Below are 72,089 nucleotides of genomic sequence, written 5' to 3' on the forward strand. Positions count from 1 at the left end.
ATCAGTAAATTCTACTTGCCGATTGGTTGCTATGGCGTACTGCTCCTGGGCGAATGTTGTCTTATATTACATAACCCCCTATGTGCTTAATCATGTTGCTTGTTTGTTTAACCCCACTTTCACTCAAACCAATCTGAGGCATTAAATGTTTTCATTTTGTGTTGGAATTGTTTAGGTGCCACTATTAAACTGTTATGGAGAAACCTACACAAGCAATAGCAGTTAATACATTTATTCAATTGTCATAAGAAATAATTGCATTGTGAAAAAAATATCCCCCCCCAAGAAAATGTCCATGTTTACATAAGTGGCTTTTAATGTCAAACTATATTGTTCTCATCCAAACGATTAGTTCATGTAACTGTCCAGTCCATGTATTTATTACTGGGAACTAACTGTTGTCGGGACGGACTTCACATAAGGTCTGACACAAAACATAGGGTAGATCTTCACTCAGCTTTCTGGCTTTTGAATGCAACAGATTTTCATCCGCTTATATAATAAATACTTGGTCCCAAACACACTGTCCCAGATCTAGTTGAAGATTCCAGGGTCCACATAGGGGTGGGCCAGGAACTCTCCAAGTTTATTACCATCCGTGTCATAGTGCAACATTCTGAAGCAAACGTCACAGAAGAAGCATGGATCGTCTGGAGCAAGATCGTCATTAACCGTCACCCACCTAAAGATGGAGGCAAACAATACAAATGTAGGTCTTACAACATCCACAGCTGCTTTCCATGCACAAAACATTCATGTTTTAATATTACTGATTTTTAAAATTAATATATACTAGAAAGTTTCATCATTTGCAGTTAGGCATTTTGGTGAGGGAACGCACATAATATTAGAAAAATAAATTTGATTTAAAAAAAAAAAAAAAAAGCCCAAAGTCATAACAGTAATACCCTAATGACTATGAATAGAAATGAAGGTGGAACATACCTGGCAGTGTACATAGAACATACAGAGCACTTTCTTGTCCAAAACCAGTGCCTTTTTATTGGTAATGGGTAAAGTGTCTTATCCAAGCAGTCTTCGTGATGGATCAGTCTTTTTCAAGAAATTAAATATGGAGAATTAAAAGTTTCAGTACAATGATTCTCTATGAAGCTACTTTATATGAGACTCCTGCAAATATCTTCCCACAATCATGCAGAGCTTTTCACTTAAATTATGTGCTTTTTCGAGCAATTCTGCAATGTTTTCTATGTAGCTTAAGATGCAAAAGTTTTGTACTTAGAGAGCTCTTGCAGGTTGATTTAGGATCTATGGCAAAGGGCTTCATTTCCTATACACAAGACTTCTCCAATCAGAAGCCTTCCTGATTATACATTTAGCCCAAAGACTGAAGTCCTCAACTGTTTTATAACAGGCCCTCATCATTTGGTTGGTCAAAGTAAAAAAGCAGCCATATATCTACAGTGGGAAAGTGTCTTTTCTGTTATTAAGCAAACAGATGGTAACACCTGTTCTTTTGTCCCAAAGCTCTAAGCTTTAGTAATGTTGCAAATTATGCTTAAATTCAAAATGGCAACCTATGCATAGAGCTTACCTTATATCTGTAATGGTAATAATGTGCTCACAGTCCCCTTGATGGCAGTACAGATAAGGAAAGCCAATCTTTAAACGCAGATCATTAAATGTATAGTCTTCCATTTTAGTAGACTGGAATTTTCCATAGCCTCTGTTACGGGATTCTGCCCATTCAATAGTAGTCCTAGAAAAGTCAGATATGAATGGAAATTCTACAAAATACCATGATGCATACATTTATTCACAAAACAATATAAAAATTCATGTTATTTGTTCTTCTTGATAGTAAATAGACATCCCCTGCATCTCCTGGTACACATGGGCCTATCTACTGTTTCCCTGGCATATGGCATATATACACGTAGCTCAGTCTCTCCTAGAATTGAGCCAAAGCCAGTATTTGTTCTATTACATGGCAACTTAACAAGCAGGATGTATACACAAGTTGAAGAGAAAAGAAAACAGACAATCAATTAAATAATAGAAAAGCAGAATCATCGCTCTTGGGACGTAAAGGGTTAAACTTGCAAGATATTCAAAAGGCAAACTGTATTGCAGCTCTAACTCACTAAATATATATATATATATTTGCTTGTTCACTATGGATAAATAGAACATGGGGTTGGTTAGCATGGTTGCCTTGACACAGGTCCCGATGGAGATCGAAACGTAACGTTGGCTGTTCATGCGTTTTTAATACACTTTTGATCTTTTTCGAATATAACTCGGTGTTGCCTGGGTGCCGATACATATACACACACGGGATGTGATTATGAACTATGTCATGACAACCCACACTAACTAAGACTTTTTAGACCATTAATGTTCGAGTAAGAAAGAACAAGGCTTTGCAGAACTGCAGCTAGAGATTTTGTTGTACAGACCCACCTGCTTATATCTCTGCATTCCGGATATCTCGTATCATTGTAGAACACACCCTCGAAGTAAAAAAATGCTGATTTGAACAGATCCTTGGGAGAAAACGTGGCGTATTAATAGGACAAAATGGCAGCAAACATTACAGAATAATAACCTGGGTGCCTCACAAAAATTACACTGAACAAAATAAGTCAAGACAATTCCCTCAAAGTGTGACACAAGATAAAGGTATATCTGGCAGAAGGATATTGTATTTAAAGTAACATAAAACTGACAATTATATTGTCACTCTATCGTGCTGAATGTGTGTAAATATTTTTACCTTATTTAAAGATAATTTTATCTAATAATTACATTTTAATTAACATTGGGGGCCACGTATAATCTGGGCACACTGTCTAAACAGGAAACCATCCCCGATGGTGTAGAAACCTTGCTGCACCTGCTCAGAACCAAAGGAAGGCAGCCTGTATGGGTTACAACAGACTTCATTATCAATACTGGTCACTGCCCAAGGACAAATTTCCATGTTTCTTAGAGAGCCTGGCCACTTGGTGGCAGCACACTGCAAATTGTGTTATAAACTGGCACAGGTGTGTTGGATGCTGTACTTCAGTCTGAATCGAGCCATTTGTAACTGTATTAGAAACTTAATTTACACTGAAGCTGCTACAAACCCTCACATATAATGCGACTGGGCTGTAACCCATAGCAACCAGTCAGTAAATTGTCAGCCTACCAGTTTGTGTATGCAGGTACAGGATCTATTAGGTGGAATCCATGGGACCTGAGGTTTTCCAGAAAAGAGATCTTTCCTTACTTTGGATTATTATTATTTACTACGTCTACTAAAAATCATTTAAGCATTTAATAAAACCAATAATATTGTTTTGAAGCAATTCATGAAGCTTAGTTAGGACACAGCACAGGATCAAATACGGTATTATTATTACAGTGAAAAAGGAAATCATTTTTAAAAATTATGGGAGAGAGGGCCTTCCAGTAATTTGGATATTTCTGTATAACAGGTTTCTGATATATTATGGAAAATAGAAATTATGATGGAATGACATTAAAGAAGAAGGAAAGGTAAAAACTAAGAAAGTATGAGGTCTATGTAAATACAGCCATAAGCACTCACAGAAACGCTGCACTGAGTCCTCTATCAAAAGAAACACAGTATTTCTCGTCTCCTTTTGTGTAAACATGTTCCTAAGTATATGACTTCCTCTCTCGGAGTTCTCTCCTTTCTCCTGCTTCCCCCTCCCATAAGAATTTTAAAAGTTACTCCCCCCACCCAGGAATGTGTGATCTGAGCTACAATGGCTAGAACTGCAGCAGGAAGCTACTTACAATGGCAGCTGCTGTCTTAAACAAACTGAGAAAGCTTCTAGGGCTCTTTACTCAGGTATGGTAATGATTTCTGCAGAATAAATAGTGCTCTAGGCACTAATGTGGCGAATCTATTGGCAGTAAAATGCCAAAATGACTACTACAGAAAAATTCACCCATATGCTATTCTTTCCTATGGGATTTTAAAAAGCATATTTATCAAACAATGAACTCTTACTTTTACCCACTGATAAAAATACTTCTAAAAATCCCCATGGGAGTGAACATGAACAGAGGGTGGGTGAATTTCTAGATCTAATTTCACATTCTGATAAATCCTTTCCTAGCTGGGGTTCTCTGGAGTTTTGTCTTGTTTCTAATGCAGAGGGTTATCTCTTTAATAAAGAACAGGGTTAATGGGACTGGTCACATTTGCTGAGCTAGGTGATCTACTGATCTAACACACATAGATGACTAAATTGCACTGGTCTGATCACTTGACCTATGCTTCTTAGTGACAGCCAATGACTTTGTAGACATTTAAGATGGCCATACATGCACCGTTTCGGACTGTGGGCGGGACTCAGTTTCCCGGTGCATGTATGGCCATCTTAAATGTCTACAAAGTCATTGGCTGTCACTAAGAAGCATAGGTCAAGTGATCAGACCAGTGCAATTTAGTCATCCATGTGTGCTAGATCAGTAGATCACCTAGCTCAGCAAATGTGACCAGTCCCATTAACCCTCTGTCCTTTATTAAAGAGATAACCCTCTGCATTAGAAACAAGACAAAACTCCAGAGAACCCCAGCTAAGAAAGGCAAGGGCTAATAAAATTATTTCACAGTTAGAATAGCCCTATGTAGAGCAATTTTTGCATTCAAAGCTATCCCGCCTGATCCCTTAGGGTCAAATTCACAGGGTACATAACAGCTGAAAAGCCTGTAGAGTGCGGTGCCACAGACTATAGTTGCCATGCATGGAAATGACACCAGCAGTAGGAAAGTCAGTGGATGTGCCGGCAGCTGTGAAGATACGGATGTAGGCTGGAGTAACAGGAGGGGTGTGGGTATAACTTATATATTATCTTTTAAATCAATCAGGAATGAATGTATATCATTTTTAAAAAGCTACTGTACAATAAAAACAAGTAGTAAATGTAATTTATGATATCAGATGCATTCCTCAAGCAAGTCTATATTTGCTTTTCTATAAATTAACAGATGAAGTCTGGTTAGTCTGGTAAAAAAACATGTAGTCCTCAAAAATGCATTTAATTCTGCCTGAAACCAGCAAGGAACATGGAACTGGAAAATATAGGGTTTCTTTAGTGCTTTGAAAGTTAAAGCCAGGAGATATACCAAAATGGCTTTGCATTGGTATGGTCCCAGGGCAAATTGCATGTCTAGTTAAAAAAATCATTATTTGGCATCTGAAAAGGATTGTCCTTTGCCAACCTCTCCATCTCCTTTGCTATCCATATTGTTTCAGGAATAAGTAATAGCAGCATTGCTTGTGGGCTTTAGATGTTTATCATGGAAAATGCCTAAGGTTGATGTCTGATGGGGAGATTAATATCAGTTCTCATTTTTCTTGTTACCTTGCAGATATTTTCGGGGGCCAGGTCTGGATTGTTGCTGAATTCACCTCCAATTTGCATGTCACTGACACAGTTAATGGCATCCTTCAACTCAGTCAGTTTCTGACTGCCCAGAACCAACATAGTTTGATAAGGTTTGTACTCCTTGTGCTGAAAATCACAAGCACAATTGGAAAAAGGGGAGGAAATAATATTAATAAAGAGAACAGGAAAGTAGCAAAATAAAGTAAAGTAGAAATACGTTAATGAAAGGAAGCACACAACAGATTTAGCCTCTTAGCTTCTCGTCCCCACCTTTCTAAAATCACCCATTCCCTGCTTGCTTTATTCCCAGCACATATGAAAAGGTCTCTCTAGCTTGTTTAACTTGTGGGACTTGTAATTCCATCATTAACTATGACTGTAGGTATGTCTAACATCTATTCCAATGGTATGAGGTATTTTAAATGCAATTCTGACTTCATGACATACACCCTGTGTCCTAGGCACAATGGAAAAACCTTGCGATAACAGTATGCTGTACACTGGAATTATTATATGCAAATGTTCCTATCTGGGAAGCCAGGCAACACTTACATTAAATTTATGAAACATAAAGCAATCAAAAACCAAACAAAACACAACTGAAACACATATCCTTTGAAACCTTTTCCCCCCCTTGGGTGTTCCCCACCAATAACATATAAACATATTCCCAGAACCTTCAATAATCTCATGGAGGGAAACATTTCAGAAGCAATTCTGTTAGTAAGTGTATTTTACAGCACTGCATCTATTTAGCAAGAAATACTTTTGAGCATACTATAATTGCAGCTCTTCTTCCACTCCACTAAATGTAAAATAGTTGGGAATAAGGAAACTATGGCTCCTGAAAATCTGAACTTTCTTTTTTTGTGCAGCTTCTAGTTTAGCATCATGATTTCAGAAGTTGAGTAACTTAATAAAGAAAGCACTAGGAGGTGTGCCCGGTGGGTTAGGTCTGGGTGGGGCCCAGTGTGCTTTCATTGCAACAAATTGTTCAGAGTTATTTGGCATATACTCTGCACAGATACCCTGAGACCAACTTTTCTATTGTTAGATCGTCTTTGCCAGTTTTATAGGTCCTATAACCAATCAATGGTATTCTGAAGCGGTAGTTTGAGTTGTCTATCATCCAGTAACAGAGCTGTGCAGTCTTCAAGTCCTCCATCTCTTCCTCCAGGTCACCAGCCCTCACATACTCTGTAAGCCATGTTTAATAAGCAAGAGTTGTTTCCTAATTTTCACTTAAAAAATTATACTTTTGCCTTTGATTGTAGTTTATGAATGTGTTTTACTCTAATGTGCTCTGTCCAGACAGCGACAATACCAACCTTTCGGAAAATGACTGGATACACAATATTCAGAGTCAGTACCAATTCACCTTCATCTACCATATCTGCTGCATCCTCGGGTCTTTTTCCTACAGCATGAAATTCCTAGAAAAAAAAAAAAAGAATATACATAGAATATAAATATATAAAATAGAATACGTTATATATCCGTGTGTAAACAAAAATATCAGCAACACTTTCAAACTCACCCAACTTATAACTATCCCATCGTTATTTCGTAACCAAAACACTAGTCGTTTATATCTTTCCTTTTTTGCTTTTTATTTATACATATGAATAACCACTTATCACATTCAGACTGCATCCAAAAGTTCAGGTTTAATTTCAGGCTCTGGTCTGTGTGAAGCTGTAAATGATAACATCATCAGTTTTGGTGGAAAGGTACCAAAGGTAAACTGAAGATAAGAAGAAGAATGGGGCTAGAGAGGCAATATTTTGTGGGGATTAAGGGCTCTGGCACACGGGGGAGATTAGTCGCCCGCGAACAGGGAGTTTTATCGCGGGCAACTAATCTCCCCCGTGTGCCAGAGCCCTAAGTGCCCCTGGATTTTATCTAAATGATGATACATACAAATACATTTCTGGATGCTTAGGGCTCTGGCACACGGGGAGATTAGTCGCCCGCGGCAAAACTCCCTGTTCGCGGGCGACTAATCTCCCCGAGTTGCCTACCCCTGCCATCCCACCGGCGAACATGTAAGTCGCTGGCGGGATGGCAGACGCGGCGGGGCGATTTCAGGAAATCGGCAAAAAAGACTCGCGAGTCTTTTTCGCCGATTTGCGCGAAATCGCGCACCCGGTTCAGCAGGATCGCTCAGTAAGCAGAACAATTTTTCTGTGAGAGAGCAGGGGATCCTGCGGCACAAATGCCGGCATCTAATATCACATGGGTGCTTTTCAGCCGGGCATATTTCAGCTTCATAAAATGTGCCTGTGATTGCCACCCATAACCAGAAAATAAAGGTGTGAACCACAGAAGACCATCGGAGGATCTTTGGGGTGGGAGGATTTTTAGCTGGCTAAAATATGCCAGGTTGAAAAAAGCCAAATATTGTTTAACAACTAGTTAAATGATCAGAACTCTCAGGAAGTGTGCTGGTTTCCATTAGATCCCACACACAGTCAGCAACACTGGCAGGCAGGAACTTAAAACTGCTAGGTGGTGGCACCACTCATGGGGCAATGGGCAGCCAGACAAAAATCATTTTGTTGCAAGTATTCCAATACTACAAATACTACATCCCCATGATGCCTTTAACGCACCAGCTCATGAAGGAAGGTTTCTTGTCTGCACGCACGTTCAACAATGAGCGTTTCTTTACGCCGATCAATTATCTTCTTCCGAATCCTGGATAAGAGAAACAAAATAGTCAACCAAAAGACAAAAAGCTATAGTTTTCATTTGGTGGTGGGTCCAACAAAGTGTCTGCCATGTTCCAAAGTGATAATTTCCTGACCCATGAATGCACCAGCAGTTAATGAAGGGACAGTTAGTTCAAGTGGTGTTCTGAACACCTACTAATCACATGACAGCAAAGCCCTGTTTGTCATTGCTCTTCAGTGGTTTCCCACTCCAGAATTGTTTTTCGCATAATGAAAGAAAATTTAGTCAGCTCTCGTCCAGCTTTCTTAATGAACTGGCTTCTGATACATTGTTTCAAGAGTCAGGTGTGAGTTTATAAATAGGCAAGGACCCGGGGAAGCAAGGAGCCAGAGCATGCGGACATTGTGGGTGGGGAGGGCTGTGAACACCTGCCTATGACCAGATTAAAGAGTGCAGTGCTGGGCCAAATCCGCCTGAACCACAGGAATAATCACAGACAAATCTGACTTCAAGAAACAAGAGCTACATAAATAGAATACAGTGGGAGTTGTCACACTGAGAAGTAAGCAGATGCCTTGGCTCATAAGAACTGATATGTGCAGAAGGAATGTTTTGTACCCCCAATACACTGCTTCTTTTGATACACCATACCATATGTATAATACAACACATACCCCAGAGTAAGAAGGCTGCTATCCTCAGGGATATTCTCCAGATCTTCTTCTTCATTCTCACTGCATTTTAATGCATCCACACTGAAAAGACAAAAAAAAAGAAATTATATTTTCCCTAATTGCGGATTAATGCCCCACAACTGAGACAAATAATTATAGATAAAATAAAGACACCCAGTAAAATAAAAAGTATATAGTATATAAGATTTGAACATTTAGGGGCCCATTTACTTACTCACGATCCGGCCGAATGCTTCCGATTGCGGTTTTTTCGGAATGATCGGTATTTTGCGATTTTTTTCGGCGCCTTTACGACTTTTTCGTTACCAATACGATTTGCGCGAAAAAACGCGAGTTTTTCGTAGCCGTTACGATGCGCTCGTATTTTGTCGCGACTTTTTCGCAGCCTTTGTGCCGAGTACGAAAGATTCGGATTCATTCAAGCTTCAGTATGGTGACTTTACTTGGGCCAGGTTGGAGCTGCAGAGTGCCATTGAGCCCTATGGGAGACTTTCCTTGGGCCGGGTTGGAGCTGCAGAGTGCCATTGAGTCCTATGGGAGGCTTCCAAAATCATGCAAAGTCTGAAAGTTTCGGCCGCTGCTTACGAGCGCTCAATACGAAAAAGTCGCGACAAGATACGAGCGCATCGTAATGGCTACGAAAAACTCGCGTTTTGTCGCGCAATTCGTATTGGTAACGAAGAAGTCGCGACAATTTCCGAAAAAGTCGTGAAGGCGCCGAAAAAATCGCAACAAATACGAAAAAATTGCAAAATGTTCGTTTTCCAATCGGATTTTTCCAATTCGGATTCGAATTTGTGTCTTAGTAAATGTGCCCCTTACTGTACATATACAGGGCCTTGCATGCGTATTCAGACTTGCCTTGCCTGATTTAATTTTATTAAATAACAAATTCAAATAAATTCTACAGTGCCATTTTCTTCTCTGTAAAACTTTTATTAAACAGCACTAAAACTGGATATTGGATTAGACATTAGGGGTCATTAATTGCTTAACTGCATAAGCAAACTGCAATTTCGAACACTTATGCTACAATTTTTCCCACAATGCAACGTTCTCCCCCAAAACTTCATCATTGTGGTCACTGCAGTTGGCATTATTTCTGGCATTCGGTGTACAAGCGACATGTATGCCCTACTCTTTTGGTGCAATTGCACTGCCGCAACTGATGCTACTGTGGAAACCCTAGAGATACTATCTGGTTTGGAGGAGGCAGTACTACAGGTTCCCCTGTATCAACAGGCACTCAATTCACAACAGGAGGCAGGAGGAACTAAGACGCTCTAAATGCCACTATACAGAACTGAGAGAAGCACCTTTTGACTCAAGTGCCTTAAATAAATGGGATTTTTCATACAATTGAATGTGGGGAAATTTCTGCAACAGCAACTGTGCTATTTGTTGGTAAACCATCAACATTGTTTTGTGTCAAGAAATAAGGGAAACCACCTCTAAATCTATTATTAGCAAAGTACAGGTATAGGATCCCTTATCCAGAAAGTTCCAAATTACAGAAAAGCAATCTCCCATAGACTCCATTATAAGCAAGTAATTCTAATTTATACAAATGATTTCCTTTTTCTCTGTAATAAAACAGAACCTTTTACTTGATCCCAACTATAATTAATCCTTTTTGGAGGCAAAACAATCCTATTGGGTTTAAATGATGTTTAAATTATTTTTTAGTAGACTTAATGTATGGAGATCCAAATTACGGAAAGGTCCCTTATCCGGAAAGGATAATACCTGTATAGTTTGTCTATATATAGCTTTTAGAGCACTTTACAAGATCAAGAGAGTGCACTTTGGCCGCTTTAAAAACAGATGTGGTACATATCTAACACTGCACACACCTTTAAAAATGACATTTCTACATTAAAGCATGGCTTGTTGTTTCATCAGCAGGGACCGGGCATCTTGTCAAAATACAAGGGTGTGTGCAAAATCAAGGAATAACTGCCAGAGAACCCATTTCAGTCTCCCAAACAGCTAAACCTAGGACAAAAGTTCACCAGGACATTGATCCCAAACACAAGGCCAAAGGAACAAAGTACTGGCTCAAGGAGAGGGCAATGGGTGAATGTCCTGCAATATCACAATCAAAGCCCAAATTTAAATCCAACTGTGAATCTATGGTATTATTCCAAAAATGTACATTAAAGCCAATTAAAGAGAAGGTACACATACACCATAGGAAGTTTAAAGGTCCCAAAAGAACAATAGCCAAGAAAGGAAAAAGAACAAAAGAGAAATGGTAAATGCCATAGTCCTAAATGCTGGCTAAGGATCTCTGTACTTCAACCAGCATACTTCCAAGAATCTCACACTTTTGCAACTTTTTACCACATTTTACCACACAACAACAATTTCAACAGGAACCAATAAGCCTGCCTGTATGTTTTTGGAAGGTGGGAGGTAACAGGACATAGGGAGAACATACAGACACAGTGCAAATAGTGGCCTGGTCAGAGTTGGCCTCAGGACCCATGCACTACCAATCAGAAGTACTAAGGGCACACATTTCTACCAGAAAATGCAAAAGGCATCAATTTCCAGCACTTATGTGATTCAAAAAATGTTTTTCATATGATTTTATTGATATATTTATGTCCAGCTTTATTCTTCCTTGGGTCTTTACCATGAATACAGCCTTCTAGCTGTAGTCTTCAAATTAGAGGACACACAGAATTGATACACATGGGCGCATCCCTTGCTGACTGGATTGAAACATAACTTTTAATAATTCAATTTAAATTTAAGTTGGCCCCGAGATGCAGTTACAGTTTAAGGAATAATCAGTATGGTCGCTAGAATGTCAGGGCAGACAAAATGTGCTTATTTTTGCCTCTAAACAAAATGAGATCCCCTCATATGCACAACTGGATCTTTTCATTCAGTATAGGTATGTTCCGTTATCCAAAAATTTTATTAAAGCACTTTCCTTTTTCTCTGTAATAACAAAACAGTACCTTGTACAGGTATGGGACCTGTTGCAGAAAGCTCTGAATTATGGAAAGCCTTTCTCTCATAGACTCGATTTTAATCAAATAATTCAGATTTTTAAAACAGATTTCCTTGTTCTCTGTAATAATAAACCAGTACCCTGTACTTGATCCCGACTAAGGTATAATTAATCCTTATTGGATGCAAAGCAATCCTATTTAACTTAATTAATGTTTTATTCATTTTTAGTAGACTTAAGGTATAGAGATCAAAATTACAGAAAGAACCCTTATCATTCTGGATAATGGGTCCTATACCTGTTGATGCCAACTAAGAAAAAAAAAACAATCCTTATTGAAAGCAAAATTAACCTATTGGGTTTATTTAATGTTAAAATGCAGTTTTAGTTGGCTTAAGGCATGGTGATCCAAACTACGAAAAGACCCCTAATCCAGAAAACACCAGGTCCTGAGCATTCTGGATAACAGGTCCCAAAACTATTCCCTCAGCACACCATTTAATAGTTTAGAATCTTGCTTCTAACATACAGGCAGGGGATGTACTTAATATATCCTAAAATGAAAGGTTTATGTTGAGAAAGCCAATACTCATCCGGTTAGAGTATAATAAAAGATCAATCAGCGAGGTATTAAAAGGTGGTAAGCACACAACTTACATGTTCTAACACATCTACAACATTTCTCCTAGTTTCTTTATCCCAACCACTCATATAAATCAAATTCCACTATTGGGCAATTAACACCACTTTCTTTACCTCTCCCAAGAAACATGAGCACGAAGGTGGAAGCAACCTTGGCACGTATGCCTTTGTGAGCTAGTGTAGGCCCTTGAGCACCACTAATAAATTAATAAAATATATTGCCAGGTAATGGATTTTAAACAACCAGTTAACAGAAAAAAAAAACAGTTTTGCTACACCTGTAGCTACTGACACTTCACCAACTGGTACATGAAAAATATGCGAGTTATCAATTTATTACTGTTCTTCAGGGCGGCGTCTTTACCCTTGCCACAACCCCAGTTATCAGATTGTAATATTGTCATCCGAGAGAGAACAAAGTACAGAAAAAGCAAAAAAAAATAAATAAAGTGAGTTCAGTGCACCCCAAAATTAGAGGAATTTTTTTAGTGATTACCTGCCTACTTTCCATGTTTTTATGTTCTTGCTCTTTTCAACTTATCACATATCACATATCATTTTGCTATTTCCAATGAAGCTTTGTTCCAGACATGTCGAGTGGTTATGGGGCCACAGTAATGCACAGAATAAAGGCACTGCTTTTTGTTCTTCTGCCAATTATTAGCACACTATTGAGCGATTGCCTGACAGGAGGCTGTACTGGCATATCCCCCTCATCCTTAGATATAATTAATCATAATTGGAAGAAAAATAATCCCATTGGGCTGTTTTAGCAGCCAAACACATTACAATCTTTTCCGCAGGAAAGATTGTTCCTTTCCTACAAACCTTAAAAGCTGAATCATCAGATATGCAGGTAAAAACAAAAGAATTCTACCTCTACGTAACAAATCAGCATGGAAGGCACCCAGTAAAGAATTTCCGTCCTGTCCAGTCGGCAAAATGTCACCTTGTCTCCCACCATACACGCACCAAATATCATATGAAAATTTGTTAAAGAGCACAACAAAGAAAGCCCAAAATACTTATTACTGTAATCTGTTCCTTTAAAAAGTAGGAATTAGTACCATTTTTATATGCTGAAATCCACTTGCAAAAACAGTTCTCTTTCTGCATTATTTGAAATCCTGGCAGGGGAGGAGGGACTAAAACATTGATGTTACAAATTGTAACAACTTCTCCACAGCTTACAGACAACATGCAGGGACAACATAACCCACAATGCTTTGTTTTGTGATGTTAATTTTCTTAATAAAATCGCGTGTGCAGGGAATTGTGAGATTTGGAGGATGTAAGCTAAGGACAAGTCGACTACTGTAACTTTTTATTTATTTATTTATTTATTTATTTTTTAGTCAAAGTAGTCAGCCAGATCAGCAGGAGAACATAGGGCTAGGATTAGGTAACTGTTTCAAGGCTGCATATTTTTTAATTGATGTATATTGCATAGTTGCTTGAAATTATGTTTACTTTTCAAAAAGTTTAAGATGAACTTAGCTGGAGTTCCTCTTTAAGGTGTGATTTTATACAAATCAAAATCTAGTACAGGTATGGGATCCCTTATCCGGAAACCCATTATCCAGAAAGTTCAGAATTACGAAAAGGCCATCTCCCATAGACTCCATTGTAAGCAAATAATTCTAATTTTTAAAAATGATTCCCTTTTTCTCTGTAATAACAAACTTGATCCCAACTAAGATATAATTAATCCTTACTGGAGGTAAAATAATCCTATTGGGTTTATTCAATATTTAAATGAATTTTAGCAGACTTAAGTTATGGAGATCAAAATTACAGAAAGATCCCCTATCCAGAAACCCCCAGGTCCCAAGCATTCTGGATAACAGGTCCCATACCTGTATAAGAGGTTTGCTTGAAAATAAAACTCCACAACACCTGGTATTTAAAGCACTTTCAATCCATGAATTCTTTGTGTCCTGAATCACATTGCCCCCTCAAGAGTCCTAAATATGCTGTTTGTATTCCTCTTTGTAATGTATTAAGAAAAAGCAAATGCATTTCCCAAGGGCCTATCACACTGAACCTTGTACAGAGTCACACTGTACCTGCCATGTATCTAGTATTGCCATATAGATAATTTTACAGATGATAACAATAAAGAGTAGCAGGAAAAAAAATCAAAGCAATGACAAATAAAAAATATCCTGAACTGACACTGCAACAATGAATTCATTTTGAGAAGCTTTCTTGCCATACATTGAGTTAAAATTAACCTGATACGATGGTTTGGCCCTCAGATCGTATCGTAATTGCTGCTAATGTAGGCCATTGGGATGAGGACTGCATCAACAGGCAGATGTGATCCTCGATCCAATGGAAAAACCAAACCTGCCAACCGATATCTTTCAAAGTTTATGGACATCAGAAAGACCATCGAAGTTCAAATACAGACTTACTTTTTCTTCAGATTACATTTTAACATGCTTAAATTTGCAAATGTATTGTATCTTTTTATAAAGTACCATGCTGACTGACAGGGTAACTGCCAATTAAGTAATTGTGGGTTTACTTCATACTGCTGCACAACAGGACAAAACACTGGGCAACCTGTCAGATGCTGCCAAAATTCTTATTCACTTTCTTATAATATCTCGCCTGGACTACTGTAACTCCCTATTAATTGGCCTTCCCCTCCAAAGACTGTCCCCTCTCCAGTCCATAATGAATACTGCTGCCAGGCTCATACACCTCTCCAACCGCTCCTCCTCTGCCATGCCGCTCTGCCAATCCCTGCACTGGCTTCCCCTACCATCCAGGATAAAATTCAAGCTATTGGCCCTCACATTTAAAGCAGTCCATAACTCTGCCCCACCCTACATCTCTGAACTCATCTCTAGGTACCATCCAACCCGCTTGTTACGCTCCTCTACTGACCTGCTCCTCAACTCCTCTCTCATTCCCTCCTCATACGCTCGCATTCAAGACTTTGCAAGGGCTGCCCCCCTTCTCTGGAATTCGCTCCCACAAACTGTCAGACTTTCTACCAATCTCTCTGCCTTCAAGAAATCTCTAAAAACACATTTATTTAGAGAGGCTTACCCTAATCTAGTTTAGCAATACCCTGTGCCCCATCTCTCACAACTCTGGTCATGCCCATTCCCACACCTTGTGTCTCAACCCTTTCTCCTTGTAGATTGTAAGCTCTTTTGGGCAGGGCCCTCTTCACCTCTTGTATCGGTTATTGATTGCTTTATATGTTACTCTGTATGTCCAATGTATGTAACCCACTTATTGTACAGCGCTGCGGATTATGTTGGCGCTTTATAAATAAATGTTAATGTAATGTAAAAATGTAATGTGCTTAATCGATCGGCCTAAAAGCCAAATAGACAGCAGATATGTGCCCAACTACTGGGCTCCAAAACATTGCTAAATTGACCATTTCAAACAAGATACATTGAATTGCATATTAATTATGGCTTTACCGGACCACCCTGCAACCGTAGGGTCTGCTTCCTCTGTAGTTACACCCCTGTATGCAATTATAGGGATAGCCAAATGGCAGTGTTGCAAAACATGTTTTCCCAATATGAGAAGAAGGAAAAGTTTTATTAACTAGTGTGCTAGCCAACTGGCCTAGTGCCTTTGAAAGTTAATTCCAAAGTTTTATGTAAACAAGCAGAGGTGGCAAGATCAGGAAAGTGGATCTGAATATAGCACAAGCCAGACAGCAAGATATTTCACCCAAGAAGGTATTCAGTACACACCCCAGTTCCTCCCAGCCAAGCAAAAGTCAATAGAAACTGTGACATTCTGCACACTGGGGCCACCACTGGGTCTGCTGGGAAATAAATGGACTACTGTGCCAGTTCTACTGACAAAGCGCTACGGATCACTCACATAGAAGAGAAATGCTAAACCAGCTACAACAGCATGCTATGCACCAGCTATGTCCAGCTCAACAGTTTATATAGTGTTACAGTGCAGTAACTCGCTTATTATAAAGAAATACATACCACAGACGAATATATCCAATCTGCTGTGTTCCAGATGTTGGTGAATTGCATCTTCCATGATCCTCAGACATCCAGTTTTGACATCACTCAGTCACATGCATCAAAACCACTAACTATACAAAACCTATTCAGTTCTCTTTGATTTGAAGTTTTTCATATGCAAGTACATTTCCAGCAGGCACCTAGACATCATTGCCTCACCTCTTAATCTATAACGCGATGGTTTACCAACTCTGGCCAATGTCTGAATACACTCACAAAAATCCATATGATCTCTAGAGAAAATAAATTTACCAACATGTTCAATTAAAATCTGAATCATCTGGGCCCAAAGACTTAAGGTGGCATAAAAGGGCAGATTTAAGATGCAGAGTCAGGTCCTTTTGATCAATTCGGCAGCTTAACTTATTGTGTATGGGGTCCTCCGATGGGCCTGCCTGACCGATATCTGGACAATGTCGATTGGGTGGGTTTGATTTTTCCATCGGATCGAGGACTGCATCAGCTCATTGATGTGGTCTTCACTCTAACAGCTTCTACTGCATTCTTAGTAATATTTTCATTTAGCCCTAAGGTAAACGATTGGATTAGAATGATACCACTATAAGATCTTATAGTGTATGGCTACCTTTAGACAGCACATTATATACTACACTCAACTTAATATAGACAGAAATGTCCACGCAACCTGCAGTCTTTGGAATGCATATTTACTGAAATTATCTATACAATTTAAAAAACAGATTGTGACCCTAACTAGTTTGTCTAATAATTCAAAAATAAAAACACTCATGTCAGAAATATATGATAGTATCTCTTACTAGCATGCCACACAGTGACAAATTCATTTCAGCAATTCAGACATGGCATATTTTTCAAACCAAATCTTTGCTCTCATCCATTCAACATCCTGTCATAGAATTTTAATGAATTTGCTTTGCATGCCTTTTCAGGATACAGGCAAAAGGAGCCTTTTTATTGCTGCTTTTAAACCACAAGACTTTCACACTGCCAGCTCTCATTCTGGGTTTATACAGGGCCAAAGATGGGCATGACTTATTTTACATCATTAAACAAAAACTTCAAACCAGAAATTATAATGATAAAAGATAATGTGCTTAGTTACTGCAACATCCTCAATCCTTGGTCAGCAGTTTTGATATTGCTTTCAGATGAAATCAAATAAAGCAAAGACAGCATCCAGCAGGATAGCCCACAGGAACCAAACTTGCACACTTACATACCTGAAATACAACTCAACAACATCAGCACCCGGTGGCACCCACTGGGAAACCCAGAAGGCTAACTTCACAGTAATAATTTTCTCCACAGCTGTATCTTAACAAGTGAAAAAGTGAATACTGGCTCACTGTGACTTCAGGAAGAACTGCCTGACACTACTTGTACAAGGTTTGGGCCTAAAAATGCTCAAATGTGCATGATTAGCAAAGAGATCTCTGTACCAGTGGTGTCAGAAAGTTTCAGAGAGATGGCAGGGGTTGCTGAAAGAGGCAAAAAGAGTACTGTACTCTGTTAAAGTTCTGTTGGTGTTGTGCAATGACAATAAAAATGGTAATTAAAATGCAAACACTCCAAAAGTTTATCAGATGAAAGAGAGATAAATGGCACGCAAAGTCTGGTACACATCCAATTCATGTCTGTTATCTCTCCTTTCTAATTAGTACCATAGGGGCAGTTCAAAGACCAGCAAAGCGGCAGTAATCACAATGTTGCCAGTCCAGGAAAGCAATGTGTTTCTCTTCACTTTCTGCTGAACAACAGAAACTCAACGTGTATGGACTCTCCAAAGATATCTGTCATTTAGTTCGATATCATGCATGGTTGGGCAGTGTATGGCTGCCTTAAATTAACCATTATAGAAATATCACAATAATCCCTGTGAAAGAAATGTCTGTAATTTGCCAAAATCAAGACAAGACTTAGACATGGCCCTGCACAATAACTATATCTGATGGTGTAAGAGGAAAAAGTAAGGAAGTTTTCATGCAAACTGTTTTCCTGCAGGTGACAAAGCACTACGTCTGGCACTGCCCTAAAAACAAATAAAACAACTTGAAGAAACTTTGGCTACTTTGCAAAGAAGACATGCTGCATATGTTTACCTAGCAGCAGGTGGCATGTTAGCCTGAGGAATTAAATAATGGACGCTTTGTCACCCACTGTATTAGAGAGATTAATCACAGGCAACAAAACGTCCCATCTGTCATTGCCCTAAAGGTCCCCATACACTGGCAGATCCGCTCGCTTGGCGATGTCTCCAAGCAAGCGGATCTTCTCCCGATATCCCCACCTACTGGGCGATATCGGGAGAATCCAGGATAATTCGGATAACGGGCATAGGTAAAGTCGGTCCGGGGACCACATCAACTAGCCGATGTGGTCCCTGATCCGACTAGATTTTCTAACCTGCCCGATCGAGACCTGACCAATTTCAGGCCAGATATATCGGTCGGGCAGTCCCGTCGGAAGTGCCCATACGCGGGCCGATTAGCTGCTGAATCGGTCCAAGTGACCGATATCGGCAGCTACTATCGGCCCGTGTATGGGGACCTTAATGCTGCACCAATCTATCTAAATAAATATAAAATACAGGATTTAAACAAGTTTTAGGGATTTTAACCTGTAAATGATACAAGTCAAAAATGTATATTCCATAAGATTCTTTATGTTTCCTGGCATGCTTTATGTCGATTCAGGGATTGGCAGTCCTATAGAAACAGCTAATTGCAAACTGCTTCCCAATAAATACTGGTGTGGCAGCTACCATCAATCTCTGAACTCTGACCTGCGCATCACAGGAAAGCAAGAGCTTTAAGGGTATAGACAGAAAGCTCTGTATACGTGTGATGCATTACTGGTTCTATTAGGGGTAGTCTCTTATCACAGGATTCTGACATATTTATTAAAGAGTGAAGTCAGAGCTTTGCAAAGTTTGTCTGAGGTGTTTCACAGTTCTCTTCAATTGTCCAGACCCGTTATCCAGAATGTTTGGGACCTGGTGTTCTCCAGATAAGGCACCTTTTCAAAATTTAATAATAGAGAGAGAGATTAAAGAGTTAATCTCAAGATGCAGGCATACCTTCAGTTCTCTCAATAGTGCCCTTAAATCTCCCCATATTTCTCCCTTTCAGATCAGAAGCCTCATAGGAAAAAAAAAGCGCTGAACTCTGTAAAGAAAGTTCCCATAATGTCTCACTCCTGCACAAAGATCAAGACCGGTGTATATGCTCAGCTAGTAAGACTATGAGGAAGCTTCCTGCTGATTGGCTCAGATTAGTGCTGGGCGGTATACCGGTTTAACCGGTATACTGGTTTTTTAAAAAAAAAAACGGTATGAGTTTTAAACATACCGCTATACCGGTATGCGCGCCTCCTGCTGTTTTTCTCCAATCACATCCGGGTTGCGCCCGTGCGTACGTGACGTTGGCGCGCATGTGACGTCAGCGCGCACGCGACGTCGCTAGGACGCATCGCTGGAGGAACCACAAGTTGGGTAAGTTCTGCTGGGGGGTTGTGACTGGGGTTGTGGCTGGGGGGGTTGGGGTTGGGGGGGGGTTGTGGTTGGGGGGGTTGTGGCTGGGGTTGGGGGGGGTGGGGGGCCACCAATATTTATTATTTATTTTTTATTTATATACCGTCAAATACCGTGATACCGATATAATTTTGAAAAATACCGTGATATAAATTTTTGGTCATACCGCCCAGCTCTAGCTCAGATCACATAATCCTTAGGGAGGGAGGGGGGGCAGGAGAGAGGAGAGAGCTGCGTGTCTCTGGCACAGGAAAACAAAGAGACAAGAAATCCTGTTTCTTTTGACAGAGGACTCAGTGCAGAGTTTCTGTGAGTGCTTATGGCTGTATTTACATAGACCTTTCTGATAAAGCTTACTTAAGTTTTTACCTTTCCTTCTCCTTTAAGGAGATGGCATTCCTGTAATTTGGAGCTTTCTGGATAATGAATTATATACGTTTATAAGATTTTGACATTAAACCCTTTGTTATGGGTTGCACTCGGAATCAAAGCCTGCCATTCTAATTGGCTGTGCGTTCTGTGAGCTTTTATGCAAATTTTGCTTGCTACCGGATATATGCAATTAATAGTGCACTGGACGGTGAAAACTAACTTGTCAAATTCAATCCAGACAGAAGTGAGACATGCAAAGTTGTGAGGAAAAAGTAGAATTATAATGAAAGATGCCCTTTAACACACATAAAGGCAAGCACTGGAGAAATGTACAGATTTAATAGAATATATAACCGTACAATTTAGACTCATAAACATTATGTTCTCTGGAACAAATCTCAGATGTTATTATACAGACTGACATAAGGCAATAAATTAATTTTCAGATCTGATAGTTATAAAAGCGATACCAGCAATAAACTTTGTTGCCAGCCACCTAATGTTCCCTTGCAAAGGATTAATCTGCAGTGATATAGCAATGAGGGCTCCTGTACCAAGCCTTTGCGTGTTTTATCATACAGGTATCCAGAATGCTCAGACCTGGGGTTTTCTGGATGAGGCATTTTTCTGTTATTTGGATCTCCATACCTTAAGTCTACTAAAAAATCATTTATATATTAATTTAACCAGATTTAACTAGATTGTTCTGCATCAAATAACAATTTATTATATCTTAGCTGGGTTTGAGGTCAAGGTGCTGTTTTATTATTACAGAGAAAAAGGAAATCAGGAGATGGCCTTCCCCTAATTCTTGAAGAAATACTGTCATGAGAAAAAAAAAGCATCAGTTAATAGAGCTTCACCAGCAGAACCTGCAATAAAATCAGGTTTTAAAAATAACAGATTTTTTGATATTTAATTTTGACATTTCACATGGAGCTACTAGCCATAATGTTTATTTCCCAGGGTGCCACAACCATGTGACCTGTTTTCTGATAAACTTTACACTTTGCTGCTGAGCTGCAAGTTGGAGTGATATCACCCAGTATATATTAGAATAGCACTCAATAGTCCAAGTCTGGATCGTGACTCCTCCAGATACATGGGAGTGTGAGAAACTGTAGGCTACCTGAAAGCAGTTCTAATCTGTAGCGCTGGCTCTTTCTAAAAGCTCAGACACAAAATGCATTGCGATGGGTGCCTACTCATCAATATTACAACTAAAAAAAAAATACGTTTGTTGGTTCAAGAATAACATTTTAAATGGAAGAGTGTATTATTTGCTATGTAAATAATGTAATTTAGAAATAGAAGTATACCATAAAAATCATGACACTATCCCTTTAAAGGACAATGAAAGGCTAAGTCACTTGGGGGTGCCAAAATGTTAGGCACCCCCAAGTGACTTTAATCGCTTACCTTGTACCCCGGGCTGGTGCCCCTGTTAGGAGAAAACAGCACCAGCCCGGGGTACCTGTAGCGATGCGCTTCCTCCTTCCTGCTTCGTTTAGCTGTGACTATACGATAGGCCGAAAAGCCGACTTCTCTGTTAAAGTTCGGCTTTTCACTCTACTGCGCATGCGCGCGAACGATACAGGAAGAAGGAAGCGCTGCAGGTATCCCGGGCTGGTGCTGTTCTCTCCCAACAGGGGCACCAGCCCGGGGTAAAAGGTAGGCGATTTAAGTCACTTGGGGGTGCCTAACATTTTGGCACCCCCAAGTGACTTTGCCTTTCCATGTCCTTTAACTTTCTGGATAATGGGTTTTTGGATAACAGATCCCATGTCTGTATTACATAACCCAATAAATGTGTAGGTACATGATAACTAATGGTTATTTGAATCTATTTATTTAAGTAAAAATCTACAATGTATTGCAGGATCCATCATTATAACTATTTCAAATTTAAAAAAAAATCCCTTATCCAGAAAGACCAAGGTACCACACATTCCATGACAATTACAGTTCACAGCATAAGCTAACGCATAACTAAAGCTAAAATATAATAAAATATCCTTAGATTTGCAGCCTAACACCTTTGCACCTAGTTTTAAAAAAAAATAATCAAAAAGCTTTAAATTATGGATGATCCTAAAAAAACAAAAATCGCTAATATTTAATTGACACTCAAAGAAAATTTGGTCATCTGATGTCCCCCAAAGGTAAGTTTAAGGGGGCCCACCACTCAAAGTAGATGAAGTCATCTCCTATGTACAACTGACTTGAATGAAGAGGCCTGTGCAGTTTAGCCATGTCTGTAAGTCCCACACAACCTGTCCAGTTGCCCAAAATATGGAAACAAATTAACCATGTGGCACAGATTTTCTAAAAACCAATGTAAAGGTAGCCATACACAGGTCAATTTTTCAGCCAGATAACAGTCAGGCTGGCCTTTCGGTGGGCCAATAAGCTACTGACAATTAGTCTGGAAGGACTCAGCCAGCCTGACTGTTATCTGGCCGAAAATTAGGCAGGTTTGAATTTCCACAATAAGGAGCAAATTGGTAGTCCTAATTTAGCCCAGCAAGTGGGTGGGATCTGGCAGTATATGGCTACCTTTAGACCTGGTAAGCAGGACAAGTTACATATCTAACTTTGTAACCAAAGCTGAAAAACCATTCAATTGACATTCTCTTATTGCATTTCATATAGCAGTTGCTAAGCCCACAGTTCATGTACATCCATGGTACTGTATTATTTTAAAATATAATATTTTACAGAATTCAAGGTGAACAAACACAATCGGGAAATGTATGGTGTGTGATTCATTTTAAGGAATTTCTGGGGTTGTGAAGATTATGAATTGGTTTCCAATATAATTTAAAAAAACAAAAAAATGTTTTAGGGAACTTGCATTAAACAAAGATATGGGGCAGCAAATAATCAGTAGCAAGGACCCGCAACACCTGATAATAAAAACAGCCTGTCACTGAAGTTTAATTTGAAATTTGATGTTGCCCTTAGCAACTAATCAGCAATTAGATTTGATATGTCACCTTTCTAAGTTAGAAAACAAAAGCAAAGATATGATTGGTTGCTATAGGCAACATCACTGGTGATGTTTGTTTCCAATGTTAATGAGTACACTCCAAAATGTATGACCTGCTTCTCTCCACCTGCATTTTGTAGCCAAGCAGAGGGAAGCAAATCCATCCTCTATCTTCAATTTGGCCCAATGTTTAGGTGGACAAAGACCTGCTAGCTTTACATGTATGGACAGCTTAATGCTATACACCGACAAATTCTGTTTAAAAAAATAAAAACTTCTGCAAAGCTAAACACACTTGATTTTCATATGGAAAATTTGGTTGCTGCTATTAAAAATTTAACACAGGACAATGGACACTGAAAATGCAAAGCCACAAATAGCATGGAAAGCATGGAACTAAACACATTAGGAAAATGCAGAATATCATCTGACATAATGTGTAGTGTGACTGGCTGTAAACAAAATATTCACTGTCTTCTTGTATCAAATTCATTTCCTCAACCTCATCTCCATTTCTTTGCTGATTAATGGACACCACGCCACCATAAGGCTCCTCCGCTTTTAATAGTAAATGATTCAATATGATATAAACATAGCTTTGATCATGATGGAAGTCTTTCTAAAAAAAACTCACTGTGGATTTTATGATGAATGACATGCTTTTCAGGCCCGTTAATCAACAAAAAAGAAACGTGAATCACTTTATCTTCATTGACATTTCATGGCAGCTATTTTTAAGTCCTGTGATGCATGCAACATCAGCAATGCTAAACCTATGATGGCCAGTTAGAACACATTTTATTCACAATAGAACTCAAAATATATTTCTCCTAAATTTCTCCCAAAATGCACCGCAATAATTATACAGTCCAACAACTGGGCAAAGGGGAACAGCAACCATTCCAGAAGGTTTTTTGGCAATGGAACACGGGGAGTATAATTTCCTGCCAAAGTGCCCAAAAATACCTTCTCATTGAGACTATGACAATTACAGCAGGTAAAATATTTTAATTGTTTAATTGGGTGCTTTAACGAGAGCAGGTAGCGTAATTTCCTGCGTGCAACAAAGCAGCCTGTGTACCAACACCCTTAAAGCTGGACATTAACTGAAAGATCAACTCTTTTGGCAGGGATGCCAAACAAGTGGATCTTTCTCTAATATGCACACATTGAGCTGAGTGATAATGGGATGATCCTATCATATGGCCTTCGGGCCAAATAATTCATCACAACAATGTAAATGCACACAAATATTAAAAGGATTCCTTTCACCTTGCTGGCTGTGTCTATGGTTAAAAAAAAAACAGCAGACACTACCCAACTTTGGTTAACTATACAACATGCAAAGCAGCAAAACTGGAACAAAGAGCAGGACAGGTACAGTTTTAACTCTAGCCCTTCCACACCTAAACATACGCTTAAAATGGGTTGCATCATTTCAGTACTTAGGCTTTTACACACCCAGATCCCCACTGGCCTCGCCTGGGGTTCAGAAACTGTCTGACTTTGTGCCCAATGCATAATTCCCCACACATCAGGAACTGCAGGGGAAGCTACAGAACCCACAGGTGCATTTATGCAGTCCAGACATGCCCTAGTGGCACAATTTAACACTATAGTTCTCAAGGAAAACTCTAGCTAAACTCCAGTTTACAAACTACAGAGAAATTATGGAAACTGTCAACTCACCCTCTGACCAAGCCAACCACCTCTGGAAGCAGGCCATTCCAGGTCTCAATCAGAAGCAATGGGGTGAAGACACTACAGACACATCTTATGTCTGTCTTTTGTCGAAATTATCAGTACAAATATCTCCAACAAATGTATGTAACCTCCCTGGCACAAGACAGATCGTGGACCCAGTGGTTTGCTTACTAGGGGTGATAAATTATAAAGAAATAGATGACGTAGATGACAGTGTGCATTTGCCTTGCATCAAAAATGAAAAAATAAAATAAAATTTGGAAAAATAATGAAAAAATCCAAATAGCAGTGGATATGACTTAAACACCAGTCTGTGAGTTATAGGTAATAACCAATGAAAAACTAAAGAGTGAGATTAAAAAATCCAAGCAGCACTGAAGTACTTATTAGATAAAAATATAACCTTTATTAGGCATTAAACAAACCAGGCTTTATAAATCCTAAGGGGCACTTACTTACAGGATAAAAGTCACATCCCTTGTACAAAGTTTTTATATAACCAATCACAATACAAAGTACAACAGCCAATACAAACAATCATAGGAAGGTACCAAAGGTAAAAGACCAATCAAAATGGTCTAAATAATTAACCAATCAGGTGCTGACCCATACTCAAAGCACAAATCACTTTAGTGTGCCTGTATATCCTGCTAAGGAAAAGGAGTAGAGTGAAAAGGTTAGAGAGAAAGGAGGAGAGGGAAAAGGTACAATTATGTGAAGCAAGTTAAACACATTATAGGCCATATGATATGAGAAGCAGAAAAGAGCTGAGCAGAAAAAAAATCTTAAAAGAAGAAGTATGAAAAATAAAGTAAAAACAGCAGCAGGGTAGAATATATAACAATTAAAAGACCATTTTTTTTAATGTAGATGTTTGTGCTAAAAAATAAAACACTGCACTGTATTTATTATGTTCTAAATGACTGACTGAACCATTGAAAAGCAAGTTTATCTGAAGGAGCAGGTTTCATCATTTTCACTATTGAGACCAAGTGGGTTTTCTAGTCTGTAATTGAAAGATCCAAAGTCTCCAGTTGTAATAATCTAGGCACTACAACAAATTGTCGATTCATCCACTTCAGTCAGCAGCTTATCTACCTGTGTTTGGGGCCTCCTGACTGGCCTACCTGACCAATATCTGGCCAACAATCAGTCACATATCAAACAGGTTTTAAAATCCTGTCAAAAAGAGGACTGCATCGTCATGTATCCCCGCTGTAGTGATCCAGCTCAAAGCTGTCCTACACTAAAATATCTGCTTGTATGGCAAGGTCATCAAAAAGCAGATTTTTCCACGATATACCCACCTCAAGTTTGGCATATAGGATTGATCCAATTGTTTGGATTGAGGGCCAAACGTTCAAATCACATTAAAGGGATGCAGACCATCAGGTTGAGGGCCACATCAATGAGCCAATGCGCTCCTTGCCCGAAGGGGTATTTTAAACTACTTAATCGACATCCGCCCAATTTTCACTGCGAGCTGCACGTAAAATCACTTTCATTAAAGGTACTTGCGCGTCATTAAATGACTCCTCATATCTGTTATGGAAGCAGTCATTTTGACTTCATACATGGTCCAATTGGCTGCTCAGTTGGCTAGACCCAGTTTAATCTAAATAACTTTCACACTGGTCAACTGCCATTTTGGACTCACTCTAAATTAATCTAATCCAGGTTCATATTGTTTGACAAGCAGAGCACAGTGTTAGTAAACCCCAGAGTTTAGGCATCTCACACAAATTGGTTTGTGTGTGCCAGACCAGTATAATTCCCTACAGTGCGCAGCCACCACCTTCTTGCCTGCTCCTAGGTACCCCTTGGCACATGCGCACTACAGTTACAGATGAATACACTCTGCACATGTATCTGCCTAGCAAATGGACAGCCCCTAATGATTTTAGTTTCATTTATATGAGGAAGTGGTGCAGGTAGTACTACTGACATAGCCCATAAAATAAAATATTACAGTGCCCAGAGGCAAATGTCATTACAGGTGCACAATGCTAGTAGTGATGATAGCCACGCAGCGTCCTATTTTCTGGCTGCTTTTAAATGAAAACTTAATTATCGTTCCTATTACGCTTGCGCAGTATAAAGTCTGCGCTGCTAGTCACTCTGTCCGCAAAAAGAAGTCTAGATTACCCGCAAATCAGCCGAAGTTCTGCAGCAGTTTCCTCAGTACAGCCAAGATCCTGGGCCACATAGCTATTATCCTGTATAGGCCCGGCGTCCGCGGCTAAGGTCAAATCACAACTCTGTAACCTTTCTCGCCACAAGTCCCCGAAGGAACCTAAATGAATCAGGCGCGTGTTCGCATCAGTTACTTCATACACCGGAATGTTTTCATCCATTGTCCTGCCGTATTCAACCCCGTTTTCGGAACGTCCATTCGGACGAAATGCATCCTGGGCATTGTAGTACTTGTTTCCATTTGGCGACAGCACTGGGAGGCGTGAAATAGACTACAAGTACCAGCAGGCCTCCGAGCACTATTGAACTGTTGACTGACAACGTAAGCGTAAGAGTTTTTTTTTTTTTTGTAAAGTGGTGACATTATTTGGTTTCAAATCGTTCCGTACATCAAACCAAAAATCAAAATGTGGGTTAGGTGATTTTATAATGTTTGTGCTAAGCTTAAAGCTAAGACGCCTGTGGTTTAGCTATGGTGTATTGCGAATCACCTGTTCTATATTTTTCATCAACCATATCATGTTTAATTCTATGAAGTGGTTGTTTAGTTTTAAAGTAACTTGTAGTATGTTGTAGGAAGTTCTTTTAAGAGACAATTTGCAATTGATCTTCATTTTTATTGTTTGTGGTGTTTAAATTATTTAGCCTTATATACAGCAACTCACCAGTTTGGTTGCTAGGGTCCAATTAACCATAGCAGCTAGGCAGTGGCTTAAATGAGAAACTGGGTCTGAATAGAAAGATAATAAAAGAAAGTAATAAAAAGTAACAATAACAATGAAATTGTAGTCTCACAGAGGAATAGTTTAACTGTCAGGGTCAGAGACACCCTTTTGAAAGATGGAAAGAGTCCGAAGAGGAAAGCAAATAATTCAAAAGTTATAAAAATAAAAAATGAAGACCAATTGAAAAGCTGGAAAGAAGTGCCCATTCTGTAAAATTTTAAAAGTTAACAAAAAACAATTTCCTGGGGGTGGGAAAAGGAAAATATTATCATACTTAACCCAATTTTTGTTTCCCAAAAAGACTAAAACTCCCCTTCCTGGAAATGCCAAATTTATAAAAGGACCTTCCCTTCCCATCTGCTCCATCTCATCTGACTAAAAGACTATCCCCCCTACTAAGAGGGTTGGGAAGTCATTGTCCACTACGATGTTTGAGTCCAGTAAATGAAAATAATGATAGAATGATATAGTTTTCCTGTTCCTTCCACATTTGTAATGAACAACACAAGGATATACCAAAGCTCTGACACACAAGGGTTGGTATTATACACTATAGCAGTGTGCAGTACAGATTGACCAAAGGAAGCAATGTCGGTGTCCAATATCATGAAAAATAGCAAGTATTTTTTTGTTTGTTATTTAGAGCTCTAAATCTTGTTCCAGAATTAAAAACTGTCTGGCACTGAACATAACTGAAATTTTGCTGGCACTTAAAGGAGAAGGAAAGCCTAAGTCACTTGGGGGTGCCAAAATGTTAGGCACCCCCAAGTGACTTTAATCACTTACCTTTTACCCCGGGCTGGTGCTCCTGTTAAGAGAGAACCGCACCAGCCCAGGGTAGCAGTGAGCACTTCCTTCTTCCTTGTTGGTGCGCTTGCGCATTAGAGTGAAAAGCTGAACTTTAACAAAGTCGGCTTTTCACACTAATGTGCATGCGCCAGCCCAGGGATTTTGCCGGCGGAAGAAGGTAGCACTCGCTACAGGTACCCCGGGCTGGTGCAGTTTTCTCCTAACAGGGGCACCTGTTACACTTACACTTACAAGGTAAGTGACTTAGCCTTTCCTTTTCCTTTAAAGGGTTAAATCTCTTATCTATTTATTTTTCAGTTGCAGTAGGTTTGCCATCATTTAATTTGTTGCTAATGGCCATAACGGCCCTCCATTAGTCATAAGCCATTCTGTATATGCCAATGTATGCTGAGGTCTTTCCTACATTTTAGTAGCATTAGTACATTAGCAGTTATCTAAAGTTTCATATAAAGTTTTCATATAACCCAGCAAACCTACTAATGCTCTGAAGTGGCAGTCAAGTGGCGGTATTTAATAATTAACATGGTATTTGTTATAGGACGGTTTTGTTAACAATAAATATTTGCTTATTATGTCTTGTTTGTTTTATATTATTTTTTACTTAAAGTGGGCAGAGGAATACTGAAAGCACACCATGGCATTAGTATAAAATTTTTCTAAAGGTCTTATCTTTTTAAACTTTAATCTGTATTTTGTAAAATGACAAACTCTTTCAGTGCCAGACAGTTTTTCACATACTTGCATGCTGGTTGCCTAGAATAAATTTTTTGTGTTCTTTGACAAGCCTTCTGTAAGATATGAATTATACTGAGAGTGCGCCACAGATAACATAGTCTGATTACAAAAAAATAGTCTGAAGACTAAGAGAGGTTGCTAGACATGCTAAGGTCAGGGCAGGCAGCAGTGTGAAGCATGATCAGAACACAGGCCAGGCTATATTCAGAGAAAATAGCCTATTAGAATTAGAAGGCAAATGCAAATTTAGAAGCAATCTAGATCAGCAACCACGTTCAGCAGCAGAGTGTTTTTTTGTAAATGCATTTTTTACAATTACTACACCAGTACACCATAGTTTGGTATTTTATGCCAAATTGACATTTGATATTTAACAAATTGTTTCCCATGCTGGTGAATTTAGGGTTGCCACCTCACCCCTTTGGCTATTAATTTAGATGCATGCTGCATAGCTGACATAAATTAGTTCCAGTATTGGACTGGGATGTCCAGGGCCCAATGGCTTTTGCTGCCGAGTCCAGTGCGCCCCCAACCCCCTAGGCAACGAGCCAAAGGGGCTGGCAAGTCGGTCCTGTGACATGATTATCGCAGGGCCTGACTTCTAACAGCAGACACAATAGCACTTCTGTCTGCTGTTACAGCATCCTTCCCCAGCCCCTCTAAACCTGCCCACTCACTTCCTGCTGCACAGACTCTGTGATCCTGGGACCCTCTGTGCTCACAAAAAGGTAAGTGGCCTTTTTTTACCTATATACACACATTTACATACACATACATGCATTTACACACCAACAACACACCTTTTATTAAATGTAGCTTTTTTCTGCCTTTTTTTGCTTTTCTGACTTTGTTTTTTGCTTTTGTACATATTTATACACTTACATACATACAATGACACATACTGGTATATCTATGCATATTGGGCATCAAACTGTTCAGTACACTTCTGCCTTTCATATTTGGGGTGATTTGCCATTGTATGTAAAAAATTATGTGAAATAAATACGGCAAATTCCAATGTTTTTAGATGATTTTCAGAAATGACATAAAAACACTAAATTTAGGAAACCTTTGCAGTTTGGTACTGCACCGATGTTGGATTTGTCTCAATGTGTACTTTACAAAAAATATATGGTTTTCAGGGGTGACCCTACATTTTTGCCTCTTTTAACACACACAAAACTGCCCGTGTGTTTATGAATTATATAAATGTAAGCCATGAACTTAGTGTGCACAAGGTATATTTTGGGGTCTGTAAGTGCCATGTACTTTGATAAACCTATGTGTATTGGACATCAAACTGTTCAGTAGACCTCTGGTGTTCATATTTAGGGTGTTTTATATGGTTACCTAATGACTTGTGAGAGAAAAGATGGTGCAAAGTGGAAGTTTTGAGATAATTTTCAAAGGTTTTGTCCAATTGCCAATTTTGGTACTTTGGAGTAGAAAGATGTGGATACCCATTTTAGATTCGGGGGAATGTGTTCTTTCCAAAAATATATGGTTTTCTGGGGTGAATGTACATTTTTATAGCTTTATCCCACATAAAAATCAGTAGATGTCTTAATTTTGCAGTAGCTGAAATGAGAGAGTATATGGGGTATCGTCACCTTGGGGCCGCTAAATGCCACAAAATTAGGTAAACCTATGCACATTGGGCATCAAACTGTTCAGTTGACTCCTGGGGTACATAATAAGGATGTTTTATCTTGGTACCTAATAGTATGTTGGAGGTAGGATGCTGAAAAGTGAAAGTATTGAGGAGATTTTCGAAAATATCATCAAAATCACAAATTTTAGAAAAGCTTTGCAGCTTGGTGCTTTGGAGTAGAAAGACATTGGTACCCATTTTAGATTTGGGGGAATGTGTGCTTTCCAAAAATATATGAATATACTTTTTTTATAGCTTTACCCCACATAAAAGTCAGTAAATGTGTTGATTTTGCAGTAACTGAAATGACAGAAATGATACACCATATAGGGGTATTTTCATTTTGGGCCCCTTCATGCCACATACTTGGGTAAACCTATGCACCTTGGGTATCAAACTGTTTTTGTGGACCCCTGGCATTCATATTAAGGGTGTTTTATCTTGGTACCTAATGATATATGGGAGATAAGAAGCTGTAGAGAAAAGCTTTTAAACAATATTTTTAAACATTTCACAAATTATTAGAAAAACTGGTTCATTTAGGAAAGAATTGCAACTTGGTAATTTGAAGTAGAAACACAGTTGTGCCTGTTCTGGATTCATCAGAATCCACTCTAAGTGGAATATTTGGCCTTGAAATTTAAAGTATGCAGATTTCTGGAGCAGTGCTTTGGAAAGTTAGTAGTTTACTGCTGAGACTCAAAACTTTCCAAATCAGTTGTATTTTTGTGCATAAAATAATTACTGTTTCTTATATTTATTTATTTTTTAGACATTAAGAAGCCTATATCTTGTTACAGAAGTGGAACTGCGCAAAAATTCTAGCATTTTTGGAAAACTTTTTTCCCAGATAAACTAAAAGCACCCTCTAAGTATGGCCCCTAAAGTGAAAGAGAGCAAAATGTTCAAAAACGGTCTGGCAATACAAGTTCCGCTTTGACCTAGTCGGCTGGCAGTTAAAGGTTCTTTGAAAACCCAGGCTTGTGTACAAAAGAATCACAATTTACAGTGCTCATAAACAGCATCATATATCTTAATGGTTTTTGATAAAATTATCTCTTTTGTGAAATCATTACTAAATCCTTGGAAATATACACACCCTGCAGTTGCTATTTTTTATAAATGTAATCATGTTTTTCAGAATTCCAACATTGTATTGGAGCTTATTAGACCATTGTCCTGTAAGAAAAAGAACATATATAGCAACCATAATTATGTTTATTGTTTGAATATCTATTCACATTGCAATTTTTGTGGGAGCTCTGTATTCATGTATGCATCAATAATGCTAAGTTTTATTTGTACACATAACAGGGAAAACAAAAATGAATTAAACTGAGAGTACGCCACAGATAACATAGTCTGATCACAAAAAAGTAGTTTAGGTGGCAGACTGGAGTATAGTCTGAAGATAAGCCGAGGGCATGAAAGGTGGCTGACCTAAGAGAGGTTGCTAGACTTGCTAAGGTCAGGGCAGGCAGCAGTGTGGAGCATGATCAGAACACAAACCAGGCTCTATTCAGAGAAAATAGCCTATTGGAATTAGAAGGCAAATGCAAATTTAGAAGCAATCTAGATCAGCGACCAAGTTCAGCAGCAGAGGACGCTTGGATGATATCCACGGGATAAAACAACAACTGTGAAGAATCTAAAGTCTGCATTTGTATATACAGCTGCGTTACAACAGAAACAAAGAGCACATGAAGCAATACATCCAAGATTTATACAGAATGGCACAAACAGAATCAGGGACTATTCTACTGGCTCTAGTGAGTGTCTTCAAGATAAAACACCTTCAACATAAAGGGATACTGGGGAAAACATGTTTTTTTTTTTCAAAACATATTAATTAATAGAGCTTCTCCAGCAGAATCCTGTATTGAAATCCATTTTTCAAAAAAGCAAACAGAAAGATAGTAGCTCCCAGTAGATATCAGAATAGCACTCAATAGTAAGAAATCCAAGTCCAGCTTGGGACTCCTCCAGTTACATGGGAGCATGAGAAACAATAGGTTACATGAAAGCAGTTCCAATGTGTAGTGCTGGCTCCTTCTGACTTAGGCACAATGCACTGAGATGGCTGCCTACAAACCAATATTACCACTAAAAAAATACATTTGTTGGTTCAAGAATAACATTCTAAATGGTAGAGTGAATTATTTGCTATGTAAACAGTGTAATTTAGAAATAAAAAGTACACCATAAAAATCATGACTGTATCCCTTTAATACATAAAAACTCACCCACGTTCTATTCATTCCTATGGGTTTTTTAGAACCGTATTTAAAAAATGGTGAGTTCTAACTTTCACTCATTAATAAATGCACTTCTAAAAATCCCATAGGAAATAATAAATACGTGGGTGAGTTTTTATGTATTAAGCTGTAAACTCTCATTCTGATAAATTTACTGCTAGGAGCAGTAACCCATAGCAGCCAATTAGCAGAAAGCATTTACTAGTTACCTGTTTAAAAGCAAACATTGTATTGGTTTCTATGGGTAACTGCTCCTGGGCAAACTTAGTGCCATTAATTACATATGGAGTTACTAAAGGAGAAAGGGTTGAGACACAAGGTGTGGGAATGGGCATGACCAGAGTTGTGAGAGGTGTGGCACAGGGTATTGCTAAACTAGATTAGGGTAAGCTTCTCTAAATAAATGCGTTTTTTAGAGATCTCTTGAAGGCAGAGAGATTGGGAGAAAGTCTGATAAATTGTGGGAGCGAATTCCAGAGATTGGGGGGCAGCCCTTGCAAAGTTTTGAATGCGAGCATGTGAGGAGGGAATGAGAGAGGAGTTGAGGAGCAGGTCAGTAGAGGAGCATAACAAGCGGGTTGGATGGTACCTAGAGATGAGTTCAGAGATGTAGGGTGGGGCAGAGTTATGAACAGCTTTAAATGTGAGAGTCATTAGTTTGAATTTTATCCTGGATGGTAGGGAAGCCAGTGCAGAGATTGGCAGAGTGGCATGGCAGAGGAGGAGCGGTTGGAGAGGTGTATGAGCCTGGCAGCAGTATTCATTATGGACTGGAGTGGGGACAGTCTTTGGAGGGGAAGGCCATTTAACAGGGAGTTACAGTAGTCCAGGCGAATGAATAAACTCATGTAGGTTTGCCCTCAGTATGTGAATATTAGTTTTAAATGGATGACCTAGAAATTTGAATTTATTTGAAGTAATTATATTTGGCACATATATGATAAAATTCCTGACCCTGTTGGGGTTATCAAAAATTACATTTGTGTTTTTTCTCGATTTGAGAAAAAAATGTTGCAAAATAAAGATATGCCAAGCAGGTTTTTATTATTCCTTTCATCATGCAGGGAATTATAAATTTTGTAGTCAAGGGTCTCTAGACATTGCCATGACAGCAGCACCCTGTCCTTTAGAAGCAGCGCCTGAGGGATATCTGGTAATGTAACTCTCTTGAAAATTCGCAAGAATTCTTGTTTTGACAGCTTCATTATCAGTATTTCATTTTATATCACGGATGGTAATAATAGCTGTCAAACTAGTTTCTAAGAATGTGGTAGCAGTTCTTTGACTGTTATTTCAACATTGGAGATGTTTGGTATTGCAGAATGCTTTCTGTTAATTCTTCTGTAGATTCCCAAGACAACATTTGAAAAGTGCATCACAGTTTAAGAAAGGGGTAAGTAAAGAGGCATGGGGGACAGAATTTTCTTTCCTGTGAAAACATAAGACACTTTTTTTTTACTGCCCGGAAGAGAGATTCAGCAGCCTAAAAGCTGCCACCCTAGGCACAGTCCCTCTGGTGCCTATATAGAAATACACCCCTGACAGTATACTGTTAGTTGGTCCCTAAACTGAGTAACTGAGAACACCTCTGTACGCGTCTGTGATTAAGCAAAAGAGAATATGGGGAGTTACTTGAGGCATCTCCAAAGGAACAGATTTAAATTTGTAAAGCACTTTAATAGCATAGAAGTGCTGAAGCAAAATTTTCCCACACAAAAATTGGTAGGAATAAGACAATCACTGAGAGACCACTACAGGCACTTTGGTTGCTTTTAGTTTTAGTGAAAAAAGACAGCATCTAAATTAACCTAGATATACAGATATCTTGTTCATCAACTTTTAAAACACAACCATCATTTTTATGTCAAGAAATTGACCTCTTATTCCAATTATTGTCAATCCAAGTTACCACCAGAAATAATTTAATGTCTCATTCTTATAAAACTTTATGAAAGTTTTGCATTTCATCAAATGAAATAAGAAAATGTAACCCCCATTAAAGTTGTTCTTACATAATTCTGAAGTACTTTAAGTATGCACCCCTTAAAGGAGAACTATATCCCGGGGCGCTACAAACCTTCTTAACAATGAACAATGACTGCCTAGACCCCCCTCACCTCTCCCTTATTGCATAGTTCCTAAGTTTAAACACTGTCATTGCTAACCCCTAGCTAAAAATGCAGCGTAGTGCAGCAGCGTACCTGGCCGACATGTTCTTACCAACTGGAGACTCTTCGGGTCTTACCGCCGACACGGACCCTGCTTGCGCATGCGCAGTTTAAGTGGATTTCCTGCTACCTCCATCTGCACATGCGCAAGCAGGTTTGTATCGGTGGAGAGACCCGAAGAGTCTTCAGTTGGTAAGAAGATGTCGGCCAGGTACGCTGCTGCACTGCTGTGCATTTTTAGCTAGTGGTTAACTCTAACTTATAAACTGTGCATTCTGATGTACTGTAGGAATGTGCAATTTATAAGGGTATCATTTACAGTTTGGTCCATAGGGAAATGAACAAACTGTAGATTATATATTGATAATGGGTGAGTGTAGAGGATCTCTTGTTTCTGTTAATATGAATTTTGTGGTCATGGCCTCATTGCACCATTGCGTAGTGATTTCAAATTTCTAATGGAAAGGTTATACTACATGTGAATAGTTAAATGTCTATGGCCCAGTTATTTAACAAAGCATATGCCTTCTGCAGCAAAGTATTTTTAATGCAGTCTAATAGTTCTACGTATATTGTACAGTCTTTGATTTACATAAGAGCCAACACTATCTTAGACATAACCAGGTACATAAGCCTCCTCTAGTTACAGGCTCTGATGACCATTTATTAATACAAGCCAATTTGCACTACAGCAGCCAAATCAGTGCTTTTATCAGCCCCCAGGTGTCAGACCAATGAAAGCCAAAATTTAATTGGTCAATATGCATCGTTACAGGTGCAAAATGTGCATCACACTTTAAATCAAGTTTAAAATGCATAAGCATCACTGTAGGTTTGGTGTGGGCAGTAGGTGCAGAGCAGTTAGGGAACACTGTGATCTTGTAAAATGTAATGCTTCGTATCCTTGATGTTTTGCTCCTTCATGGCTTAACATACTAGATGCAACAATGCTGAAGCTAATAACTAGTTAGCATGGCTCTGATCTTTTCTGTGTGGCATTTTTATGGATTCCAATTGGACTCCAATTGTTTGTTTTTTGTTTTTTTTGCCACAAGCTAGCTTGATAAATGGAGGCCTATAGTACACTAATTCTGTCAGTTATTCCTTTAACATAGCTCCTACAGATCTACCAAATCTACCTTCTTGCTACATATTGCCGTACATATATACTGTGTAGCCAACAAACTGATGGCTGAATCTCCTACATTATCATTGAGATAAAGCACTTGTGCATGCTTCCTTGAACTTTCTATGGAGATAAAGTTTGCACTTGCAGATAACTTCATGGCTTCTACCCTTCTAACAAAGGGGTAATATCCTGCCATAAAATATTTACCTTGCAGTGACCTATATTTCCATGAAGGCTTAAATTGTATTCTGTTTTGTTACAGTTTCACTGTTTAAAATGCCTGGCAACATATTTCTAAGAATTACAACTAATCTTGACTCTTGCCCTCTTGAACTACATGCACAAATGATACCAGCTCTTAACCCCTTTTCTACCATAATGATATACGTGCATTGCCTCATATATCTGCATTTCATCAGCACAAGCCTCTGTATGTTGCTAAATATAGGAACTCACTGTCTAAATCAGTGCTGTCCAACTGGCGGCCCGCGCCCCCCACCTGTCTGGCTGCTGTGACTGCTTATCTTTGTGTAAGATTTAATTAGTATCAGTACTGAGATTAACAGGCCCCTTGCATTGCTCACACCTCAGATTCAGGCTGTAAACCCCTGTATTGTTTAAACATGTAATCCCCTGTACTGTTCACACATTTTAGTCCCTGCATTGGACTGTAAGACCCCACATTGTTCACCTGTTCACACCTCAGACAGACTGTAGGGGCAGTGCCAGCATTGTGTCACTGTATGTACTGCCTAGCCTATGCTGCCTCTGTTTATGGCACACACAGGCAGGGCAGGGCAGGCAGAGCAAGGCACACACAGGCAGGGTACTGCAGGCAGAGTATGGCACACACAGAAAGTACTCTCCCTGCCCTATGCTGCCTGTGTGTGTGCCTTACTCTGCCTGCCTGTGTGTGCCATACTCTGCCTGCCCTATGATGCCTGTGTGTGCCATACTCTGCCTGCCATGATGCCTGTGTGTGCCATACTCTACCTGTTCTATGCTACCTGTGCATATGCTGCCTGCCTGTGAACCTGGCAGGGGTTTGTTGAAAATAGTCATTATATGGTCCCTAAGATGTGTAATTTTATGCTGGGTGTTGCTGTGCCATCCACAGGGGAAGAGGAGGCATATGGATTTAAGGGTATGTCTTAACATGACATAATATAAGTATTTCACATATGAATGAAGGGTGATATCCCTACAGTGAGCACCAACAATTTGGGTTTTTGCTGTGCTAACATCATTAGTGTGGGAACAATCTTAAAAGCTGTTGTGATAACATGGGTGTGGTTTGAAGTGAGTGCAGCTTAAAAAAAGGAGAGTGGTCAAAACTGGCTTCCATTATCAGCCCTCCACTATGTAGGCCAGAAAAAATTTCGGCTCTCGATACGGACAGCACTGGTCTAAATGATGTATATATTAAAGTGTGGATTTGGCAAAGTTCATTCAGTGGTGTGGGAAAAAAATCCACAAATCTATTAAGTTGCCTGGAAACCAGTGGAGTTAGTAAAATCTGGAAAGAACTTGAGGTAGACTATGCAATTGTATTACCTAAAAACACTCTTGTACATTTACAAAGTGTAAAGAGCAAAAATGGATGCAAAATTTTGTGCATTAATTTAGTTCATAAAAACGGTGTCCACCCACACAGCAGCTGCCTAGCCTGCTCTGATGAATAGTATACAAGTGCACTCATTGGCACAAGGAAACCTTGAAAATACCACCAGTATGGATATGGCAGTAGTTCCAGGGTTCTATTGGCATGTTGTGGCAATAGGTACTACTGACATGATGCAAGCAAATCATACACTAATTTCGCTATACACTCTGCATGCCCTGAGTGATGCCATTTTAGCTGAAATTGTGAAAAATTTGACCATTGCAGCTTGCACATGATTCACCAGTTACTACTTATGGATCCATATTGGAGTATAACTCACAACTGTAGTAGTCACAATATAGCTACCAGCCATTTTTATGTTCCGGAGAAAAAACTACATTGTGGGTATAAAATGGCATTCTGCATCTGAAAATTGTACTTCATTCATAATGAGCCTATATACTACAAGAGCATCAGGATGGTACACCAAAGTAAAATAGAATACAAGCAGGTTCTCACTCTAGGGGGCTACCTGAAAGCCTTCATATAAGCTTACAAAAACATCAAAAAATGGGGCATTCCAAACATGTTAAAATTTATCAATTACACTTTATAGAAACAAAGGAGTTTAAACCCCTACAGACAGGGTTTGACTCTTTTTTTTTTATAAATAAGCCTGACTGACTTTTATATGCTAATGTAGAAAGTGGGGCAGAAAAATTTATTTTTGAGCCACTAGGGCTAAGGTATATCCGTAAGTAAAAGTTGCAGTGCCCACAATTTCCCCACAGTCAGTTGCACATAAAACCACTTTCATTAAAGGTAGTGTCAAAATGCACTCCTTGTATTTCCTTATATTTGTAATTGCTGCTGCTCAGTCTTTCCTGTCAAAATCAAGCACTCCGGTGTAGCACACTTGCGCTTCCAGTATATATATTGCTTGCATGGTGAAAACTGGAAATAATGCCAGACAGATTTCTGCACAGTTGAGTCCATTTTAAAAACAAAATGTGCTCATAAATATGGTGATCTTGGTAAATCAGACACAATCATGGTAGCTGCAGTGGAATTACCCCAAGCGAATTGCCCCCTTGTGGCCATAATCAAAATTTCACTTTAGACATTAGGGGATATGCAAGTCTGCAAGTGCAGTGAGCAAACAATTTTATTAATATGCCCGTAACCATTTTAAAGTCCCATGCAGGAAACTGGGTCATAGACACTACTGTAGGGACTTCCATTCTAATACCAATCTCTAACAGTCTACTTAAAAATACATAATAGATTACATGGTAATTGTAAAGTAGAATCAGACTGCATGTTGTACATATGAACATTGAACTAATTGATTTGAAAAGGATCTCAAACCATTGAAACACAATAAAACTATTAAAACACAATAAAAATTGCATAATACAAAGTAAACTAAGCAGTACTCAGGAGTTTAATCTTGTGTTTAGTAATATATAACTGCCAAAGACACTATTGGAAGAGCAATCGGTAGAGAAACATTTATTTTTCATGCAACTACAAAACAACTCAGAAAGAGGTATTCTACGTAACCCTTTCACTGCTAGAAGAATCTCACACTTTATTTGCACTTACTGCCAGACTATTTTTGAACATTTTGTTTTTTTTCACTAGAAGGTCTTTTCAACTTCACCTCAAACCTTGCAATGTACAGGATTTTATTTCCCACCATATAAATATGAATGCCAGGGGTCAAGCAATCAACAGCCAAGCAGAACTGAAAGTGCTATCAGATAAATAAAAATGCAATAAAATCACTAAAAACACCAAAGTAAAATTAATATAAAATTAAAAAATAAGGAATACAGAGGGCGGTTAGTGCCTGGAAACTAGGGGGCTGATTTATCTACAATTGAATATAATTTTTTTTCATTTGCAATAAAACTCAGTTCAAATTAGGATTTCCAAGAGTTTTTTGCACTTGATAAATATTGAATGTAAAACTTCAGCTTCTAAAAGCTTGCCTAGAAGTCAATGGTAGTTGTCTTAGCTAAATTTAAGCATTTTTTTTGTGTTTTGGCGTTTCTAGACCCATTGAAAGTAATTAGTAGCATGTGAATTCGCTGCATTTCAGTTTGGTTTTTTTCACGGTTTTATTCTATTGAGTTTGGTACAATTTTGAGTTTATTTAAATTCACCAACTCACAAAAATTTGAGTTTCGATAAATACGCCTGCCAATGTACTAGCCTCCTTAGACAATATAACAAGTTCAAAATAAAAACACAAGATAGAAAAGTAAAAAAATTAAAAATGTGTATACTGTATGTATTTGTGTGTGTATACGTTAGCTGAGTGTTGCCACACACAGTGGAAAAAATGTACAAGATAATAAAATGTGAATGAAGTGTGTGTATCTGTATTAGTGTAAATACCTTTGGCAGGACGTATCAGGGGGTCTTTATTTAAGTAAACATGCCATTTTAAATAACCATAGCATGCTTGCTGCTCCCTGCAGATAAGAGGTTAATACTTCCATATCTAAACAGCATCATAAAGCTGAAACATATCTGTAAATTAAAAAAAAAGTGCTTTATCACCTTCAGGGTGTTCATCTTTCAATCTTTCTTCTACACTGCCTAGTCTTGTTAAATTCCACAGCCCAAAGCTGGTTTTTTTTTCTTTAAAATTATTATTTTTTGGTAATGTTGCATTATGTCTAAAATGAACAACAATTCAGTAAAATCTTTTTGAGCAGTCATCATAATGGTTCCAGGACAAGCCTGATTTGGGATTCGGAGTATGCCCTGACAATACAAGTACACAGAGGCCCAAATGGCCCTTCACCAGCCCACTAAATAGTGACTGTCTATAGCATCTTACATACAAATGTTATTTATAATGTTATTCATACTTTTTGAATATTACAGTGACGTAAATTCAGGGGGCGTTTTTAGCCCCTGGGCCGCCCAAGGCGGCTCCTTCAATTCTGCCCCTACCCCCCCCGCTAGTGTAGAGAAAGCAATTTCTCTCTCTGCACTAGCAGAGCCGAATTCCGTTTTAAAAAATGGAAATTCCACGCTTAAAGTTACCATGATCAGCTTTTTGCCCTGGTAACTTTGGGGGCAGTGCCACCTGAGGTGAATTTCTCAACCCGCCTCATGGTAGCAGCCCCCCTGCGTATATTATGAGTTTCCATGTGGGAATCTTTTGCAAATTTTGGTTCGGAGGACAGAGTTCTTCTTACATGTTTATTTCTCTTTCTTTTGTTGATATAGTTTTATGGAAATTTGTGACATGTTTAAATACCACAATAATGAATTTAACATACACCAATTAACATAATAAATTACCTTAGCAACCAGGTAATTGTGTAAATGAGAGACTGGTATATGAATAGTAGAGTCCGTTGGCTGCTGGGGTCAGTGACCCCACATTTGAAAGCAGCAAGAAGAAGACAATTAAAAAACTAAAAAAAAAATTAAAAAATAAAAATGAAGACAAATTGAAGACAAAAGTTGCTTAGGATGGGCCATACTGTAACATACTAAAAGTTAACTTAAAGGTCAATCATCCCTTTAACCTCATAAAACCATATATTTTGGAAACTATGACAAATTCAAAATGGCTAAATATTACTTTCTACTACAAAGTACCTGCAAAGCTTTGATAAAATTAGTGGCTTTTATACACTTCTAAAAATACATGCACCAGCCTGGCATAGCTGCGAGACAGCATTCCTCTTCCTTTTTATGTTGTTGCAGCAGATTCAAAAGAACGAAGACAGACGGAGGAGGATCGCTGATTTGCAGCTACCCCCGGCATGTCCTCTGGTTTATACAGGAGCACCAGTCCAGGGTATAAGGTAAACGATCGCAATCACTCGGGTGCCCCACATTTTGGAACCCTTCAGTGATTTTACCTTTCCTTCTCCTTTGAGATAAAGGATTTTATTCTTAAGTCTATCCAGTATTTATCTTATATTAATGTGTATTATAAAGCACCAATATATTAGACAGCAATGTACAACAAAATCTGATCTATTGTGAATTTATGTTCAACAGGAAGAATTAAGTGTGGGACAGCTATGGGTTTGCTTCCTTATAGATCAACCTATAAATTATTTGGTTTGATGATACTTGTTGGCAACTTTGCCTTTAGGCATCTAATCCACAACTAGCTATTCATATAAGAATATAATATCCTGATACAAATGATGATGATGAGGAGGAGATGAATTTGAAATTTACATTCAGTTCCAGTCATGTGAAATTGAAGCTACTTTATTCACAACACTCAACCAGGTGTTAAGAACCCCTTAAATTTTATTTAAAAAAAAAAAGTATACATAATGTTATAAATGGTTTGATAAATCTATATTGACCTTGCATTATTTTGTGCTAAATGTGTAGCATTTCAAATGTGTTTCTTTCATACTTTCTGCATTAAATACATTTTGTTAATTATTTGACACCATCACTTGATGTATTTTACATAGTTACATAGGGTTGAAAAAAGACCAGTGTCCATCAAGTTCAACCCATCCAAGTAAACCCAGCACACCTAACGCACACCTACCAATCTATACACTCACATACATAAACTATATATACAACCAGTAATACTAACTGTAGATATTAGTATCACAATAGCCTTGGATATTCTGATTGATTAAGAACTCATCCAGGCCCCTCTTAAAGGCATTAACAGAATCTGCCATTACCACATCACTAGGAAGGGCATTCCACAACCTCACTGCCCTCACCGTGAAAAACCCCCTACGCTGCTTCAAATGGAAGCTCCGTTCCTCTAATCTAAAGGTGTGACCTCTGGTGCGTTGATTGTTTTTATGGGAAAAAAGAACATCCCCCAACTGCCTATAATCCCCTCTAATGTACTTGTACAGAGTAATCATGTACCCTCGCAAGCGCCTCTTTTCCAGAGAAAACAACCTCAACCTCGACAGTCTAACCTCATAGTTTAAATCTTCCATCCCCTTAACCAGTTTAGTTGCACGTCTCTGCACTTTCTCCAGCTCATTAATATCCCTCTTAAGGACTGGAGCCCAAAACTGCACTGCATACTCAAGGTGAGGCCTTACCAGGGACCTATAAAGGGGCAAAATTATGTTCTCATCCCTTGAGTCAATGCCCTTTTTTATACAAGACAGCACTTTATTTGCTTTAGTAGCCACAGAATGACACTGCCTGGAATTAGACAACTTGTTATCAACAAAAACCCCTAGATCCTTCTCCATTAAGGATACCCCCAACACACTACCATTCAGTAGATAGTTTGCGTTTATATTATTTCTACCAAAGTGCATAACTTTGCACTTATCAACATTGAACCTCATTTTCCAGTTTGCTGCCCAGTTATCTAATTTTGTCAAATCGCTCTGCAAAGCGGCAGCATCCTGCATGGAACTTATAGTTTTGCACAATTTAGTGTCATCAGCAAAAATAGAAACAGCACTGTCTATGCCCACCTCCAGGTCATTAATAAACAAGTTAAAAAGCAAAGGACCAAGGACTGACCCCTGCGGTACTCCACTAACCACACTGGTCCAATTAGAAAATGTTCCATTTACAACCACTCTTTGTACTCTATCCTTCAGCCAGTTCTCTATCCAATTACAAATATTATGTTCTAGGCCAATATTCCTTAATTTGATCATTAACCTTCTGTGAGGTACTGTATCAAACGCTTTAGCAAAGTCCAAGTAGATGACATCAACTGCCATTCCAGCATCAAGGTTCCTACTCACCTCCTCATAAAAGGCGACTAAATTAGTCTGGCAAGATCTGTTACGCATAAAACCATGCTGGCACAAACTAATAGTATTGTGAACTGCAATGTATTCAAGTACCCCATCCCTTATTACCCCTTCCAAAAGTTTTCCTACTACTGATGTCAGACTAACAGGCCTATAGTTTTCAGGCTGAGAACGGGATCCCTTTTTAAATAATGGCACCACATTAGCAATCCGCCAGTCTCTCGGCACCATGCCAGACCTCAATGAATCCTGAAAAATTAAGTGAAGAGGCTTGGCAATCACAGCACTCAGCTCATTTAATACCCTGGGATGAATCCCATCCGGCCCTGGACCTTTGTTTACCTTTACATGTTCAAGTCTCTTTTGAATTTCCTCCCATTATATTTTTTGAAAAAAATATAATGTGTTTGCTAGGATATAGCAGCTGACCTTCTTAGGCAGCTACTTGAAATACATTATGCTCAGCACAACATTTTGTATTTGGATAAAGAATCTAGTGTTGTGAGCTCAGTAGGAGTGGCTGCTTAGGTTTTACAAGTAACTACTGGGGGAGTGACCCCCACCCCCAGTATGGCCTGTCGGAGTCAGAGATGCTGCACACACTACAAGAAAATCTAAAAGGTGTGAGCAGGCACGTGTCATGTTTCCAAGTAAGGGGGCAGAAGGGGGGGGGGGGGGGACTGGTTCCCTAGTTACACACATTTACGCGTATAGCTGGTTGACAACCATAATGTGTCTAAGCAGCAATGCAACCTAAATCCAGCTGGGATTTCTAGGAGTAAACCATGTCTCACAAGTGTTTGAGAAACTTGCTGGTGTTAGTCAAAACTCAGTCTAACTGACATCTAACTCACACATACTAAAATTAGATATTGCCTGCCAACATATGGAATATAACTCAGTCATGGAATGTCATTTAGGATAGACCTGAGCCTCTAACACTGCTTTGACCTGCTACACATATTACCCAAGTCACTCACTCCCAACTACAAACAGAAGATTTTATTGAATCAGGTAGCATGAAAAGCATGGGAATAAGCAACTCTATGGCCTGACATACAGCTATTTACTAATGTCAATTACTGATCTAAAAATAAGGAAATTCGTCCAAATGAAATTAAGCAGTAAAAATAAGGCAACCAGGACTCTGCTACACACATAGGCCAGGTTAAAGTTACCCTTAAAAATGTATTCTGCTGTATTCAAAATTATTTTAGTAAGGATTTTGATATCTTGATTAGTTAATAGTATTGTGAACTGCAAGAACTAACAAGAGTGGGGTTTTTACATTATTTTGGTATAACTTTAGCTAAAGAATTTAGGCTGAAAGCTTGTTTACAAAATATAATATTAAACACCTGTATCAAAAATTGAGCAAATTCATAAACATGCATTTGTAGAATGGGCCCATGAGACTGTCTGGGCCACCTGCCTAGTATTGTTTTCAAGATTAAATGACTAGTGTAGCCTCGTCTTCAGATATGGGTAAATTTAAAGACTTCCAATTCCTCAGTCGATAGCTTAATACTCATACCAGAAATGAAACCTTTTTTGCATCTTTCATAACACTGTCTTTGCATGAGCTTTATAATTTTGCCATAAACGTATTTCCTAAGGCTTTTATATTCCCTATCTGATCCCCCATGTTCCTCTATAAGGGGGCTGCCATATTTGTGCAGCAGGAGTTCGTTAGCATTAGAAGCTATAACTGACTGAGAAGGGACAGTCAGGTTGGCAAAACAGTCCGATTTAGCAACTTCAAGTAACAATTACTCACAAAAGCAGCCCTATTAGTGAAAAATTAACAACATGACCTATAGGTAACTTTTTATGTAGATTCATATTTAAAAAAGTAGTTTTTTCGTGTTAGTATCACTTTAAGGAAATCTATTTTCTGAAAAAAATTGATAGGGGTGTGGATCGGAGTAAGAGAAATTCCCGATGTTTGCACTTTTCACTTGACTAATGCGACCGAGGTAAGAACGTAATCTATCCTTGTTTCAGTACAATGAGCGTAGAAGGTAAAATCCTTTTGTGATGGATGCAAAATTCTCCAAGCATCTTTAAGGTTGGTTTGTTGTAGTAATTCAGCAAACAATTTAGAATTTCTGTGAAATGGAGTTATATTAGTTTTTGTCTAATGAAAGTCTTTACCTACAATCAGTTATGAGTATTTAAGGAGCATATTCTTTGTGTTAAATCTTGATAAAATTCAGCTTTATGTTCGGAGCATATATGGAGCAAAAATTCCAAGATTGATTGTGGAGTAATAATTCTACTTGGACAAATCTACCAATGCGGTCTTGGAAGTATTTATTTTCTGGTAACATAAGTTTTATTAATAAGAATAGACACTTCGCCTTAATGCAGTAGAACAGTGCTGTCCAAGTGGCGGCCCCCCTCTTTGTGGCCCCCCACCTGTCTGGCTGCTTTGATGGCTTACTCTTGTGTGAGCTTTAAATGGTATCAGTACTGAGATTAACTCATTAACGCATGGTTCTCACCTCAGATTCAGGCTGTAATCAGGTTTGTTTAAATATGTAATCCTCTGTGTTGTTCACACCTTTTAATCTCTGCATTGTTCACCCCCTGCAGTGTTCACACCTCAGGCTCAGGCTGTAATCACCCATATTGTTCCCCTGTTCACACCTCAAGAGCAGTAGAAACCCACAAATAATCCCTGCACTCTACAAAAAGAACATATACTGAGGTGGTACTGCAATTAAAAAGTTTTTTAATATATACCGTATTTTTCGGACCATAAGACGCACTTTTTTTCCCCCAGAAGTGGGGGGAAAAAGTCCCTGCGTCTTATGGTCCGAATATACTTTAAAAAAATGTTTTTACTTGCCCGTGTGGTCTCCGTGCAGGGCCCTCCTCTATTCACCGGTGCTTAGCTGTGGCGCTGTGCGCATGCACAATGACGTGCATGCCCATACACATGCGCGTCATTGTGCATGCGCACAGCGCCACAGCTAAGCGCCGGTAAATAGAGGAGGGCCCTGCACGGAGACCACACGGGCAAGTAAAAACATTTTCTTAAAGTATATCTGTAGGCTATATGCTGGTACAGATGGGGGCAATATGTTGGGTGCTGCTGGTACAGGTGGGGGGCAATATGTTGGGTGCTGCTGGTACAGGTTCGCTTTTAATGCACATAAAATATTTTAGGACAGTATTTGTTTCAGAATCTTTTTTTCTTCATTTCCCTTCTCTAAAAACTGGTGCGTCTTATGGTCCGGTGCGTCTTATGGTCCGAAAAATACGGTAGTTATTGTGCAAACTGTAGGAGCAGTGCCAGCATTGTCACTGTAGGCTGCCTGTGTGTGCCATACACACACAGGCAGGGTAGGGCAAGCAGAGTATGGCACACACAGGCAGCATAGGGCAGGCAGAGTATGGCACACACAGGCAGAGTATGGCACACACAGGCCAAGTATGGCACAAACCAGCCAAGAATGGCAAACACAGTGAAAGTATGGCACACGCAGGCAGGGTAGGGAAGGCAGAGTATGGCACACACAGGCAGGGTAGGGCAGGCAGAGTATGGTACACACAGACCAAGTATGGCACAAACCAGCCAAGAATGGCACACACAGTGAAAGTATGGCACACAGGCAGGGTAGGGAAGGCAGAGTATGGCACACACAGGCAGGGTAGGGAAGGCAGAGTATGGCACACACAGGCAGGGTAGGGCAGGCAGAGTATGGCAGGTTTTTGCTGTACTACAACCATTAATATGGGTATGGTCATGTGATAACATGGGTGTGGTTTCAAGTGGGTGCGGTTTTAAAAAGGGGAGTGGTCAAAACTGGCTTCCATTATCAGCCCTCCACCACGTAGGTCAGAAAAATTCCAGCCCTCGGTACAACAGAAGTTGGACAGCACTGCAGTAGAATAAATGTTTTCTCCAATCCAAGAAATATGTAACTTTTTATTAGGGATGCACTGAATCCACTTTTTTCAGATTCGAGCGATCCTTCATAAAAGATTTGGGTGAATACCGGACCCAATCCAAACCTTAATTGAGCATATGCTAATTAGATTATGGAAGGGAAAAAAGTCGCCACACGCACAGTGAAAAATTTTCAACTTCCTTGTTTACATGACAAAAAGTCACAAAATTTTTAGGATTCTGTTTGGCCAGGAGCATGAATTCTGCTGAATCCAAATCCTAGTGAAAAAGGCAGAATCTTGGCAGAATCATAAACAGAATCCTGGATTTGGTGCATCCCTACTTTTTATTTTCATTTGAATTCAAATGTATCTTTTGTAAAAAAAACTATATCAGTATTAGAGGATTTTACAGGAATTAAAAAAAGCTTTCTTTTCATTGAAGAGCTTAAGCTATTTATGTCCCACAAAATGTTAAGTAAAGTCACTTATGGTGGTAAAAATTGATAAATAAGGAATAAAATATTAAAATGAATAATTAGCCTTATGTGAAATACAATATTTACATACACAAGTGAGCAAGAAACTTTTTAAAGTAGTATAGAAATTATCATTGCAGATGACAAGAAAAAAAAACCCTCAGCAACAATGAACAATAATGCAGATGAATTATTTTAGAGAATAACAGATTAAGCATGAAACTTTTTTCCTTGAGTAGATTAGAAGCTAAATAAACTCTTGGTAAAATTTAACAAATGTGATCCTTAAGCCATTCCCTCTCAATGAGAAAACCATAAAAGACTTCATGTAAGACAAGACCCTAAAACAGGGATCCCAACCTTTTTATACCGGTGAGCCACATTCAAAGTGTTGGGGAGCAACACAAGCATGAACAAAAATTCCTGGAGATGCAGATGAGAGCTATAATTGACTATTTGGCCCCTATGCTGACTGGAAGCCTACAGAAAGATCTGCTTGGCAATTACACTGGGTTTTTATGCAACCAAAACTTGCCACCTTAACAGAAATTCAAAAATAAGCACCTGCTTTGAGGCCCCTGGGAGCAAAATTCAAAGGGTTGGATAGCAGCCGGTTGCTCATGGGCCACTGGTTGGGGATCACTGCCCTAAAAGATGGAATTATGTAGATATGTATGTGGAATCCATTTGTTTGGTATGAGAAGTATCTCTATTCCCCACATAACTGACTGCTGAGTCTGCTTTTTGTTGGGGATTGATGCTAGATTGGCTATATAATGTTCAGCGGCTTTAAAATCCTTTTGCCTGTGGGAAAAAAGTATTAGTATTGCTGGGTGTAACATGGCAAATTTAATGTCTAGCTTAAACAAAAACAGGCAGGTCTTGGAGAAGTTTTGTCTTTTTTGAGACAGTGCCGCAGAAAAGTCTTGGAAAACTAGAATTTTACTATTTACTAAGAAAAAAGATCTGGACTTTTTATAGGACTTGATGATTTGAGTTTCTCTGTATAGTCAAAGAATCTCACTAAGCCTTGTTCTTGGTTTTTGCTTGTTCAGTAAATTGATCAATTATGTGTGCCCGCTCAATTTTATTTGAGGGGATTTCATTCTGGATACCAAGAGCTTTGGGAAACCACTGTGAAATAAGATGAATAAAAGAATCCTGCTTATGGCTTTCAGGTATTCCAAGAACGCGCAAATTATTTCTTCTTTTTGAATATACTGTGGATGAGTTGACTTTAGCTGAGGAGATTCTCACATCTAATTCTGAGATTATGGCATTTTGTGAGGTGAAAGCAAGTTAGCAAGTTTTTTCTATGTCAGCCTGTATTTTAATTGAAAACATCTCTAGTGACTTTTCTATTATATGGTTAATCAAGCCAGCTACTTCAGGGGCAATCAGTTTATAAGTTATATCATTCTGCGCAATATTGAACTGTACTTGCTCATTTGCATTAGAAGCTCCAGTCGCCAGATTTAAAACTTGAAGTCCAGCGCCTTGTAATACGTCATCAGGACTTTGGGTGGCAGTCTTTGCTTTTTTGTGTCTTTCTGGTAAATCCTTCGCCATTTGCGTCCTAGTTTAGCAGTTTAGAGTGTGAGGTCGGATACTGAGAACAGCGGAGCAGAACAATTGTGCATCTTCTAACTCAAGGACCATACCGGAAGTCGCTTGGTCCCGTTTATTATTTAGAATCACCTAATTAAACAACATGTGACTATTAATTAATCAGGATGGAATGTGGAATTACTTACACTTGTCTACAAACTAGCTGAAAAGTTTAAATATAAAAACTATGCAAAGAACATGCATATATTGTGAAAATACATATAGTGCTGTTTTGGCACCTCTACTCAGCATGAGTTAACAAAAATCATGGTTTTCTTTATGATTACTCGAGTCTGAAGGCTCAAACAATCATAGATCAGGCAATAAGTATTCTATTCCATATTGACTCTCATTTTCTAAAAAAATGCATTGACAGCCATTGTACCTTTGTTGTATTTAATACATGTTTATAAAGATGTTATATTACATGTTACTAGCAAGGTGTAAGGTTCAACTCTGATGTCTCATAATTTATTAAGTTCACCACCAGTATCTATTACATAGTCGGGTAGAAGTAGTTAAAGAAGTTACAAAAGGATGCAATCATGTGTTTATATACTGTCCTGCTTTTCTGTTATTAAATACCTATATTGAACTTAAAAATATTAACTTAGATATAATATATCTCAACTAGCCTCATGGCAGCAGCGCCCTAGAGTCTCTTTCTTATCTTTCTATTTATTCTTATTTTTCCTTCCCATCTCCCCCCCTTACCAGTTTTTTTAACTTTGGTTTATTATTAACATAACATTGTATACCAGTGCTACCTTGGTTTGTTCAAAATGAAAACAATAACAATTTGAAAATTAAAATAAATTAAATAAAATATTAACTTTGGCATAAAGCATACTATTTATATCTGTATACTTATGAACATGTATATATTTGTTGGTAAAAAAATAGAGATGCCTATATACACACAGAATGCCCATTTGACACCAACAGTCCAGAAATATATTTTTATGTATCTGGAATAACTGTAGTTTCCTGTACTGTGAAAAGTAGCGATGCCCCAAAATTTTATACAAATAAAGTGGGTTGAAATGACCAGACTATCGGTCCAGAATTGGCTATTGCATGCGTGTCATAATCTGCGTTGGTGTCGATGGGGAGAGGGACATTCTGTGGGCAGTTATGTAACACGTGTAAATATTGCGAGATCTGCAAGAGATGTTGCCTTCAACAAAGCCCTGATGGGTGAATGTGACAACATTATAGGTGCATAGAGATATCAACATTTCTTGCCTGAAGTAATATACTTGGCTGCCAAAAGGTGGACAAAATACTTAAATAAGACTTAAATAAGTACAATTAAGAAAATTTGGGTATAAATTAGCCCACAGCCTTATTGATAACAAATTTACAAAATACAGCTAAAACTATACAGCATTAGCCCAATGGCTGCAGATGCAGGTTGCATGAATTTCCCCAATCGAGTCTCCTGCTGTGGTAGAATCAAAGCCGTTAGCTGCTAGCACTACTCCAGCTAAACTCACCAGGGTTAAAGTTCCTTCTAGGCCATGCGCTAGAACCCTGTCAAGCAAAATACACCCTGTTCCAAATTATTATGCAAATGATATTTTTCTCATTTACCAAAATAATTGATGTAAATAACAGTCAGCATAATTCTCATGTTATCAACTATTGAGTACAATTCAAATTTTATTGAACAAACCTCCTAATGATAAGAGTATTTTTTTTAAGAATAAAAAACTTACAATGCACTGTTCCAAATTATTATACACAGTAAGTTTCAAAACGCTTTAAAGGTTGTAAAGAACTGAAAATTGGCATTTGTTGTGTTTGCAGCATATTTACTGAAATCAAAAGTTATTCCAATCAAACTTTTAACAACATTTTAACTTTTTAAACATTTTAACAGGTAACGTTATATAGGACCCCTTATTTGCAGCTTCACAAGTCTTGCATCCAGTGAACTTATGAGGTTTTTGGACAGTTTCTGCTTGAATTTGTTTGCAAGAAGTCAGAATAGCCTCCCAGAGCTGCTGTTTGGATGTAAACTGCCTCCCACCCTCATAGATCTTTTGCTTGAGGATGCTCCAAAGGTTCTCAATAGGATTGAGGTCAGGGGAGGATGGAGGCCACACCATGACTTTCTCTCATTTTATCCCCATAGCAGCCATTGATGGAAACTTTCCTTTGCAGAGGGCAACTTTACACCTTCAGGGACCCTAAAGGGCCAACCAGCTCTTTTCCCATGATTCCGGCCCAAAACATGACTCCACCACCTCCTTGCTGAAGTCGCAGTCTTGTTGGAAGATGGTGGCCTTCCACCAACCATCCACTACTCCATCCATCTGGACCATCCAGGGTTGCTCGGCACTCATCAATGAACAGGACTGTTTGAAAATTAGTCTCCATGTATTTCTCTGACCAATGCAGCTGTTTCTGCTTGTGAGCATTGGTTAGTGGTGGCCGAACTGAACAGTTGCAAGACTCTGAAGGACTCTACACCTTGATGTCCATGGGACTCCAGAGGCACCAGTCGCTTCAAATATCTGTTTTGCTGCTACGTAATGGCATTTTAGCAGCTGCTCTCTTGATCCGATGCATGGATTTGGCAGAAATCTTCTTCAGTGTGACTTTATCTGCACGAACACGTCTGTGCTCTGAATCAGCCTCAAATCTCTTAATAGTGGGATGATCACGCTTAAGTTTTCGTGAAATATCTGTTTTCATACCTTGTCCAAGGCATTAAGACACAATGCCAGCCATGATTTTAATTGAAAACCAAAAATTCTAATCTTTGTGACACTTAAATAGAATTTGCATAATTATTTGGAAGAGTGCAAGTTTTTTATTCTTAAAAATAATACTGTTACCATTAGGAGGTTTGTTCAATCAACTTTGAATTGTACTCTTAATGGTTGAAAACATAAGAATTATGCTGACTATTATTTACATGAATCATTTTGGTAAATGAGAAAAATATAATTTGCATAATAATTTGGAACAGGGTGTAAAGCTGTGAAAACAACTGATATAATTAATAGTTAACAGACAATTGATAATATAAAGGATGAATACATCTTTTGGGTGGGACTGATAACAGCATTATTGTGACATATTATAAATACAACAATGATCGTGTTTAATTGAGATTTATACAGGTATCTGACCCCTTATCCGGAAACCCGTTATCCAGAAAGCTCCGAATTACGGAAAGCCTGTCTCCCATAGACTCAATTTTAATCAAATAATTCAGAATTTTAAAATTGATTTTCTTTTTCTCTGTAGTAATAAAACAGTATCTTGTAATTGATCCCAACTAAGATATAAATAATCCTTATTGGTTAATTAATGTTTTATTGATTTTTTAGCAGACTTATGGTATGGAGATCCAAATTACGGAAAGACCCCTTATCCGGAATACCCTTGGTCCCGTACATTCTGGATAATGGGTCCTATACCTGTACCAGGAGCAGTAAAAAGCAATAGCCCTCTCTGCACTCTGACGCGAAAGGCCTCAGGACACCACTGAGGCCGGGAATGCCCCTGCTGGCAGCCATGTTTTTCCTCTTTGTATTGTTCAGGGATAACTTTTTTGATTAATTCTAGGTGCCTCTAAGAGTCCTAATAGAGCGAGCAAAGCCTTAGACTAGATGCTTCCGAAAAGCATAGATTAGTGTGACCAGATCACAGCTAGAAGGGCTTAATTAAATGTAAATGCAATCAGTGCAGCTCTTCAACATGCATATATTAGATGTGTCCCTGAATTTCGAAATGATGTGGTCACCCTAGCATAGAAACATCAGTTAGATCCATCTTATGTCTGGTGGTCTGGTCTGAATGATCTCAAACATCTCTGAGAGGCATTAAGGAAGTTTGTTTAAACACCTAAACCTTACTGCTTAGTGGTCCAGTAAAGTGCAGAGAATTTCAATATAACTACTCCTCTACATGACTGCATAAAAAGAACATGTTATAGACTTGATAAGTTATGCTTACCCTGTATGCGGAAATTTGAATCTAATTTTAACACAGAGAGGAGACAGCCCCTATAATTGTTTCCCCTATAACCTCTTCTATTTCTAAGTTAGAGAGCAAGCAGGTCTGATGTTTGATCTATTGAAAATGGATAGACATTGAGCCGTTGTTTGTTACTTAGTGAGGTGAGGGCTGCCTGAAGTGGCCTAATTATATAGTGACCATAGATTTCATTATTTGATTAAAATGGAGTCTATGGGAGATGGGCTTCCCATAATTCCCATGCAAACTCTTGGAATTAACTCCCGCACTGTCCATCTGACATGTATTATAGGTCTAGGATACATCATTTTTTAAATTGGTTTTAATTTGTTTTGCTTGATATGTCTCTTTTTGAATGTATAATAAAAGCAGGGATGCACTAAATCCACTATTTTGGATTCGGCTGAACCCTGAATCCTTTTGTGTAAGATTCGGCCGAATACTAAACCGAATCCAAATTTGTTGTTTTGTTTCAGCCAGGACCATGGATTCAGCCAAATCTGAATCCTGCTGAAAAAGGACGAATCTTGACCTAATCCCAAACTGAATCCTGGATTTGGTGCATCCCTAAATAAAAGTTATATTTTAACCATCATCTCAACTTGCTTCACCTTAGTGAGCTATTGACATAGTAAGAGGCTGACACCGATGCAGCTTCACTTTTTCAAAGTGTTAATTGAGATGAGATACAGAGTTGCACTTAATGTTTGTTAACTACATGTATTTAATGGCAAAATTATGATTTGCACACCATAAAAAATCCCCCCTCTATTCTGAACACAATTTGTCACTAATAGTGATGGAAAAATCTGTTCAGAAAGGTTTTCCCGCCGTTTACGATCGTTCGGATATGAAAATTTCATGACTTTCAGATTTTTTCGTAAGCATTTTCGTGATATTTGCAATCATCAGAAATTATCGTAGCTAATCCGAATTTTACCCGTTTCGGGATTCAAACTCGTACTTTGATGAATGTGCCCCTTAGTCTGCAGCACCGGATTTCTTATCCGGTCACCCCCCGCACATGCGCATTCCACACATTTGCAACCCCCCCCCCCCAGATGTCCCCATTGTTCTGTACGGGAGCAAAATTTCAGAATTTCGGTGCCGCCCCTAAATTTGTGCCACCCTAGGCCCGGGCCTGTTAGTCTGATGCCACAAGGGGCTGATTCTCATCCTGTGGAAAAATGCAGTCCGAGAATCAGCCCCTCGGTTGACGTTCGTATTCTACCTTGCCTGCACCAGAAATCATTGGGTCGGCCCAGAGGATAATGCCTGCAGAGGGGCTGATTCTCTGCCTGCATTTTTCCGCAGCCTGAGAATCAGCCCTGTGTGGCATCAGTCTTAGTTAATTTGCCTTCCTTTTTTTTTTTTATCAATTTAATGTTTTGCAGAAAATTAACAATTTTGATATTTGTGAAACAGGATGACAACGCCATTTACAGTGTCAGGTGGCTACACCAAGCCATTCCATGACACCAAGTCCATGTGCCTCGTTCCTTTGCAGCAGCACCCACTGCAGGCACCCTTTGGTCCCCATCAACCCTATCCCCTTGTAGGTTTCCCATTTCCCTTTCTTCATCCCCTTTTACTTCCCCTGAATTCAAAGAACTGCAGACTTCTCTGGCAAGCCTGCCTAAGAAGTTTCATACATTTGGAGGTCAAATTCTTTCCAAAATTTATCAATTTAAACAAATCGTAAAAAAAATATATAACTGTTGTGTGTTTCATTTGTTAGGTTAATGTTATGTACATTTTAAACACAACATGATATAGATCATTTATCAGACCAAGGCTAATACCAAAGCTGGCTGCTTCTGCTCACATATGCTCTTCTCTCTACCTGCACCTGCAGCTATTGCATTGGCCCAGGTGTAGACTTAGGGGCTGATTTACTAACCCACGAATCCGACCCGAATTGGAAAAGTTCCGACTTGAAAACGAACATTTTGCGACTTTTTCGTATATTTTGCGATTTTTTCGGATTCTCTACGAATTTTTCGTTACCAATACGATTTTTGCGTAAAAACGCGAGTTTTTCGTATCTATTACGAAAGTTGCGTAAAAAGTTGCGCATTTTTCGTAGCGTTAAAACTTACGCGAAAAGTTGCGCATTTTTCGTAGCGTTAAAACTTAAAAGGTGCAAAGTTTCGCGTAAGTTTTAATGCTACGAAAAAGGCGCAACTTTTCGCGTAAGTTTTAACGCTACGAAAAATGCGCAACTTTTTACGCAACTTTCGTAATGGATACGAAAAACTCGCGTTTTTACGCAAAAATCGTATTGGTAACGAAAAATTCGTAAAGAATCCGAAAAAATCGCAAGACATACGAAAAAAATCGCAAAATACCGATCATTACGAAAAAAACGCAATCGGACTCATTTCGACCCGTTCGTGGGTAAGTAAATCAGCCCCTTAGCCTGCACACCAAGAAACAGCCAGGATTGGGACTAGCTGAAAGGAATCAGGTGAACTCAAGTAATAAATTTAAAACATTCCCAGGAATAGCCCATGCACCATTCTTGTGGTAAATGTGTGGCAAAACGGTTTTGGATAATAAGTCTGAATAGACCATTTTGACTGGCAAAGTAAATTGCATTAACAAAGGTGGGTATATCAATTCACTTTCCACAAAAATTAACTACGCGGTCATAAATATAAATTATTATGAAATATCATCTAAAGAACCCATTTGTAAAAATTGATTAATGGTATTCATGTATGACTTTTAAATTATTTTTATTACCTGTACTCATAACCCATAAGGGACTATTTACAATGCCTCTTAAAGTGGTAGAATATGGCCAATTGCATCCCTCTTGTGGCACTTTGCCCACTGCATGAGGCATTGCTGTTGTGTTTTAATTTGTATCAGCTTTAAATTCCTTATAAACTAAATCTGCAAAGTTTTTTCACTTCACGGCTGCTCTGTGGGTCTGTAGCACGAATTACAGACCCACGGAGCAGCCATGTTTGTTCCCATCTTCCGGGTTTTAATTGAAATGCCTCCCAAATGAATAAATATGCCCAATCACAAACCTGCAACGCCCCTTCTGCTTTCTGCCGGTGTGTGATAAGCTCAGCTCCATTATCTATGTGTAATTGGGAGGGGGAGGGAGATCCCTTAGGGCTTTGGCACACAGGGAGATTAGTCGCCCGCGACAAAACTCCCTGTCCGCGGGCGACTAATCTCCCCGAGTTGCCATCACCTGCCATCCCACCAGCGAAGCACACGCGGCGGTGCGATGTTAGCAAATCGCCGAAAAAGCCTTGCGAGGCAACTTCGGCAATATGCCGAAATCGCACCGCCGCGTTTGCCATCCCACCGGCGACTTAAAATTTCGCCGGTGGGATGGCAGGTGATGGCAACTCGTGGAGATTAGTCGCCCGCGGACAGGGAGTTTTGTTGCGGGCGACTAATCTCCCCGTGTGCCAGAGCCCTTAGAAGCAGACAATCAATGAAGAGCTTAAGCTGGCCTGCTATTTAATTCTTTGTGGGAAGAGCAGAGAGGGGGGGGAAGTCCTTTGAAGTAGGCAGGCAACGGAAAGATCAGGCCTGCCTGCTATCTAGTTCTCAACGCCATGCGATGCTATGCGAGGGAGGGAGAGAGAGAGGGGTAACTCTTTGAAGCAAACGGCAAGCTGAATCCTCCCAGTTTATGACGTAGTCTTTTTGACAGTTTGAGAAGCTACAGTCGGGTTAGCAGACAGTCGGGTTCAGGATCTTCAGTAGGATTTATGTAGAGAAACAGGACTTTTAGGGCTCTGGCACACGGGGAGATTAGTCGACCGCGACAAATCTCCCTGTTCGCGGGCGACTAATCTCCCCGAGTTGCCATCAGTTGCCATCCCACCGGCAAAAATGTTAGTCGCCGGTGGGATGGCACATGCGGCGGCGCAATTTCGGCAAATTGCCGAAAATGCCTCGTGAGGCAACTTCGGCAATTTGCCGAAATCGCCTGCGCATTGTGTGCCATCCCACCGGCGACTTACATTTTCACCAGTGGGATGCCAATTCGGGGAGATTAGTCGCCCGCGAACAGGGAGATTTGTCGCGGGCAACTAATCTCCCCGTGTGCCAGTCAACATGACCTATAGGTAGGTTTGGAAGTAGGTTCATATTTTTAAAAGAAATGTTTTGGTGTCAGTATCACTTTAATGCCTATACAGTATATAACCTGCCTAACTGCCTCAGAAGGGAAAAAATTATTTTCTGAGTCCAAAATGGCAATCGGGTCGGTCCCTGAATCAGCTTGTACTAATAACAATCTTCCATAACCCTGTATTCCCTCATTCGCTAAAAAGCCATATCAGCCAGTATGCCTGATTCAGGGAGTGAATTGCACAACGGAACCTCTCTTCTTCTAAACGGAGTGGGTGCCCTCGTGTCAGTTGGAAGGACCTACTGGTAAATAAAGCATTAGAGAGGTTATTATATGATCCCCTTATATATTTATACAAAGTTATCATATCATCCCTTAAGCACCTCCTTCTCTAGTAGGGATGTAGCGAACTGTTCGCCGGCGAACTAATTTGCGCGAACATCGGGTGTTCGCATGTTCGCGAACTTTCAGCGATGTTCGCAATTTGGGTTCGCCTTAGCTGGTGCCAAATTTTGACCTCTCACCCCAGACCAGCAGATACATGGCAGCCAATCAGGCAGCTCTCTCTCCTGGACCACCCCCCCCCCCCTTGGACCACTCCATATATAAACCGAAGCCCAGCAGCCATTTTACATTCTGCCTGTGTGTGCTTGAAGAGCTAGTGTAGGGAGAGAAGCTGTGCAGTGATTTGAGGGAGAGTTTAAGTAGGTTTTCTGGCTAGTAATCTACTTTCTACTGCTCTGTATGTAGCTGCTGTGGGCAGCTGTCCTGCTGATCTCATCTGCTGACTGCTGCAGCTCCGTCTGTGTGTGTTGGAGACAGGCGTGCTGCTCATAGTAGTGCACCAAACACGTTACACATAGTAGTGACATTGCATTACAATAAAATCACCCGAGTGACGTTTTTCCACCAGCAATAATATATTCTGTATCCACTACTGTATACGTTGCCCTTGCAGGCCTTGTTGCCCGGTGTCTTCAACCAAGTGCCACCTAGCTGGGTGAGCTTTTTCACAATTTGTCTAAATAACAATAATAATTCCGTGTCCAGAAACATCACCTGAATGACGTTTTTCCACCAGCAATAATATATTCCGTATCCACTACTGTATACGTTGCCCTTGCAGGCCTTGTTGCCCGGTGTCTTCAACCAAGTGCCACTTAGCTGTGTGAGCTTTTTCACATTCTGTCTAAATAACAATAATAATTCCGTGTCCAGAAACATCACCCAAGTTGTTGTTGTTTTGTAAAAATAAAAAAAATGCCAGGCAAAGGCAGGCCGCCATGCAGAGGCACTAGGGGTCATGCTGCTATGATATCCTGTGGCCCTAGAAAATTGCCCAGTTTTCCGTAGGCACTTACCCTGAACTCCCAAAATGCTGAAGAGGTAGTTGACTGGCTTACACAGCACACCCCATCCTCTACCGTTTCTAACTTTGCCACAACATCCTCATCCTCCTCTGCTATGGACACCCCACCTACCACTTCCTCCACCACCACCGCCCCTTCTTCACTGGAGTCAGAGGAGTTAATTACTCATGAGTTTGTTGAACTGAGTGATGCGCAACCATTATTGCCAGAAGAAGATAAAGGAGATGAGGACGTTACACCAGATATCATAACTCAGGCAGGCAACACAACAGAGATGGACATAAGGTGTGATGAGGTCCCCGCTGCTGCTGCCTTCTGTGAGCTGTCAGAAGAAATTGATTCATCTGAGGAGAATGATGATGAGGAGATTGATGTTTTGTGGGTGCCCAGAAGAAGAGAGCAAGAGGAGGATAGTTCAGATGGAGAGACGGAGAGTCAGAGAGGCAGGAGAATAAGACTTAGAAGAAGCAGGGACAGCTCGCAGGGAACAGTAGGGCAACAACATGAATCGGCACCTGTGGTCAGCCAGCCAACGCACCCGTCAGCTTCTACTGTTACCGCTAGAAAGCCCGCATCAAAAGGCTCAGCAGTGTGGCATTTTTTTAATGTTTGTGCCTCTGACAAAAGCGCTGTAATTTGCAATGAGTGCAGTCAGAAACTGAGTCTTGGGAAGCCCAACACCCACATAGGTACAACTGCTATGCGAAGGCACATGAACGCCAAACACAAAGCACTATGGGAGCAACACCTCAAAGGCAGCAGCCAAACTCAAAGCCACCGTCCTTCTGGTCCAGCATCTTACTGCTCTACCTCTGCTGTCCTTGACCCGTCTCAACCACCCTCCACTCCGCCTTCCACCTTGACCACCAGTTCCTGCTCATCTGCCTCCAGCCAAGTTTCTGTGAGGGCCATGTTTGAGCGCAAGAAACCAATGCCTCCGAGTCACCCCCTTGCCCGGCGTCTGACAGCTGGCTTGTCTGCGCTCTTAGCCCGCCAGCTTTTACCATACCAGCTGGTGGACTCTGAGGCCTTCCACAAATTTGTAGCAATTGGGACACCGCAGTGGAAGGTACCCAGCCGCAATTTTTTTTCCCAGAAGGGAATACCACACCTGTACCAGCATGTGCAGAGCCAAGTCACCGCATCTCTGTCATTTAGTGTTGGGGCAAAGGTCCATATGACTACTGACACATGGCCCTCCAAGCATGGTCAGGGCAGGTATGTCACCTACACTGCCCACTGGGTGAATCTGGTTATGGCTGGGAAGCAGGGAATGCGTGGTTCAACAACAGTGGAGTTGGTGTCACCGCCACAGGTTGCATGTGGGTCTGCCACCACCTCTACTCCTCCTTCGCTCTCTAACTCGTCTTCTAACTTGGCTTCTTCCTCGGCTTCTTCCTCCTCTGCTGCTGTGTCCTCCTCCACACCTGTGCACCCCCAGCTCCCCATAGGCTATTCGACGTGCCAGGTACGCCGTTGTCATGCTGTCTTGGGCATGATGTGCCTGGAAAGCAAAAACCATACTGGATCTGCACTCCTGTCATCTCTGCACTCACAGGCCGATCGGTGGCTGACCCCACACCAACTGAGGATCGGAAAAGTGGTGTGTGACAACGGAAGCAATCTGTTGGCAGCACTTAGACTGGGCAATTTAACACATGAGCCCTGCATGGCACATGTTCTAAATTTAATAGTCCAACGGTTTGTCTCGAAGTACCCAGGATTGCAGGACATTCTCAGGCAGGAAGGTGTCTGGCCATTTCAGATGTTTCTACACAGCCATGGCACGCCTTGCTGACATTCAGCGGCGGCACAACTTGCCAGTCAGGCGTTTAATTTGCGACAGCCAGACTCGCTGGAATTCAACGCTCCTCATGTTTGAACGTCTGCTGCAACAACAAAGAGCCGTCAATGAATACCTGTTTGAACTGGGTGGTAGGACTGGATCTGCAGAGCTGGGGATTTTTTTCCCCCGTTACTGGGTGCTTATGCGTGATGCCTGCAGGCTCATGCCCCCTTTTGACGAGGTCACAAATATGGTTAGTCGCACCGAAGGCACCATCAGCGACCTAATACCCTTTGTGTTCTTCCTGGAGCGTGCCATGCGACGAGTGACAGATGAGGCCGTAGACCAGCGTGACCAGGAGCAGGAAGAGTACGATTTGTGGGCGGAATGACCAGAACGAGCCCAGGCACCTGCTGCAATGCAGGGAGAGGTGTCAGAAGTGGAGTCAGAGGAGGAAGGTGGCTTTGTGGAGGAGGAAGACCAACAGGAGCAGGCTTCCCAGGGGGCTTGTGGTCACCTTTTTGGGACCCCTGGTCTTGTACGTGGCTGGCGGGAGGAGACCGTGGTGGATGATGTAGTCCTTGATAACGAGGAAGGGGAGATGGATACCTCTGCATCCAACCTTGTGAGAATGGGGTCAAGAGGCTTAAGGAGAAGGACCTGTACTGGGTCGCAACGCTACTAGACCCTCGTTACAAGCATAAAGTGGCAGAAATGTTACCAACGTACCACAAGTCTGAAAGGATGCTGCATTTCCAAACCAGCCTGCAAAACATGTTGTACAATGCTTTTAAGGGTGATGTCACTCCACATTCCAGGGGAAGAGCTGCCAGTAATCCTCCCACGAGCACACCTGCAAGGACAATGCTATTTGGCCACTCTGTAACATCAGACACGCAAAGTTTTTTCAGTCCAAGGCAGCGCCAGAACCCTTCTGGATCCACCCTCAGAGAACACCTCGACCGGCAGGTAGCGGACTACCTGGCATTAACTGCAGATATCGACACTCTGAGGAGCGATGAACCCCTGGACAACTGGGTGCGCAGGCTTGATCTGTGGCCAGAGCTGTCACAATTTGCCATAAACCTCTTGTCTTGCCCCGCTTTAAGTGTCCTCTCAGAAAGGACCTTCAGTGCAGCAGGAGGGATTGTAACTGAGAAGAGAACTCGCCTAGGTCACAAAAGTGTGGATTACCTGACCTTTATTAAAATGAATGAGGCATGGATCTCGGAGGGTTACTGCACGGCGAAAGACTTGTTCTGACTCCCCATGCAGCTGTCCTTCTCTGCACGCCGCATGACTCCACACACAGCTGTCCTTTAGCGTCCTCCTTTTTGAACAGGTAAATCCTGAGTTTTTCTGGCCTCTGTGCTTCAGTGGCTTCCACAACAAAAAAACTGAGATTTTTAACATTTATCTAACATATTTTTTCTGGCCTCTGTGCTTTAGTGGCTGCGACAAAAAAAAACTAATTTTTCAGGAATGTACACATTCCTGATTTTTCAGGGTTCTGCAACAGCGGCAAAATCGTATCTTTTATGGTCACCGCAGGTGATCAATAAAGTAGGCCAAAACTGGGCCCACACTGCAGAATCAGTGTTTTTTGGCTCACTTCACTGTACATTGAATTACCTCTGCCTGACCGTGCACGTGCGCACAAGCACGGTGACTGCTAAACACACCACTACAGAAATATTCCCACCGACAGGACGAGGTGACAAGCAACTAGTAAAAACTATTATTCGCACGCTTGACGGTATCATTAAAGCTTATTGCGTTTTTTTTTCGTTGCAGTAAACGCGGTGTTTTGTCTTTGCGTGTGAACCGGCTATTAACCTTTACACGACTTGATTGGCATGTAGACACCGGACATTTTAAAAGCAGTTTATTACACAAGTTTAGAAATGTAGGGTGATTTCTGCCCTTTACAGCACAAAACGCAACGCTATGTCAACAACGTATTTTTCAGAGAAATTTTTGTCCTTGATCCCCCTCCTGCATGTCACTGTCCAGGTCGTGGCACCCTTTAAACAACTTTAAAATCAGTTTTCTGGGCAGAAATGGCTTTTCTAGATTTTAAAGTTTGCCTTCCCATTGAAGTCTATGGGGTTCGCAAAGTTCGCGAACGTTCGCACTTTTTTGCGGAAGTTCACGAACGGGTTCGCGAACTTTTTTTGCGAGGTTCGCTACATCTCTATTCTCTAGTGTAAACAATCCTAACTTGGCCAGTCTTTCTTCATAACCAAGACTTTCCATACTTCTTTACCAGTTTACTAGCCCTTCTCCCAAGGAATAACCCCATCCTCCCATGAGGTGGCATAACTGAGGATGATGAAAAGTGTAGCCATTTTGTCCCTATTAGGCCGTATTGGGATGTCAAATAACAGAAGATGATGGGAAATGTAGTCATTTTGTAGTTTATTAGGCACAATTGAAAGATTATATAACAAAGGATGATGGGAATTGTAGTCATTTTGTCCTTAATAGGCCAGACTTGGTGGTCAGATAATAAAGTACTAAGGGAAATGTAGTCATTTTGTAGCTATTAGGTATGATTGGAAAGTGATAAAACAGAGGAATATGGAAAATGTAATTTTGTAATTATTAAGCATAATTAAGAGGCAATATAACAAAGGATGATGGGAAATGTAGTCATTTTGTCGTTATAGGCCAGATAGGGATGGCAGATAACAATGGATGATGGGAAATGTAGTAATTTTGCAGATAACAGAATAGAATGTCAAATAACAGAGGATGATGGTAAATGTAGTGAAGAGAAAAAAAATGCAGAGCACAAGAGGCTGAATACAGGGCTGCAATTACACTGGAAAAACATCTGAACCACTCTTGACACAAATTCACACATTGCACTGAGTGACGCTATCCAAACAGAGCAGTTGCGGAATATATACACAAAACCAATAAATATAACACATACAACGTGACCCAAGACTGAACTTGCAGGCTAACTGAGAGAGAAAGCGAGAAGCCCGAGCCCAGCAGGGAACAGTCATGATTTAAATATTTAATGAGAAGGCGTGTCACTGGGAGGGTGCGGGAGAGATTGAGCCCCAGTATATAGCGGAGTGAGGGAGGAAGAGAAGTGGGTGTGCGGAGCGGTACAGTGACTGTGGCAGCTCCTGTGTGTATCGGCACTGAGCGGCGGCTGTGGAGTCCCTACAAACCGGTCTCCTGGGGTCGAACCCAGAAGGAAAATATACAGTGCTTATACGAAGGGGGAAAACATGGCTTTTGTAAGCAATGGGACTGAACGCGACGCAGATGAGGTATATTTACAGACGAACTGAGCAGCTTCTTTCCATGCCCTGGGCTCTCAGTGGGCGGCCGGAGTTAAAGGCGCTAGTAGCTTTAAGGTGGGCTCTGGGTAGCGCTCTCTTAGCGGCTAGCGGGTGCAATTTATTATGAATGAGGGAGATTTATTTCCCGCTGCCCAGTAGTTTGTCAATAGAACCCAGAACCCAACACGCTGTTGCTGCCGGGGTTACTAACTAACGCTCCAGCCAAGAGTAACAGGTGTCAGTAACAGGAGAAGATGGAGTGCAGTGCTGCTTTAATAACGGGGAAGAAGGGACATTGGCCCAGGACCAATTCAGTTCACATCCACAGTAGTGTAGTTTAATGCACGCCTGTCTGCTGTCCGGCTTTACACACCGATCCAGGGACTTGAGTCTGTCCGCTTCCATTGCCAGCGCTCCCCATCTGTCAGGAGCCCGGTACGCTGGGCCGCCCCGACTCATTGTACGCACCGATTAGGTAGAGGGAGCATGACTGACGTCGATCACAGCAAGCCGGGAACGAAAACAGCGAGGGGGAGGGCAGTTCTCTGCCTATATTTACTTTATGCACATGTTCTATTACTGAGGGGCTCAGTTCTATTAACTAACAATAGCCAGCATCAGCATGGGCAGTTTTAATGAAAACCCAACAGTGTCACATTTTCTTAAAAACATCTGCTTAAACTGTATGAATGGTCAGCACAAGGAATTGACACCTTTTTTCCTCATTACTAGCGTCTGAAGGCAGCAGTGCAAGGAGGCGGGCACTGGGTGGGAACTGCACGCAGAAACCTCAGCCTGTCAGGGGAGATCTATAGAGACAGTGTTAGGAACCTGGTTAGTTCATGGAGGGAGGTGATGGGAGAGATTTGGATTTGTTTCTGGGTCCCTTTATGTGTATATCTGAACTGAATCAATCAATGTGGCTTCAGGCGTGTGGTTGGGTATTGTATGCCTAACAGAATATTAGGGTATATTTATCATGCTGTGTAAAAAGTGGAGTAAAACATCACCAGTGATGTTGCTCATAGCAGCCAATCAGATGCTTTGCTTTGGTTTTCTGTTGAAATCTAGTTTGCCGATTGGTTGCCCTGGGCAACATCACCGGTAATGCTTCACTCCACTTTTTACACAGCATGATAAATATATCCCTATATAAATGTATGTGTCACTGACCTGAGCGCACTCGGGGAAAGATTGGGATGGCTCCCTTGCTTAAAATAACCTCCCGGAATGCCAGCAACGTGCATTCATCTTGACATTTAAGCCTCATCCGGTTCCTAAGGTTTGCACGGATGCTTTGTGATACAGTCAGGGTTGTGAGAGAACCCAGAGCCCGCATGTAAAGGCTGTGCAACCTGTTGTGGCGAATAGCGATAAAATGCAGGAACCGTGGTTCAGTCCCTACTAAAAAGGCATAGGTCGAAGGCTGCCTGTCAGAAAGAGGACGCTTTTGCTGCCTTATGTCTTTGCAAGCCGCTCATTATTGCTTACAAACATCACTAGTGTCTTTCCCTGTGATTACATAATATTTATACTGTCCCACTGCTGCTACTCACCTATGTATTTTTGAATATTCCAGTGGGAAATTATGAAAACCTCTTGAGGATAATTCATGCTTGGTTGGGTAATTGGTACATGGAAACATATTTAACCCTGACACAGCTGCTGCAGGCTGTTTATTGCACTGATATTCCTTGCTGTTCTAAGGGAACGTTTCTTCCTGCGCTCCTCTGCACAAGCCCTAAGAAAGGATAATTCACTCATGTTTGTCAGATCGGTTATGAGAATGCCCTCTTTTAATGAGTGGTTAGACCTGTTCTTTACTGTAGAACGTTGTTGTCACGGTGACGGTCGATATGGTGCTATACTAACAGCAATAACGCCTCCGAGACCTTCTGTTTGTGTCACTGTTGTGCACAGCTTTAGCTATATAACACTTTGCAGATGTGCCTTTCCTATGCTTAGTGATGTGGCAGACAGGATGTATAAACCACGGTCTCTGAGCTGATGTGATATAATTTAGCTGTGGCTATATTGCTTCTATTTGAACCAGAGTTGCTGTTGATCACATCCTAGAGTTTCCAGTTGAAGCAGTACTGCACATTTGTGGTGTGCTGCAGTGAAAAGGTGGCAAAACACATGAAACTGTATCATTCCTAGAAGGAAATAATTCTTTACCTTTAAATGACAGTGCTCAGGAAGCAATGCAAGTTAGAAAGCAGCTATTTCACAGATAACTTATCAGACTCTGTTTGAGATTGGCAATATTGTTAAAGGGGAATTCCACGGAAAAGTTTTTTGCATAATGAGAGTGTATTAAGAGTAATTCTAAGCAACTTTCCAATATCCATTAATTAATAGTGGTTTTAGGGTAATGTCACACAGAGAGGTTTGTCGTCTGCAGTTAAGTATGCTCTACCGTGGGCAGCAAATCTACCAAAAATGCTTTCCCAACTGAAATAATGTAAATCACATTGCTTTGTTTTCCGAAGATGCCTGAAGTTTCCTTGTGAGACAACTTAGGAAAGCAGGAGCAACTAGTGTGGTTTCCACAACCATTTTGCCACATTTTCAGGAGATGTCACCCACGGTAGCTCAGATTTAACCACAAGTGCCATCATCCTTAAATATTTATATATGCAATTGAAAATTGATTTTCAGTTGGAAGCAATAATTGTTTATCCTTTTCTGTTCTCTGAATCTTGAAACAATGTATGTCGTAGAACAAGTAAGTTCTGCTCCAGCTGGCTTTTGCTACATTGTTTGTGTCCTATAAACAGCCAGTCAGATGCCATACATTATATGTAATGTTAAAACAACAGGAAATGTTTAATGTATATTCGAAAGCTACTTACTATTTGCTTCATTATGCAAAAACTGGGGTGGAGATCTCTTAAAGGAACAGTAACACCCAAAAATGAAAGTATTTTAAAGTAATTAAAATATGATATACTGGTAAAACTGGTGTTTTTGCTACTAAAACTCTACTATATAATATATATATATATATATAAATAAATAAATAAAAAAAATATATAAATAAGCTGCTGTGTAGCCATGGGGACAGCCATTGATGCTGGAAAAAAAGGAGAAAAGGCACAGGTTTCATAGCCGATAACAGATAAAACCCCATTATATTCTACAGAGTTTATCTGTTATCTGCTACATAACCTGGGCATTTTCTCCTTTAAATAACTGCCCCTGTGGCTACACAGCAGTTTATTTATATAAACTACAGTAGTCTTTCTAAAGCAAACACCCCAGTTGTACCAGTGCAGGGCAACTGTAATTACTTTTATACACTTTTATTTTTTGGTGTTACTGTTCCTTTGCTATGAGGCTTTTAGTTTGTTAGTGATATTGTTATATCTGCCTGATGAAGGAAGCTTGAGATGCCATGCCGATAAGATGTATTTGCCCAGTGTTTTGCCTCAATAAAATGGGATGCACTTTCTTGTTTCTTGTTGACTTCGCTGTCGGCTTGGCATTTTCAGCTCATAGGAGTTTTCATTACACTCTTGTGTCAGCTTATCTTGTATTCCTTTATAGTAAAAGGAATTAAAATATATCTTATTGCCACTCTATACAGTAACCCCCAAAAATTAAGTTTGTAAATTGCTGTATCACACCTGAACAGAATATGTTTTGAATGCAGGTTCATTTCACCAGTTTTCTTACACATTTCCCTTTTAGAGCAAGTTGAACATTAACTAGTCATGGGTTGCTGTAATCTGAGCCATCTCAGTGTAGTGGTGTTGTTTCACTGTAAACCCCAATTACAGAAGATAAAACTGGATATATAAAGGGAAAACCCTGTTCTGGATATAGATAACAGCAGTAGCATGATAAACCATGTACATTGTGCAGCCTGTAAATAAAGCTGCACTTTCTATAATGTTTCAGCCAAGGGCAATGGTGCTGAATGTAATATAATATGAAACACTGCAGTACTCTTCACATAATCTATTTTAGTTTTACATAATGAAAGTTAAGATAGGGTTCCCTCCTTGTTCCCCCACCCAACATCCATTCCCTTTACATACATCAGATTCGTAATCCTAAAATAATTAACCACCTGTATCATTTAAAGGGCACCTATCGCTTAAAATATGCTTGCACTTTGTATAGTAGAACACAATAGTAGTTTTTCCAGTATCCCCCCCCCCCCAGTTGTAGTCACCAATAAAGCTTTTGAAACAAATTCTGCAATTGGTGCTCTCCTCATCTTTGTATTTTGTGCTGTCTGGCTAGCATTTAGCCTTTGGGGGATCAATGCATCAGGTCTGACAGGCACACAACCGATTTCCCCCCCCCCCCCACCCCCCACCACCACATGAATGCTCTGCCCTCACAGTGCGGATGGCCCTTTTTTGGCATGCACGCAAGCACATGCCCCAGTTTGCCCATTATGTGCATAAGTGGGTAGGCATCTCCCAAGCCTATGATGCATGCACGTAATGGGCAAGCTGGGACCATCTGCAAAAGGAGCTCTCTCAATGCTGTGGGCAGAGTGCTCACAAAGTGGGTTTTCTGCAAAAAAATATACTTTCTTCCCTTCTAGTACAAACCTCAGTCAGACAGAAGTTAATACTGTTTTTTTTTTGTTTTTTTTCCTTTTAAAACCTCCTGCTCTGTTCGGAGTTTCCCGGTGGTGGAAGGCAGAACCCAGGTACACACAGTTTCAACTCACGTTATACCCCAAAACATACCTAAAAAAAACCAAAATTCTTTGGATAGGATGTTGAAATCAGATGACCAAGGTATTTTGAAGTGCAATATTGAACCCGGAGTCACTAGACTGGATCTTCATCTCATATTACCACCTCTCCCCTTTAATACCAGCCACATATTGAATCCATATCATGCATGGCTTGTTATGAATTTATTTAAATGTATGCCTGAAATTAATCAGTTCAGTCTGCAGCATGCTTCTAAATTAATTGCTAATCATGCAGGATGGGGATTCAACATGTGGCCGCTATTAAAGGAGGTGGCAACCCTATATGAGATGAAGATCTAGCCTAGTGGTTCAATATTGCACTTCAAAATACCTTGGTAATCTCCTGGTGGTTTAATGAAAACACTGGACTGATTTGAAGTGAGTCCTGCTATTAATCACCTTGAACACTTCAACTCCATCAAATCTGGGATAAGTGAAGCGGCCTGCAAGAGAAGAGTGGTCCAAGCTGTCAGCAGGGAAAACTCATTCATGGCTATAGAAGTGTAAGGTGTCTGAATTTTGTCAAAAAAGTGCAAAGGTACTATGACCTATGGGGTGTGTTTGATGTTAGCACAGTGACCCCTGCAAACAAATTCACTCATCATTGCTGCTACATAGTTTAACCTCACTTTCTACTCTTTTCAATTAAATTGACATGGGAGAAACCATTTTATGAGGATTATACATCATTGCATAATAGAAAAAAATACTCATGTGATCACTTGCGTTTGTGCAATTTTCCCAAATACAGGCTTTATTCTGAAGGGAAAGTAAACTACAGCAAGCGTTGCATTTAAGAATGAAAAGCCCCAGTGTTATAGCTTGTTTGCAAGACCCCTCCTTAGAGGAGCTTAAAGTCCTAATAGTAATCAACAGCTTATGAAACACATGACGATAATCGCAGCTAATATGCCCCCATTTCTGCCTCTCGCATTCTTTTAAATGAAAAAAGGAGACTGATTAGGCTACAGTCTGAGAAACAAATTACAGCAAAGGTATTTTCATACTTGTGAAAGAAAGATTACTGCTGTAAACTGCAGGCACTATATTATAAGCATCAATAGAAGTACCTTCTTGTTACTGTTGGTTATTCATTTATTGCCTGCAAGAGCTTGTCAGGAGATAGTTTGACTGGAAATTCTCTTACTTTTTAATTTATAGGCAGGTGAGTGTAGGGTCTGAAAATTTTTGTTGCGTACATAACAGTGCTCAGTCTCATATAGATATATATATATATATATATATATATATATATATATATATATATATATAATATATATATATATATATATATATATATCTTTCTAAAGGATTTCATTTTACAGTCAGTCTCCCAGACTCCATATTCACTGATCTGTTTAGCTGACAAACCATCCTTCATACAATTATCTACTCTGTGTGTGTGTGTGTGTGTGTGTGTGTATACACCCACATATTGTATAGTGCTGTGGAGTATGTTGGCACTTTATACAAATGTGATGATAATAACTGAGGGCTGAAAATGTTCAAAAGTATTAGCTGAATATGTCTGGCATTGGCAAAATTGTAAGAACAGCTTTACTTGTATACTAAGCAGAGGGGCATACATTTACATTTATTGATCATTGACACTGGAGGAAATAACAGACTGCCAAAGCATACTACGGACAACAAATGGGGTGATTTATTAAAAGTCATCGTCGTTTTTTTTTTGTTTTTTTTGTTTTTGCTCAATTGGCTAAACGCATTGTGGAAAAAAAAAAACTTAAACGCTAGAATTGCATCTTCGCAGTAGATTCATCACTCCTCCGAGATACTAAACTTTCTACAAATCAGGGCCTGCCAGTGGTATCCTTTCATATTCATAAAGGATCTTCCAAGTCGTCCTTAACATGATTAATCATGTACACCTGCAGATAACTTCAGAACTGCTTGGTTTGAGTTACAGAAAATCTTAAAGCCCCTGTTAGGCATATTTTACTTATTTGGTTGTTAGCAACCATTTTCCTGTGAAGAATAGGTGTGTGAGTTCATCTAAACCTCTCTTTACTTTATTAGACACGGCACTAAATAATGCTCTTGTGTTAAACCAGTAATTTGTAATGGTTACGTACCCAAAATTGGGTCTTGTGCTGTTTAGCAGCAACAGAGTTTTGTGGCTTTTCAGAGGATGGATACATGGCTGCAGGTCAACTTCTCTTAAAGGGTTGTTCACCTTTGAGTTAACTTCTAGTATGATTTAGAGAGTAATATTCTGAAACAATTTGCAATTGGTCTGCATGATTTGCAATAGGCATGTCTGCTAACACCATGTGATAAATAAACAGAGCCTGCAGCATGTCCTAGCAAATATTATGACTTGTGTTATTTTGGTGGAAGTAAGGGAAAATGGACAAGCACTTAAAGACTGAATCCGCTCACTGATGTGGTCCCCGCTCTGACTCCTATCACTGTCATGGCAATGGGGTTGTTTGGCCCAGCTTAGGTGAGCATATCGGAAGAAAGATTCACTCGTTTGGAAAGGTTGCCAAATGAGTGAATCTTATGGTGTGTGGCCGCCTTTATAAGGTCTCTCTCTATCTATACAATTTTTTTTTTTTTTTGTAATTTTTATAGAGGGAATTTTAAAGATTAACAAGTCAAGAGAAAGAAAAGAGGGAGAAAAGATTAATCTTGGATGTACATGTCACAAATGCCTTACAATAGCAAATTACATCACAGGGATAATGTTTGATAGCAGTTAGACAGCAACCATAACAATGAAAAAGTGTCTTTTCGGATATTCCTATGCATGTTGGAATAGTCTGATAAAAGAACATTTGAGAGTTGGAGGGACCATTCGGGAGGTTGCATATACCAATAGCTCCTAGATGGACCATAGTCTTTATAAAGATTTTTTGGACAATTATACA

The 72,089-nt window shown here is 39.9% G+C and overlaps 2 protein-coding genes across 3 annotated transcripts in view; one reads left to right on the forward strand and one right to left on the reverse strand.

The window, feature by feature from the left end:
* Window positions 1-216: 216 nt before the first annotated feature.
* Window positions 217-27,386, reverse strand: snapc3 (small nuclear RNA activating complex polypeptide 3). Of its 2 annotated transcripts, none has more exons than XM_002939089.4 (9): window positions 27,083-27,386; window positions 8,718-8,798; window positions 7,983-8,067; window positions 6,699-6,803; window positions 5,347-5,496; window positions 2,425-2,507; window positions 1,556-1,720; window positions 946-1,053; window positions 217-682 (listed from the first exon to the last, which is right to left on the reverse strand). In XM_002939089.4, exons 1-9 carry the CDS (start codon window positions 27,289-27,291, stop codon window positions 535-537), a joined length of 1,134 nt encoding a protein of 377 aa, XP_002939135.2. In that variant the 5' UTR covers window positions 27,292-27,386; the 3' UTR covers window positions 217-534. The 2 variants fall into 2 exon arrangements, with proteins under 2 accessions (XP_002939135.2, XP_031746368.1); XM_031890508.1 differs by lacking the exon at window positions 27,083-27,386 and adding an exon at window positions 16,320-16,405.
* Window positions 27,387-64,303: 36,917 nt separating this feature from the next.
* ttc39b (tetratricopeptide repeat domain 39B) overlaps window positions 64,304-72,089 on the forward strand; it is a gene marked incomplete at its 5' end in the record, with an annotated part of 57,660 nt that continues 49,874 nt past the window's right edge. The window contains 1 exon segment of the mRNA NM_001016802.2: window positions 64,304-64,466. Coding sequence (NP_001016802.1) covers window positions 64,425-64,466 — 42 coding nt within the window.

This window comes from Xenopus tropicalis, chromosome 1, assembly GCF_000004195.4.
Source record: "Xenopus tropicalis strain Nigerian chromosome 1, UCB_Xtro_10.0, whole genome shotgun sequence".
NCBI classification, from domain to species: Eukaryota; Metazoa; Chordata; class Amphibia; order Anura; family Pipidae; genus Xenopus; species Xenopus tropicalis.

Bases quoted from the DNA above. Each gene is read 5' to 3' on its own strand.
- snapc3 (XM_002939089.4), bottom strand. From the start codon at position 27,291: ATGGATGAAAACATTCCGGTGTATGAAGTAACTGATGCGAACACGCGC. The intron at 8,799-27,082 runs GTAATCTAGACT...TTGTCTTTTCAG, and splicing joins GAACTTCGGCTGATTTGCGG to TGTGGATGCATTAAAATGCA. The intron at 8,068-8,717 runs GTATGTGTTGTA...TCTCTTATCCAG, and splicing joins AGCAGCCTTCTTACTCTGGG to GATTCGGAAGAAGATAATTG.